The sequence below is a fragment of the Dasypus novemcinctus genome, chromosome 2 (assembly GCF_030445035.2).
Source record: "Dasypus novemcinctus isolate mDasNov1 chromosome 2, mDasNov1.1.hap2, whole genome shotgun sequence".
Taxonomy (NCBI): domain Eukaryota; kingdom Metazoa; phylum Chordata; class Mammalia; order Cingulata; family Dasypodidae; genus Dasypus; species Dasypus novemcinctus.
The window spans coordinates 12,448,383-12,520,471 of NC_080674.1; positions in this window are offsets into that span (position 1 = coordinate 12,448,383).

A 72,089-nucleotide genomic window follows, 5' to 3' on the forward strand; every position below is an offset into this window, starting at 1 on the left:
TTAGACCATTATCATTGCTATGGGACCTTGAGAAGCAATGTATTTGTCAAATACTAAATATCATCATGTAAAATTGCTGTTAGGGTAGAAAATATTCACTTAAAACAATGTGCTTGAAATTTCCTATAAGAAGCATAAAGTAATATTATGGGAATTGAGCATATGATTTTTTTCTCAGATAAAGGCAGGTGGGATATTGGAAGGAAGCTGAATTTTCAAGCTATGAAGCCTTGGTTCAACTCTCTGACTGGGTACGAGTAGTTGTAACTGATTGCAAGTCACTTAAACACTCTGAGATGCAGATATTCATTGATAAACTGGGGCTAATAATATGTCCTCCAAAGTGGTGCAGTGATGATGAGGAAGATTAGGCAAGTTATACATGAAGAATGATATTGATTATTATTTTACAAAGAGGAGATGCTAAGCTATTTTTAGTCATGATTATTTTTCATGTAAAGGTGATATAGCAGATATATTAATGAAACCTAGTTAGCCAACGTTTTATGGAATTTTCATGCCATTGATGGTAATATGGAACACAAAGACACATTTGTTGGCAAAAGTTATACATTTGTGGGGTTATTGATGGAAGATACTGATTTAGCAGAGGATTGTGGAAGGAAGGTAAAATAAATTTGGTTCACAAAGAATGAATTTCCCCATTCTGCCAATGGCTTTACCTAGTGAGTTGATCTAATGCAGGCAATGTAAGAAAATGGTTCATTTCTATGTAAGCAATAGATGTCAATAAGTATATATGAAAATATGTCATAGCCTTGACTATCTTGCACATCATGCATATCTGTATCAATCTATCTATACATACACACATAATCAATAAAGGCACCTTACAAAGAAAATGACTTAAAAAAACATATCTTTAATACATAAAATAAAACATTTTAGAAGATTTCTTATAATCAGAAAGTAGGAACACTAGGTAGTTAAGACTGAATTTTTATTTTTATATGTATTATGAAAGATTATACTAGCTAAAGACATATCTCTGTATAACATGCTCAAGATAGCAACACTCAGACTTCCAAAATTATAATTAGTGATTCGTCTAAATGTTGCACTATAGGTCTATATATTTCCCCTGACTAAAATAAAATCCATAGTTTTGAAAACTTGTCAATGCAGAATTTTCATACATAAATGTGCAGATTTGATTCATTTGTGGATTCCCCAAAATCCTGTTCTTAAAGTGAACCCATTCCTGTGGCTGTAAAGCCTTTGTAGGTGGGACCTTTCTAAACAGAGGTCTAAAAAGTCACAGATACATAGAAAAAACCAGCAGAGACAGAGAAACACCGACAGTCTGAGAGGTCCTGGAGGCTTTCCCCCTGAAATCTGTAGCATTTTGGTACTTGCTGGCTGCAGTTATAGGGATTCCTTGACTTTCTTCTCTGCCTCCCATGACATAGCAATATCCTTGTTCTTTTCCTGTGGCTTTCTCTTATGTCTGTTTCATTGCATTTGTCCTCTCAATAAGGCCTATGTTTTTATGGGTTAAGTCATACCCTCCCTCATTTTGCCAGAGGCTGCCTATGCAAAAATGTCAGAAATGGCTTAGCTTTTATAAAGGTTAATTTGAGGGTAAAAGCTTTCAATTCTGAGGCTGTGAAAATGACCAGATCAATGCATCATCAGAAATGCATTCTCTACAAAGTTCAGCTGCTAGGAGATCATGGAGTCCTGCCATATGGGTGATGCAAGATGGTAGGTCTCTCTGTACTTTCTCCTTGAGCTCAGCTGTGGGAGATCAGGCATCTCTCTGTGGCCTTATTTCCTTGAGCCTCTGAGGCTTTCTCTGTCTTTCTGCAGCTGGAGGAGAATCTGGAGTCCTCTCTCTCACAAGGCAGGATAAAGGCTGGCAAAGGGTCTCTTATTTCTGTGTATGTTTTTCTGTGTGTTATATAAGACCCAGCAGGAGGGCAGAGACCTAACATGGGTCACGCCTCATTAACATAGTCCAATCAAAAGCCCTAAAGTGATGTAATCAAAGATCCCTTAATGGAATTTGATGTAATCAAAGAGTCTCACACGCATAGGAATGGATTAGTTCAACACATAATCTTTTCTGGGATTCACAAAATTCAAACCTTCATTAATACCTACTTAGTTTGGCCACACCTAAATCGGATCTTCAAAAATCTTACTCACAAATGAGTCCACACACTGATGTACCTTTACATATTCAAAGGTACTATTTATAAATGGGTTCACACCCACAGGGATATGGATTCTGGTTACATACCTGTCCTTTTTGGAGGTACATTATTGAATATCATAAAAAGAAAATAATACCTGAGTGAATAATCTAGGATTCCTCATTTCCAGTTCTGTTGATTAAAATGTAATCCCATATCTAGGAATAAATGCACTGCAGAAATAAATATTCCCTTTAATAGCTTCTTGCTTGTCAATTGCAAATTTAATCCTTAATTACTATTGGAAAATATGACATGTTCAAAATGTGAATGTCATATATTAACAAGACCTGGAGAAAAATTTGATAACAGATAATTATATTCAGGCAAATAATATTTTCCTGCTTTTCCTCTATTCTGGTGAGTAAATTCCATCAATGTTTGAGTTTTATTAAATTTCTTATGCCCCTGGCCAATCCCCTTAAATGTGGAGGTTTGAATAGTGAATGCTATGTTTTGTAAGTATATGTTTGATATACTCAAATTATTCCCATTGTGTAAAGAAGTGCCTATTCAAACTTCATGTAGTCTCTGATCCTTCCCTTCTGCCGCCTCAAAAATCTTTATGTCCTCAAGACTTTAATTACATTGAAAATGTAAATAAACCCAAAATTACTATTCACACCTCAAACCTTTCTTTTGACATCTGGTATTATACAGCCAATGCCCTATTTCACATGTGGATTTAGCTAATTCACAGAGAACTCAAAATAACACTTTCTAACAGAAGCCTTAATTTCCCCTCTCAAGTCTGTTTTTGGCCATTCTCCCTCTTTTCAGCAAATGGAACTGCTATCTACTACATGGTTTGATCCAGAAACTTTAAATCTTCCTTATTTCCTCTGTTTCTATTAGCAACCACATCACAACCGTCAGCCAGACTAGACGATTCTCTCCCCAAAATATATCTGGAATGTTTTCCTTTATCACCACCTTCAACACTATAACTTGAATATGAACCAGTATCATTTTTATCACTGTGGGAGCTTCCTGTTTTTATTCTATTGCTCCTCTCAAATCCCAACTTCTCAAAATTGCAAATGATCTTTCAAAAATGTAAGTTAGATCATGCACGTTTCCCCTTTCCAAATTTAAAATAAAAATCAAGAGAAGTCATTTGGCACATGGGCATGAATAACTAGTTTCCCTTTTTCCTCTACAACCTTATTTTATACCACTGATTCATTTCTAAATATTTTGCCTTTAGTTGAGCTATAACACATGATCTTTCTCACCTTATTATATTGGTATTCTCTCCCCTACCTCTTCAAATTCATGGCTGCATCTCATTCTTTTGGTCTTAGCATATACTTTTCCTTCCTGAGAACTTCCACCAACGTGTTCCCTACTCTGGATAAATGCTAGATTGGTGTATGGCAAAACTTTCAACCTTTTACCAGTTGCCTTTCTAATAAGGCAGAGAAAGGAAAGGCAAAATTAACATATTCCAAACTCCATGCATCTAGATGTGGCCATGTGGTGAAATACACATATCTCAGCAGAAGGGTTGTTTGTGGGCTCTGCTTCATACCTGTTAAGAGAAAAGGTGAGATCTCTGTGATGTTTAATTTCACGTATTAACTTGGTTAGATTATGGTGTCCAGTTGTTTGGTCAAGCAAGCACTGGCCTGATTGTTACTGAGGGCATTTCTTAGATGGATTTACATCTAAAGTCAGTTGATTGTCTCTGTGACTGATTATATCTGCAGACAACAAAGGAGTTTTCTTTCAGAAATGAGAGGAGTCTCCTCACCAATAGTTGGAGGCCTCAAACTGAAAATTGAGTATTTCAGCAGAAAATTGAGGATTTCTGCTTCTAATTCAGCCAACCAGCTTCTCCTGGGGAATTCAACATCACCTTCATTGAAGTTTCCAATTTTGTGACCTGTCTATAGAATTTGGATTTGCCATTCTCCATGTCGTATGAGTCAATTTCTATAATAAATCTCTTTTATTTATTTGTGCCTGTTCCCTGTTGTTTCTGTTTTAATGGAGAACGCAGACCCTGACTAATGTCTCCACCTCTTCTCCTATCTGCAGGCTAGATTAGGATGTCTTGTGCAACTTTGAATCATATGGACAAGTAAACCTACAAGGACCAACCTGATAAAGGGATGCAGTTAGTGAAATTCCATGAATGATGAATAGTTAACTCTTAAGCTATTCAGTGAGAAAAGAAAAGGTATATATTTTTTCTTAATAAAGCCATTGTTACATGGGAGTCACTTGTATAGCATTTGGAACTAAACTTTACTAATACAGCCCTACAGTCTTTCTTTATCTCAGTCTATTTCTTTCACATTTTGTAATTAGTTATTTCTGTGCTTCTCCTCTACTAGACTGACTGCAAGATCCATGAGGAAAGAAAGTTTTTCTGTTTGGCTCATCATTGACTATTCAGTGTTTATTTCAGTACTTAGTTAAGAAAAGGCTTTTAATATGCATTTGTGAATGAGTAGGAGGGAAAAAATGGAAGATTGATTTAATTAAAGAAAAGCTTCAAAACTCTTCTTTTAATAAAACTACTCTTTATATATAACCCTATTCTATTTGGCTTAATGATCATAGAGATTTGGTAGCACCTCTGTGTAGGTTTTCTTATGGAAATAATTTCTAAATTGGTCTTTTTGGATTTATTTTTATTTTCACATTTATCATTCAGTATAATTTTACTGATATTTCTCTGCCTCCAAAGCTTGTTATCTGTCAAAATTGACAGAAATTGTACAACACTTATCTACACAAAATAATTGCATCAATGACTTAAACTACAGGATATATTCAACACTGCAATTACAGAAATTTATTTTCTTACAAATTTTGCATACTTTAATTATGATAATGCAAACATAAGAAAACAAGTTACTTTTATGTTTCTTATATTTGAAAAAGGAATGAATCCTTTACTAGAAAAAAAGGATAAATTAACTGCTAAACAAGTTGGATCTACATGTATGTAAGTTCTATATAACATGGTCTTTGTAGCAACTTATAAATCAGGATATATAGTAGGTGACTCCTGATTTTGTGACACATATACCAAAATTTTACTACATATAATTTTAATATATATTTCAAAATATTATTTTTAGAAACAAGTTTTTGAACATTAAATTATTCTTAAAACAATAAGAAGCTTTGATGACCTTAGCACTACAAGTAAGAATTTAACACTTCTAGTATTATGTTGAAAGCCATGTATTCAATACAATAAACACTTCCTACATTCATTATTGTGACAATTTGAAATTCTATTATGAATCCCAAAAAGAGAAATACTATGCGTTTGAAATAATCCATTCTTCTGGGTCTGATACCCTTTTGATTAGATTATGTCAGTGAGGTGTGACTCAGGTTGAATCTCCGCCCTCTTGCTGGGTCTGATAAAAATGGAGACACAGCGAGAGAAAAACACAGAAAGAAAGGAAGCTGAAATGTTTGATCCTGCAGTGTGAAAACAAAGACTCCAGTTTCTCCCACAGGTGAGAAGCAATGAGAGAAGTCCACAAGAGGCTGAAAGAGCTGAGGCCTAGAGAGAGATGAACCATATGCCTGGTAGCCCATAGCTGAACTGGGGAAGAAAGTAGATCAGCCAAGACTGATAGAGGAGCCCTGGGAAGAGACAAGTCCTAAGCCTGGTTCCCACAGCTGAGCTCTGGGAAATAGCAGATTCTGGAGAGGAAGCAGAGACCTGCAGGTATTGATGGTCATCATGCTTCACCATGTGCCCAGGCAACAGGCTCAACAGTAGCAGAATTTGGTTAGAAAGCAACTCTGATGTTGTCTTGATTTGGCCATTTCATGGCCTTGGAACTGTAAGCTACTACCCAAATAAATTTACCTTTATAAAAGCCAACCCATTTCTGGTACTTTGCAATGGCAACCCTATGGCAAACTAAGGCAAGTTGTAAATAATCAAAATCACAAAATCAGAAATGAAATGGGGGACATTATTGCTGACCACACAGAAATAAAAAGGATTAAAGAGGACTCTATGAGCAACCTTTGAAAACAAATTAGGTAATCTAGATGAAATGGACCAATTCCTAGATCCACGCATTGTCCCTACACTAAATCAGGAAGAAATAGCATACCTCATCAGAGCAATAACAGGTACAGAGATTCAATCAGCAGTCAAAAATTTCTCAACAAACAAAAGTCCAGGACCAGATGAAGTCACTGGTGAATTTTAACAAACATTCCATGAAGAACTAACAATAATCCTGTTCAAACTCTTCCAAAAAATTGAAGAGGAGGCAATACTCCCTAATTTGCTCTAAGGAAATAATGTTATCATTACACAAAAGCCAAAAGAGAATTAAGACCAACATTCCTTATGAATATGATACAAAAATTCTTAGCAAAATACTGGTTAACTGAATCCAACAGTACATTAAAAGACACATCTTGATCAAGTAGGATTTATACCAGCCATGGCATGCTGGTTGAACATAAGAAAATTAAGTATTGTAATACACCACATTAATGGAATTAAGGAAAAGCAAAGCACATGAGCATCTCAATTCACACAGAAAAGGAATTTGACAAAATCCAGCACCCCTTCTGTTAAATGCACTTAGAATACTAGGAATAAAAAGAAAATCCCTCAATGTGATAGAGATAAAAGGGGTATATGAAAACCCCACAGCTAATGTCATACTCAATTTTGAAACATTCCCTCTAAGTTCAGGAACAAGAGAAGGATGCCCACTGTACCACTGTTATTTATCATTATACTGGAAGTTCTAGCTGGAGCAATTAGACAAGAAAATAAGCATCCAAACTGGAAAGTAAGAATTAAAACATTCCTTATTTGCAGATGTCATGATCTGATATACAGAAAACCCTGAAAAATCCACAACATAAATACTAAAGCTAATAAATAAATTCAGAAGTGGCCAGGTACAAGATTAATATGCAAAACAAAACTCAGCAGAGTTTCTATACACTAGTAATGGACAATCTAAAGAGGAGATGAAAAACTCCATTTACAATAAAAACTAAATGAATCAAATATCTAGGGAAAAAACTAAACAAGGATGTAAGGGACTTACATGCAAAACTATAAAAGTTTGCTGAAATAAACACCTATTCTAAGGATTAGAAGAAAAATATTGTTAAGATATCAGGTCCACCCAAAACAGTTTACAGATTCAATGGAATCACATTCAAAATTCCAAAAGACCTCTTTGCAGATAGGGAAAAGCCAATCCTCAAAGTTAGGTAAGGATCCCCAAATATTCAAATCCATTTTGAAAAAGAACAATGTTTCCTGATTTTAAAACATCTTGGAAACATCACGGTACTTGCTCAAGGGCAGAAGTATAGATAAATGAAATCAAATTGAGAGCTCACATCTAAACTCTCACCTCTATAGTTAATTGATTTTAGATAAGGGTTCCAAGTCCAATGAGTTTGGAAAAATAATCTTTTATACTATTTCTTAGTATATGGGAACTCTGTATGTGCTGTATGCTTTTTCTGTAAACCTACAGCTAATCTATTAAAAATCATAAGAGAAGATTAAATTTTATGAGTACTAAATGCAATTAAACACACAAATGACCACAAACAGGTAGACTTAGACTATGTGCCTTGGTATCACTAATTCCATTCATGGGATGTAGTTATAATCTCAACTTTGGTAAACTGTTCATTTTCAACCCGATGCTGACTAATTATCACATGAATTTTGCAGGAAATCCCCATGGTCCTTAAAACCTTTCTGGGTTTTCAAAAATGAAGCATTTGTGAATGTTCTCACTACTCAATATGTCTAATTAGCTCTCTTTGAGCATTGAGACCTACGAAGCCCTTTCAAGATTCAAGGCTAAAGTTAGAAACTTAATTTCAAATGATATCAAAGCCTGGTCTGATAGTTCTTTGATTTTAATATAAAATGGAATGCTTAAGAATTGGTAGGCAAATTATCACTTTAAATCATAGGCATCTGTCAATGTTTCAGCCTTTTTATTGCAAGTTGTTGTAATAATAGCAGATAACTCTGGATTTTCATTTTAATAGAAGTATGAAAAGAATGAAAGTAAAACCTTATGTTAAATAGTAAAGACCAAAATAACCTTTCCTTGCTTCTTTGAATAGTATTATTGTATATGCTTTGCCAAATAGCAGGCCTGCATATTATTTCCTAATGCATTTTTTCACCTAGATGTATAAGAAAGAAATGCATATAGATTAAAGTTGAAAATAGAAAGAGATGGCTCTAACAATAGCCATTTCTGATTATGTCTTGGAATCTGTACCAAATAGCTTCCTTTCAGAGACAACAAAATGACCATTAACACATCCATGAATTCTTGTCATTTCAGAAAAATACTGCTTGGGGGCATACTCATACTAGGAATTATTCATTGTTTTTCTGAAATTCTAATTTAACTGGGCATCCCATACTTTTATTTGCTGACTCTGGCAACCCTATTGATGGTAGGAAAAGTTTGGAAGCAACTTAAATGTTTTCTAATGGAGTATTTTATGTAATGAATAAATATGTAATAATTATATAGAACTCATTTTGTGTCGGGTACCATTCTGAGAACATTGCAAATACCCTGATTTATTTTTTGCAGTTCTAATCCCTTTTTGGCATCTTCTCAGAGGACCCAAACTAACCCAGATAGCCTCCTTTTCCAGTTGGTCCAAAATGCGCATGATGTGTTTGACTTTAATGACTCGTTTTATGCTATGATTTGAAAAATAACCCTACACAAAATCTGAATATAAATCTATAATATCTGAAAATGAAAGATAAAAGTTGATTGTTCAGCCATTCAATTAATTGCTAGTTATCAAAATATTACTAAGTTATTACAGAATTTTTTGAAAATTGAATCAGTTACTGGGTAGCAGATTATGAAAAGATTACTTTAGGAAACAATTTGGCTTGGTAAATTTGTGAACTTGGCAGGGGTCCTTGCAAATATGGCTTACTGGAAAAAAAACAAATGTCAGAGGAAACTGGAATTACAATGGAAATGTATTTCTGCTGAATATATTGTCATTTACACAAAATTGCAAAGCATATTAAGTATTCCAGTGTTATGAGATGCAGAAGACAAAAACATGTGACATTTCATATCTGAAAAAAAGATATATAATAAGACAATTTACAAAGGAGTTTGTCATTTTAAACAGTTTTTCATCTAAGAGGAAAATATTGAAAAATAAAAGCAGACAAACTTGAAAATAGTCATACAGAATTCCTAGACATGGGGATTTAATATTTGAAATAAATATGATATCTTATGTGCACTGAACGTTAAATAACAAAACACTGCTGAATGGACTATCAGTGAGTGGAAAGAAATATATGAAGAAATCAGACTTATTAAAAACACTGAGGGAAGCAGATGTGGTTCAAGCAATTGGGCTCCCATCTACCATATAGGAGGTCCAGGTTTTGATGCCCAGGGCCTCCTGGTGAAGGCAAGCTGGCCTGTGTGTTGAGCTGGCTCATGTGGAGTGCTGGCCTGTGTGGAGTACTGCCCCGCGCAGGAGTGCCGGCCCACGTGGTGTACTGCCCTGCACAGGAGTATTGTTCTGCATAGGAATGCTGCTCCACGCAGGAGTGCTGGCCCACACAGAGCTGGTGCAGCAAGATGACACAACATAGAAAGACACAGTGGAGAGATAATAAGACACGCAGCAGATCAGGGAGCTGGGGTGACACAAGAGAATGATCATCTCTCTCCCACTCTGAAAGGTCCCAGGATTGGTTCCCTGAGCTGCCTAATGAGAATACAAGCAGACATAGAAGAACACAGTGAATGGACACAGAGAGCAGACAATGGGGAGGGGAGGGAGAAATAAATAAAGAAATCTTTAAAAAAAACACTAAACACTGAGATATAAAGAAAGCAAAAAATAAGAGAGATTAAATAAATTGTAAGATAGATTTAGAAGTTAGAATATATTTCAAAAAAATGATTTAGAGGACGTGGGTATGTGCTACTCATTGGGGCTGTTAACAAATATTCAGTTTTCCTCTTTCAAAGTTCTTTGGAAGATTGGCCTCCTCTGCACAGGATATCTCCATGTGACTTGCCTTGGCTAACCATGTGAGAAAAACTGCATATTTTTATTCCAGCTATGTCACAGTACTTTGGATTTGAACAAGGCTCAACAGAACAAGAAGCACATCTGGGTATTTTCAGATGTGTTGTAGAACTACCAAGGTATTTAGGGCTTGAGTAGCCAAGGTCCTGGAATGTAGGCAAACACAAAGAGGCGGGCCTCATTTTCAGTTCTTCTGTGGCCCCAGCGGCATTTAGAGATTCCTAAGCAGTGATGCTTACCCAGGCTTCCAAATGAGAGGGGGCCTAGATCCAATGGGGTAGATGGATGGAACTGTCCTTCTTGCAGCTGGAGACATTCTATTTTTTTGGATGGGCTCTGTCCATCAATATCTTTTTGTTAGTTGTACTGGAGTCAGATGTATTGGAGAGTAGGTGTTGCAACTCTATTGAGATTTAGGGCTCAATTGCCATATGAACAGACCTAAGACTTTAGTCTTCAGGACATATATTCAATGAGTACAGTACTGATTATAGGTTCAAATAAAAGGAACAGAAGAGCCATGTGTAGGGAACTAATAAATGAATCTAACTTTATTACATTGGAGAGCATATATTCCAAAGTAAGGCCCAATGACAGGGTACCAAATTCCTGAGATTGTCTGCTCAACCTACAGTGTCCAAATGTCCCTAGAGCCCTCAGGAGCACCTCTGCTTGAGGCATTGTCCACTGTGGCTATCAATGAGATGCTCCTGAGATATGTATAAATGTAACCTCTGGAAACCCCCTGACTCACCCTGAAATCTCTTAGCCATAAAAACTCATTTGTATTTAATATTTCCTCCATTCAGCCAAAGTCTTCCTCCAAATGCATCATTAGTTGGCACCTGGCAACTATCCCATTTTGCCAGGGAGGTTCATCCCTGGGATCCATGTCCTAAGCCAGAGGGAAGGCAGCGAATCCATATGCTGACTTTAGCTTGGAGAGACGTGACATCTGAGCAAGAAGGAGGCTTTCAGGAGGTTAACTCTTAGGCAATATATAATGCTAGACTAAGTTTCAATTTCACAAGAATAATGTTCATAAGTACAACCATCATTGTCAAGGGTCTGGCATATTGGTCTGTCCTCCTTCACCAGGCACTGCCCATGTACACTAGGGATTCTTGCTGTTTTATTGGAAATGTAGCAGGACTTCCCAGGGTGGGAATTCAACATTCTTTCAGCTATTGTATGGGTCTCCACCCACCAAGACAGAACCCCATGATCACTTGAAAATATTCATCTTCCATAAAGGCATGCCTCAGCTGCATCACTCCCCACACATACCCCCATTACAAAACCCCACACCAGTGATCTTCCCCTGCCACAGCAGTGACCCTTCTGCAATCCAAAACAGAAACAAAGTAAAAAATAGATTAAAATAAATTAAAAAAACAATAAAATAACAAATAAAATACAAAAAAGTTTTTAAAAAATTTTGATTTTGTCTTTCATCAATGTAAGATATTTTATCTTTTATGCACAATGACAATTTCTATTGTATGCTCCTCCAGGGTCTTATTTTTTTTGCTTTATTTTCAAGGAAGCATTAGATTACAGAAAAGTCACATATAAAATATAGGAGATTCCCCAATACCCCAATCCCTCTCCTTCTCACAGTTTTCCCTAATAATAACATCTTACATGAGTTTGTACATTTGTTACAATTGATGAACAATGTTGAAACATTGCTACTAATCATAGTCAATGGTTTACATTATTGATTACATTTTGCACCATACACTTTTTTAGGTTTTGACAAAATTTATAATGGCTTGTATCCATCATTTAAAGATCATGCAGAACAATGCCAATGCCCTAAAAATGCCATATGTTCCATCTGTTCTATTTTTCTCTTCCTCTCCCCTCAGAACTTATGGTAACCACTAAGTTTCAATTTTTGAAGAATAAGGTTCTTGGTTATACGAATAAATATTGAAGGCTTGACATATTTGTCTGCTTTCTTTTATTAGACACTATTTATGTTCTTGAGCAAATCTTGTCTCTCTAGTTGAGAACATAGCCCTCTCCCTAGGATGGGATTTCAATATTTTCTTGTTTATTTTGTGGGTCTCCAACACAATGGCAAGATGAACATTTTCTGATTCCATAAAAGCATGTTCCAGGTGCACCCTATACCACATTTCTTCCCACCCCTGACAAGCTGTATCAGTAACCCTCCCATGCCATATTTGCCAAAAGAACATTCCCATAATTGTAGTTTTAACCACAGACATCCAAATCCACAGAGTTCATCTATTCTGTCCTCCAGTCCTCTCCCCGATTCCATGGATAGTCCAACCCAACATCTCCATCCTACTACCACTCACATCCCTGCACCAACATCATCCACCTCCACTGCCTAACCACCCCTTCCCATCTTATCATAGGTTTTGCCCATATTGAACATCAGTTCACCAACCTTAATTCCCTTCCCGTCTGCAGTACCTATCTTACAGACTCTAGCTCTGTGAGTCTGCTCAATTTGCTTAAGTCGTACCAGTAAGGTCATGTAATATTTGTCCTTCAGTGACTGGCTTACTTCATTCAATATAAGGTCTTCAAGATTCATGCATTTTGTCCCATGTGTTCATATTGCATTCCTTCTTACAACTGAGTAATATTCCATTGTATGTATATACCACAATTTGCTTATCTATTCATCTGTTTATGGACATTTGGGTTGCTTCCAATTTCTGGCAATAGTGAATAATGCCTCTATGAACATTGTGTGCATATACCTGCTCATGACCCTGCTTTCAAATCTTTTGGGTGTGTATATCCAGTCATGGGATGGCCAGATCATATGGAAGTTCTGTTGTTAGCTTCCTGAGGACCACGAAACTTTTCTCCATGATGACTGCACCATTCCTACATTCCCACTAGTAGTGGATGAGTGTTTCCTTACCTTCACATCCTCTCCAACACTTGAAGTTCTGTTTTTTTTAGTAACCACCAGTCTAATAGGTGTAAGATGATATCTCATAGTAGTTTTGATTTGCATTTCCCTAATGAGCTGATGATGTTGAGCATCTTTTCATTTACATTTTAGCCATCAGTATTTCTTCTTTGGAAAAGTGTCTATTCAAATCTCTTGCCCATTTTTAAAATTGGTTATTTGTCTTTTTACTTTTGAGATGTAAGATTTCTTTCTATATGCTGGATACTAGACTCTTATCAGATAAATGGTTACCACATAGTTTCTCACATTGAGTAGACTGCTGTTTCACTTTCTTGACAAACCTCTTTGCAGTACAAAAGTTTTTAATTTTGAGGAGATCCCATTTATCTGTTTTTTATTTCATTGCTCACATTTTGGTTGTAAAATCTATGAAACTATTTCCTACTACAAGATCTTTTAGATGCTTCCCTATACTATCTTCTTGGAGCTTTATGTTCTTGGTTCTTATGTTTAGATATTTGATCCACCTTGAGTTAATTTTTGTATGGAGCATGTGATCCTCTCTAAATATAACTATTTTTAGTATTAGATAATCAAGACATTATGAAACTAAATTACCAAAACTATGTGTACATCTCAATAGATCCTTTACAAAAACAATTTATGAATTAATATTTTAAAAACCTTAGAAATTTAAGAACAGAATGGAACTTCTTTAAATTGATAAATAGTGCATCTCAAAATCATACAGCAAACAATAATTCAATAAGAAATTTATCAAATCTCAGAAATAAAGCAAGAATATAACTGCAAGTCATTTCAAATTCATTGTCTCACTCCATGATGAATTTTATTAAATAAGAGTAAACACGTGTTTGACTGTTACTTATTGATTAGAGGACAGATATTTTGAAATTACATGTTAATTATAGATTACTGTCTATAGAGAGTAACAAAATTTACAATTTTTGGACCAGTAAGACAAATACCATTTTTGTTTCATTAGTGTATTTATTTTAGCATTCCTTGATTTAATGTATATCCTATATTTTCTTGAAATTACTTTGATCCTGACTTACAGATTTTCTCATTTATAAATGAATTGCATGACTATTGATGGATGTTCATTTTATATTTATGGATCATGTTTTTAACTTTGAAAATCTTGCATTAGTAATATTTAAATAGAAAATTTAGATATATATATTAAAGTAGTGAGTTTTATATGCTCACCAGATTAAACTGCACATTTACAGTTTTGCTCATTTATGAATGGATACTTATAATAAAACAAACATAACTGAAAAATTGAATAAGAAGGTATATTGGTGCCCATTTTGCAAATTTTAAGTTTATCTATATATATCAGCTCTCTATATTTATTTATGCTTATCTTTTTTCTCTTTATTTTTTTAATGTTATATTAAAAAAATATGAGGTCCCCATATACCCCCCACCCCCCTCACCCCACTCCTCTGCCCATAAAAACAACCTCCTCCAACATCATAAGACATTCCTTGCATTTGGTGAATACATCTCTGAGCACCACTGCACCTCATGGTCAATGGTCCCCACCATAGCCCACACTCTCCCACAGTCCACCCAGTGGGCCATGGGAGGACATACAAGGTCTGGCAACTGTCCCTGCAGCACCACCCAGGACAACTCCAACCCCCAAAAATGCCTCCACATCACATCTCTTCCTCCCACTCCCTACCCCCAGCAGCCACCATGGCCACTTTCTCCACACCAATGCCACATTTTCTTTGATTACTAATCACAATAGTTCATGAATAGAATACATCTATATCCCATATCATCTGTAGCTATATTTATAGATTTCTTCCCCTTTGGAATTACTTTAAATTACTCTTCTTCATTGCTTTTCCTCATTTTCCTACAAAAAGAACTCAAGTCCCCTCCTCTAACTTGAAAAAAACTCACTGAATTTCTTCTGACTTAGAAAACTAAAAAAATATATAAACCAATTAGTATATAGTTAAAAGGAGAAGTTCATTTTGTCCTAAGGAAAAAAAAATAATAAAAAGCTACAACAGAAAAACATTTTGTATATTTGATTACATCTATTATTTAGTTGGAATATTATTATACATAGCTTTTTGGGGTCCTAAATTATAATTCATATTTTTCCTTTGCCTGGAATGTTCTCTAGGAATATATTCTACTACTGTGCAGACTTTACCGTGGTGACTGCTTCACTGCATAATACAGATACGGCTGAGATTCAGGATATAGTTATACTATTCTCACTCTACTCCTTCCACGTGTAAAACAAAATCAAATAATTCATAATGGATATGTATTATGTTTCCATACTATGTGAGACACAACCATGAGGTTTTGTCCAAAAGGTATTTCTCTATTAGCAGTGGCCAAAAAAATGGAATGGCTTACATTTTGTTAAATCTACTTTGAAATCAGTCATGATTTAAGTGACTTATTTTGTTTCACATCTTTCATAGAAAACAGGCCCAATATATTAGATGTTTTTATTCACCCTTTAATTTTTTGTACAGATATTTATTGAACACCCTCTGCAGCAGGCACTTTCTGTTGGTATGGTGGTCAGCTGTAGGTACCTCAATTCAGAGGAATATTGTCCAGCTGGTTATCCAGGGAAAGAAATAAAACAGACAACTACTAATTGGCTCCAGGTGTCCTTCTTTCCAGTGCTTCCTAAACCACCCCCATCCCCCACCGCCAAATGGTAAACCACCCACCCAGGTGCTCAGAAGGTGCTCAGACTTGAAATCTGGAAATCATCTTTGACCTTTCCATCTTCACACTAGCTTCCATACAATCAATCCACTTACTCATCTACCATCTTTATACAAGGTTCCATAAACTATCGTCAGGATGACCAATCGAGTTCTCTCAAATGCAGCCATCTGGAAGATCTGTTAAGAGTAAATTTTATCATGCTATTAAATTATCATAAAGTAAACCAAAGCAAAACAAAACAAGCAGAAAAAACAATAAGGATAAGAGTAATAATAAATTTTAAAATGCAGTCTTCTTGTAATGATGTCTACCTCATACTACTCTCAGTGTGAAACGTGGACTATTTGAAATCCCCGAAATATTTGTTAACAGTCCAAGTGAGACAGGCATACAGAAATAAGGAGTAACATTTTAGAAATTCTATAGCACTTTGATACTACCATGACTATTTATTTTAACAAATTATCTTGCTGGACAGTTTGGAAAAGATGAAAAAAAAGAAACAGTATTTCACAAATATCATTTAAGAAGCATAGTTTAGCTTACAGAACCATTAAAATGATGAAAAATTGCCAGATTCACATGTTTTACAAGTTAGCACTCAATAAATATTCATTCTGATTTATATTACATGCAGTATAATTAATAATCTTGTGTCATATTTTAGGAAATAGGGATAAGCTAGATAACTAATAGTCAAGTAAGAATTCTTAAACTATGTTGGAGACTGGCTTATATGATTTCTAAATTTCCTTCCAATTCTCTTTATGTATGCAAAAAGATCAGGTCTAGACAGTATTTTAATTTCTTTTTCCTACATTTCTTCCAATGTGACAAAATTGGCCTTTAAGTTGACTTGGATTCATACATGTGGAAACTGCATATTCAAGCTTCAGTGACAGCATTACAAATTAGGCTCTTTTTTTTTTTTTTGTCAATAAGGAAATTCGTGGTTTGAAAACATTTCTGTCACTGCTCAATATGATGACCCAATTGTTTTCACCATCCTAATGAGAAAACCCACAGGTGAAAGCATTAGTTTAGCATCATTTGTAACAAGGGTACCTGTTCACTGGGAACAAGAATTGGCATGGGTCAGGAAACCAATTACTTTCACACTTTTCTCTTTGTAACTGCCAGACAATGAGAATTTCTGGACTTTAATAAGCAAGTATACAGTTAACCAATGCTTGTTGGGAATAATTTGAAATAGGTTTCACCTCTGGTTTATTGTTTTCCAGAGGCTTATGTCTTCCCATTTCATTCTACTAATTTCATTTCGAATTGCCATTGTTGCTTTGAGCTGGAATGTATTTGCATTTTTGTACTATTTGAAAATTAATCCAGCTCTTGCCCTCTGTACCAGAAACAATAAGGCAATACATAATTAGAGTAGTAATTTTTATTGTCCCCAGAGGGATTTCCTTCCTGATTAAAAATTAAAAGTAGCAATTAGATTTTTAAATTTCCTTTTAAGTGAAAATATTTTTTCTATCTTGGATCTCTGCCATAATGAGTAAGTATGGCCATTATCCAATATAAATAGCTCCTGTATTGTAACTGAAATGGCAGTGAAGTGCAGACGACTCAGTTCATGTGGCCTGTTTTGATATGGGTCAAGTTTTACATGCAAAGTGAAATTATTTTCATATGGATTTAGGTAACTGTGAACTCTTAATAAATCAACAAATGTGTATGAGCATTCATTCGGTGCACAGAGCTGTGTAAGGCAAATTGGAGGCTATACATTTATAACAGGTGTTTCTTTTCACTCTTAATGCGGGAAACGAGAAATATTTTATTCAAATGGGAATGGATTAAGCAGGAAGCAGAGTGGGATGGTGTGAAGAAATGAGCGTGCTCTCAGAGATTGAAAGAAGACAGAAATCATTGTGGGGAATGGTTAGGAAAGTCTTTGTGGAGGACAAGGCTTAGAGAAAGAATGATCTTAATATACTGTAGGACTTTTAAATGAAATGGAAAAAACATGAAAGAAGGAGCACCTACCTTTTAAACAGATGACAGCATGTATCATTTTCAGTCAGCCATTTACCTTGTTGGTATAGATTGAGTCTATGCTTTAAATAAGGCAAAAAGTATACAAATAAAAACAAAACATTAAAAATTATCAAATTTACCCTTATGAATTACTTATTTAATATCAAATTTTGGTTGGTACAGTTGGAGGTCATAGTAAAATCCTTATAAATTATTGTGTGCTTCCTGGGAGCTTGAAGTAATTTATTTGACCTAATTTTGCAGGTTTGATGCTATTAAATGTATTATGACCCTTCCTTCTTGGCCCATATTTTGGATAGGTAGGAAGATAAAAGTTTGGTTGGTGGCCTTTATGGACATGAGCACTGAGAGTACCTTATTTTCATATATTTTGCAAAATACCAAGCATTCTTGATACAATATATTAAAATACTGACAGATACAATAGAGGTTCTATTGTGAGGTTGAGGAAAATTGGTAAAAAAGGCTAAGGAAATCCTTGAACAAAACTGGATAGGGAACCAGATGTGGCTCATGGGAAGCAGATGTTACTCAAGTGATAGAGTTTCTGCCCACCATACAGGAGGTCCAGGGTTCAATACCCAGGGCTTGCTGGCCCATGTGGCGAGCTGGTCCACGTGGAGTGCTGCCATGTGCAAGGAATGTCGCCCTGCACAGGGGTGCTCTCTGTGCAAGGAGTGTCCCTTGTGCAAGGAGTGCAACCCCACCCAGGAGTGCAGCCCACCCAGGAGTGGTGCTGCTCACATGAAGAGCTGATGCAGCAAGATGACACAACAAAAAAAAGGACACAGAGAAGAGGAAATATGAGATGCAGTGAAATAGGGAGCTGAGGTGGAGTAAGAGAATGATGGCCTCTCTCCCACTCCAGAAGGTCCCAGGATGGATCCCCGGAGCTGCCTAATGAGATACAACAAACACAGAAGAACACACAGCGAATGGACACAGAGAACAGACAACAGGGGTGGGTGGGGAGGAATAAGAAAAAAATATAGTTAAAAAAATGTATAAAAGGAAAAAACAATAACAACAAAAACCTGGGTACATTTTCTCTTCTGCCTCCCCACCACTGAGACAGCTTTGATGAGAAATAATGTTTGGGAAAACCAGGTACTAGAAAATCCACTGTTACCTATCATTAGATCTCAGGCCCAGGTTTGAGATTTTTTTTTTCACCTATTAAAATGCCATTTAATTTTCCTGTTATGAGAGGAAAATATTATTCAATAATTCAGTAGGTATTGTAACATTTTGGTGAGTAAGTGTGGTAGAACTTCTCACTACTTAAAGGCAGCAGAAGAGCACTACTTACAAATTACATCAGAATAATATGAGAATGTTCAAAGTGTTCATTTGCATACAAAAAATCCAATAATAAGTCTATGCAATTTTTATCTAATTTTTGTGAGAGCATGTAAGAATATTTCTCTTAACCAAACACCAAAATTATGGGATTCCAAATGTATAGATTATCTTGAGAAATGTAAATAAATGCATATAATTTGAAAAATAGCACTACTTCTAAGTAAGGGGTCCCATAATTTCATTCTTAAGGGTCAGGTGCAATGAACTGAGTCTTGAACTATAGTGTCAGTAGTGACTTTGTCACTAGCAAGCACTGTTATTTGCTCTAAATTCACAGATTGTTTCAGTTTTCTAACATGAAAATGATCTCATTTTTTATGGATATTTCTTGGATTCCTTTTAACTTTAAAGTTAAATTTGGCTTTATAGCTCATGTACATATGTGAAACAAACTGTAATATTCAGTGTGTCTGATACTTCTATATATTGTACCATGTTTAATTTAATTATTAACTAAATCAGAAATGCAATTTTGCCTTGAGTTCAATTTTTGAGTTGGTCTACATGAGAGATGTTCTGGTTAAAGGAAATGCAGTATGCGTGGATTTGATTGTGCATCATCCACTGATGACGAAAGGCCTATACTGACAATTCCAACATATTTGAATGTCTTCAGGGCATATTTCTACAAAATTGAAAATCTAAATTTCCAGTTGGCAACCGTGATAAATAATTCAGGAATCTTATAATGAGCAACACATATAGGACATGATTTAATGCTGTAAACATTCTAAATATTAGGTTAGTGAAGGTGAATAAGTGCAGAGGAAGGGCAAAACCTTCTGTTTTTGGAAATCATTATGGTGACATATTTGGTGTAGATATTTGTCTACAATGTCATATTTTGGGTAATGTTTCATGTATTTTAAATGTGCTTTCTGTTTATTCACCTGATGAAAACAAGGAATTCTCCAAGGAAAGTTGTGACTGGCATAAAAAATTCAAACTTGCATTTGAATTTTGCTGACAATAATTCACAGAAATGAAAATCCATAGATATAATTGGAGAATTAAGGATTTACTCTATTTGTATTAATATCACGCATGCCCTTCTAGAAATTCATCTTCTAGTTTAGCAGATATGTCAGGAATTCTTTTTGAATTCTCATCCAGTCCTCAGTTTTCATCCTTCTTGATTTTAATTTCCGCAAATAAATAATTTTAATATTGTTTTGAAAATGGTCACACTGGAATTTCAGTCATTTGTGGGCAATTCATGTATTTCTTGTTTTAGAAAGTTAGCTCCCTCTGAAAGCTATCACTTTGTTTTTAAACGTGGTCTTCTTTGCTGCCAGGCAAACATAGCTCCACAGCATTTATTTATCAGGGTCACGACTCCAATTCAATTAACAGAATTGTGGTTCTTGCTTTTTTTCAGAACATTGATATTGTTGTTTTTAACATTTATGGCATTAATCTTACTGCGCAATATTTTAAAGTCATTTTGGCTTTTACCAAAGTTAGAAGAAAACAAACACATTAGGAGCTAGAAGACATTTTTTCAAGTCTGGTCCCCACTACTTACTAACTGTTTAGCGTTTGGTAAATATGAGTTCCCAGAGTAAATATTGACCTGTTCATCAAATGAGATTAAAATGACCTTTGACCAGTTCTCATTATTATAACCTGGATTACAATAGATAATGCATTAACAATTCTGTTCATATCTATAAACTGTGCAACAACTTTGAAATAATTTCCATTCAAATTAGTACATATTGAGTTTATAGGAGGCATGATAACAGTCTATCATCAAAACTTTGGTACCTGTTCTACAGCAATGTAAAATTTACATATTTATTAGAATTTTTTGATTGCATAATATAAACCCGAGTATTTGCTAGATTCTTTAAAGGATTAAATGTGACTACACACACACAGTATGGTCACTGCCATGAAACAATTTACAATTCATTTACGGTTTAAGATGAATGCTCAATATATAGTGTCTGAACAGAATCCTATACATTTAAATGTTAATTTAAACTGAAAGTGCTATGGAATTTCAAGGCAGGTGGTATTTCTGTGGGTAGTAGAGCTTCTCAGGCCATGTTCTAGAAATCTCTCAACAACAGGCAAAGTGGTTCTGGCTTGCTATTACTCGGGCCTTTAGACACTTACCTACTCCCAGTCTTCTTATTCTCTTATCTTTTGCTAATGTCAGGTTTACTCCTGCCTGTAGCATCTTCCCTTTGCCCAAAATGCTCTCTCATGAAGGTCACAGCTCCCCTCCCTCATTCTGCTCTCTACTCATAGGTGCATTTCACCTAGGCCCTTCCCCTATCACCAGACCCAAGCAGCTGCCCTGCCTTACCCCAGCTCACCGCTAATCCCTATCTTCTGCCTCTGTCTTCAAGGCACTTAGCACTCACTCACTATATGCTACTTAGTGTTTCAAGCATTGAGATAGTGACTCTGATCTGCATTTTCAGATTGAGAAAATGAGAAACAGAAGAGCTCAGCCAATTTCCCACGGCCACATAACAGATCGTGGGGCCTGTATTTGAGTCCTTTCAGACCCAAGATGATGGTAACTTCTCTGGATTTTCTAGATGATGTCAAAGGGTACATTGGCCTGGCATGGAATAATTAAAATGCTCTAAAAATGATTGTAGTGATGAATGCACAACTATGTGATTATACCAAATACCATTGATTATACCCTTTGAGTGGATTTATGCTTTCTTAATATGTACCAGTTGATTTGGTAAAAAAATTCTGTGAAATCAATGAACATTTTCAATACAAGAAGGAACATAAACCAAATGCAAATTTCTTCTTTTTTCTTTTTTCTTTATATTCCACACTATCTTCAGCATATTACAAACCACTTCTTTAGAAATTTTCATTTTAATCCACAATAAAAATAGTAAGAAGAATAAGTAAATACTCCAAAGAATGACATAAGTATTGAGATTGTGATCTGATTGGCTTAGTCACTTAGAGTCAGACAGAAAATCCTGGTTTAAAGTCACAGAAGACTTGAACACAATGATAGTAAGTGAGTAGAAGAGGAAATACCTGGAATATTATTATTTATATGCAATCATATGGATTTCTTTATATGTGTACACAGTTTAGGAAAGTGATCAATGCCTTGTGCCCCTTTAGTAATGATATATTGTTATATGAGGAGGCAGTACACAAGCGAAAAAAGAAAAGAGAAGGGATGGTGGATTCTCTGAAACCACCACCAGGTAGGTGATGTCTGGATGTGGGTTAAGCTATCAGCACGCTACAAACTGAAGTTTCAGGGCAGGGCATTGGGATTCAGGCAGAAGGAGAAGGAAGGAAAGAAGGGGAAAAGTGTTGAAGGAAAGACTTGATTTTAGCAGTATATTAGATTGAAAAATGAGAAGTTTGTCTTCAGGCTAAAATCGGGTTATATAAACACAGGGTTTTGTCAGGTAAGAGAAGACTTTAACATTTACTGAGGGCTAACTTTGTTCAGGCATTTGCTTACTGAAGAGAAAGGTCAGGCAAGAGAATTCTGGATCCTAGAAACTTGCCGAAATAGTTTAGTAAAGTTAGATGAACGAAGATAACTAATTAACAATCTGGTACTATCTTATCATGATGAGATATGAACTAGTTAAGATTTACTGGAGATTAGGGGAAAAGGTGTGAGGGGGACAAAGGATTAGTCAAAATGGTCAAATGGCTTGCTTGAAAATCCACTTGAACAATTAGGAATGTATTTACTTTTAAGAGCTACCCTATAGATTATAAACAATAATCCTACATTGTTTTCTGGTTTTTGTCCACTGGTGTCATGTGATTTCTTAATCCGTTAATGGCAATGATGAGTCATCATCAATAGTATTAAAAATGTAAATAATTGTGAAAATTAAACTTTCGAATTTTATCTTTGTTGGAAGGAATATGTTTCAAACAATTGATGCATTATCTCATGGAAAATAGAAACTTTAGTTGGGAGATAATATTTGGTGTGGAATTAGAATAGTCATTTCAGTAGATTTTAATGATAACAATTAATGTCCAATAACTGAGAATGGTTGGCACCTGAGAAAGTTTTTCACACTCAGGACTTTGCATTCTTCAAAGGCGTGAAAAACAAAATGAATCCTTAGCAACAAAGCACAAATATTTCAATAATTATTTAGTATGACAGTTTTGAGTTCCAATAAGAATCGGTTTGCATTCAAATAAAGTTAAGAATTTGTCTTCCTGATTTGTACTAGTTCTTTGCCTTACTTGAAGTAAGATAATTCTCCTTGATCAAAAGCAAGGATTAATGTTACTGTTAGAATTCTTACCTAAATTCATGCATGCAGACTATGGCAAAGAAGGTTAGGAAGATGGAAAATGTCAAAGCTTGCTTCTTTTCAGTTGCTTTAATATCATAAATGTCACATTTATACTCATGATTATTTTCTTGAGTTGGTAAGACAGTAATACTTGTCTTGTGGTCTGATTTGTTAAAGATTTTTTTAGACGTTTTATCTTTTTGATATTTAAATGATCTTATCTGTTTCACTAATTAGCTTAGTGACATAAAACAAATATTTAATCTTAATAAGGTGTTAGAAATTTCTTCCTCCTTGTCAGTCATGAACATTATAATTACAAAAAGGTATGTAGAAAAGGGAAAACTGAAACACATTAGCATAATTTGAGGAAAGTAGGGAATGCCAGGTTGCCACAAGATGGTAGTTGAAAAAAGGGGGACAAATACGGATACAGGTTGAGTGATAATACATATATGTGAAATGTGCAGTGCTAAAAATTGTTTTGTTGAATTATAATATATTATATTTGAAACTATGTCAAAACATAGTTTCAAATATAATATATTATAATTCAACAAAACAATTTTAACAAAGAGGAACAAAGAGGAAAGGATTATTGGATTATAAATGTGTAGATTACTTAAGTGAATGATATCATTTGTTATGTGGTTATATCTTCAGCTGCAGACTTGATTTCCTATATTTTCATATATTCACTCCAAAATTTTTTTAAAAAAGAAGCTTGATTAGAGTCTGCCCCCTTTCCTGTATTGTCCATTATATTCATGCTAATGTTACTTGCACCATTGGTGATAGAGTATTATTAGTCATTCTTCCTGTTCTAATGAGGAAAAATAAAACTCTTGGATCTCTCTGAGTTATTTAAAAGCTCGTATCATTGTAGGTATAACAATTTTCTATAAATGTTCTGGACTATCCAAGCCAAAATTTTATGCTAGTTCTCTGATGGCTAGTCTACTTCCATTACATAAGTTCCTTTACATATATTATATTGTAAGTAGCAGCACTAAATATTTTAAATATACAGAAAAATACGGAGAATAATACAACCATTAACAATGTACATGTAAATTAGATATTGCATTTTCATATTTTATTATGTTTCTTTCCGTTCATATTTTAGACTTTCTAGTAAATTATAATGAGTATGAAGGAAGGTTCCAAGGCCAAGAGGTACAGACCAGTGAATAACGAAGGCATGAGCACACCCTTGTAATCCCAGCCAGATTGTGTAAAGTTGTGTTTAGGGATTTGAATGCACAGAGTCTACTGAGAATTGCTCACTGGGAAAATCTGTGAGGACGGGAATACGAGAAGGAAGTAAGCAAGACCTTCCTCCGTGGTCTCAAGAAAAGTCTGGTAATGACTTTATCAGTAGGAAAAGGGTCTGGAGCATCAACTGTACCAGTGTTTTGCCTTTTGTACCCTCTTGGGATCCCTGAGGAAAGGGGAAGCATTCCTTGGCTGGTAGGGTGGCTCTATTTCAGGAGCAGGCAGGGCAGCACAGAAAAGGAATAGCTGGGAACAAGTAATGGCCAATACTCAGAGCCACTGAGGGAGAAGTGGTCTTGGATCTGTACCACAAGTCTTCCCAGGAGTTAAGAAATAGAATTATTCTAGGATGTTATAGTGGGTTTCCTTGCAGGATGGTGATCTCCGGGTAGTAGCATTTCTTACATGTCATCTGATTTCCCTTAGGGGAACTAGAAGCTCAGTCTTCTTAAAGGAAAGGTCCTTTATTGGCACGGAATCACCTTCAATACATTCTATTCACCAGAAAAAGCCATAGCCAGTTTCGATTTAAAATAAGTGGAAAAAGGCCCTGAATCTCAGGCAAGAAGTGACATCCACATACCGAGAGGAGGAATTATTGCAGCTGTTTCAGATCCTATCAAAAATACTAAGTATGGTGTATACTACAAGTGCTTTGTAGATAATCTGTTTTTTGCCCCAGGTGTAAAAACAACAGGACATTTGAAGTAGGAAAGGGAGACAACTCAGAGGCAGAGCAAGACCAATGGAAAATTACCATGAGATAGTCCCTAACTGCTGTGGAGAAGCACCCACCCAAGGCCTGAGGCCAGAATACGGGGGGCTCACCTATCTTCTACATACGGCATGCTTTGCTGACCTCTCTCCTGGACCTTTCACACTAAGTTGTAGATTAAATCCATCTTTTTCTTAAGGCAGAATCAATGAGGATGCTGGAATTTACATGTTCTCCTTTACATGGAGGGGAAAGGAGCTGGGAGTCCCACCTAAATCAAGCAGCACCCCTAGACCCAGTGGGTGCAACTCACAGGAGCCTGCCTGCACTCCCATCTTGAGTGTGTACTTTCGCTTTGCATTAAATTCCCTTGCTATTATTGACTAGTCCTTGAATTCTTTCTAAAGACTGTGTCAAGAACCCTCTGACCTTAGGTTGAAGACCTCCCCAGGTCTCTCATATCATATTGAATTGGCCCAAAGGACCCACCCATGAGATGACATTATATTCCCTTTCCCACAGTTAACTTTGGCCAAACGTCATCAGTTCAGAGTGCTGCAGTCCTCCATAGGACTGGGTAGGAGAGTGGAGTCAAGAGTTTGTACCCATAAGAGTCAAAAAAGTTTGATTTTTCACCCCACCCCCAGATTCCTCAGTGTACTCAGACAGATGCCTATGTAATTTGGTACCCATTTGGGAAAAAGAGACTTCAATTCCACTTCTAATCATGTGCCTCCTAAGAAACGTCATTCCAGGGTAGAGGTAGAGGCATACCAGTAAGCAAGGCACAATTACTTTCATATTTGCATTGCATGTGTCTGAATGTAGTCAGAACAAGCAAATCTCCATCTAGTCTGCACAAAACCCTTTATCAGGTAGCAAGATCATCATTCCCAACACAATCTATTTCAGCTTGGGGACCCCTAGATCCAACAGCCACACATCCACATTACTTTCTGGTTGGAGCTGTGGGCTGCTCTTTGGCTAACTCAGGTTTGCCTCATACAGAAGCCAATTTTCTTAAGAAGTACATCTTAGTCTAGAGTCTTCGCATTTCATGATAATGTCTCTTATATTTTTCCCAGTTTTAATGTAAATACTAGGGAGGTTTTCCAAGGAATTGGTTCTGACTGCAGGAATTTATCTGGATATCTTGGTTTTATTTTTCATTCTCCATTAGGTCACCTTCATAAGCATTGTATTCCTAATCTGAGCCAGTAGAAGCCAAATACTAGTCAGTGCTATGCCTATTGTTTACCACAGGAGTTTTCCCCAGGGAAATCTTACCTAGAAGGCCAAAATATCCCTCATAGTAGAACATACTCCAAAAAAACAAAAACAAACAAACAAACAAACAAACAAAAACCACTCACAAAAACAAAAAGAAACCTGAGAGTTTTTTTCGTTGTTTAAAAGTAGATCTAAATTTAGCATGATAGTTTGCAGGAGGGATTGAGACATACGTTGGTTTAGCTGTTGCCATTCCTCCTTGACAACTTTGTGCTCCCTCTTATTTGTCTTCCAAGTTAACTAGCCAAAGTCGTAATGATTTGCAAGGAATGGACAGTAGAAGGCAAGAAAATTTCTTGCTCAGGTTTCCCAATGTAAGAAGCACAATGGACTGATGGTCCCAATTGATGCCTCTCTGAATCAATCACTGCATGAAGATCCAGGCCGCATGTCTAGTGGAAGGTTTCAAGATCATGACTGAGCTTGCAATGGTACGAAAACACGTCCCATTATGATGAGATGTGGTACTCTCCCTATGGGCAACTTTGGCTCATGGTATTCCCATCAGCCTGGCCAACCCTTTCTTGGAACTGTGCTTCTGTTGTACACTCTTACCAAACATTTCTCTTCCTTTCCTTTCACATAGATGTTAGCCTTGCATTGCTATCAAAGTCTTCCCTTGACGTTACCTGCTCCCTGACCTGACAAATCTCTTCCACATTTAATCCTGTCTTGGCAACATCTTCTCAGAAACACAATAATGCTGTTAGATAGAGCTATTTATTTTTTCTTCTGAATATGAAGGAGAAAGATGATAAAAAAATGGAATTGAGATTTCTGGAGGTATTGAGAAGAAAACCAAAGTCAATGTATTATTAACAAATGAACCCTCAGTTCTCAGTGTTTTATAAAAAATAAAGGTATTATTCTTGTTCATATAACTGTCCCACATAAGACTTCTTGTTTAGGTGCTATTTTCCAAGTGATGAATCAGAAAATGAGTCTCTTCCCTTTTGGTACTTCTCCATATGCTCATTGTGGACTGGTAAGTCAGAAATTGTCAAAATCATTGTATCTAACAAGGTCGGCCTAGAAGTCATAGATATTCTAAAGCAAAGATAACTATGCATGGGAGGTTTTAAGCAATATACCTTTAAGTGGATGACATAAACTCTGCCATTGCTAATTGGGCTGGAATCAATCACTTAGCCAACCGTAACTGGAGGGAGGCTGGTTAATGTAGTCTAGCTCAATGTACAGTAAGAGTAAATGGGTTTAGTGATCAGCCATTAATAATAGCCTGATAACAAACACAATTTTATCCTTCTTTCAACTTCTTGTGGCTGTACCTGTTACTCTCACACCCAACCATGAATCAAGGCTTTTAAGGGATGCATCAGTTCCCAATATGGAATATCTAAGTAGAGTGATATATAAAGTGAAGAGTTAAATTATGTACCCTCCCATCATGGCCCATATAAATTTAACATAGAATGTTGAATCAGGGACTGTATATCTGAACTAAAAACTTTCATTTGTTTTTTATTTCCTGGCTCCATGGTTTTTCTCTCACCTAATGGTAATTACCTTGGGATTTAAAAAAATATTAGCATTAAGTGAGAAAGCTACTCTCAGATACACACTGAGGGGTGAATATTATTAAGCCTGTATCACACAAAGCCCCTTTGAGCTTTACTCCACACATTTTGAAGTATAAAAGCAATCAATTTTTCCTATACTGCAAATCCCTAAATTCCTGAACTGTCTCTATTCACTTTCTCTTTTACATGCAAACTGGCCAATTCTTTCCTGAATTCCTCCGTTTCTTATATTCCCTTACTAAAAGCCAAGAGGAGAAGCCAACACACATAATTGCTTTGTATCTTTCAGCCTTTCTCCCTAGACACAGTGAACAATCAACAGAGAAAACTTGCAATCCAAATAGGAATAATAGCTATTATCTTAACATCTTTATTCAGAAACAGCTAATTAGTTTTTAAGTTCGAGAAAAAGAGATTTCATACATTATATATTGATATTGTATCTTAGAATAATAATGATGTTCAGGGATGTGCACATAATTAGAATAAGCTAGTTTTGAGGGTAAAGTGCTTGGAAGAATGTAAATCTGAACAACCAGTGGAGGATATACAATCCTGCTAGAGAGAATTAGCCATATTTTTAAGAATAGCACAAGTCTAAAAGACAATGAGTTGTAATGCTGTATATTTTTATAATCAGTTCACATAGAGTACTAAAAACGTTTTGTAGAAAGTCATTTTAATAAATTATTTAATTTCTCTTTTGGTTGATCAGAACCCTGTTTATTACTGAATACACCAAATTAGACCAAGTAGTGGCCATAATGAACTGCAAAATCACAATCTGAACTGAAAAGTATGGCAAAATTAATATCTCTTAGTATTTGAAACGACTTCATTCCCAGTTTGTCCAACAAGCATTAAAACAATAAAATAACTGAATTGCCTCCCTTATTATATACCGGAAGATACTAGATTCACAATAAATCACTTTCTTTTTTATCAGCATGTTTTATTTCTTCCACTGAAGACATTTTTTAATGTAGTGTGAAAGTGAACCGGATTATTAAATTACACAGCATAAATTAATCAAGGTTTACTGGATTTATGCCTTGATACCGATTTTCCTATGCCTCATGTTATCTTCCTACCTCCATCCTCAACTAAACACTTACATGCACATACCCTTCTTTGATGAGTTGAGAAATAAACACTGGATTGAATATATACTTTTGAGAACTGTAATGTACTGTTCTTTGGTATCGTAATGTATTATTTTCAGTGTGTTCAGACTTGGATATTGTGTTCTGGGTCAGAATGATCAAATAAACATTATAATGACAGAAAATTTTAAGTCATTTAAAGATAAAATGGACCACATTTGAATTTTTTAATGCCCAACTCTTATTTCAAATCTGCATAAAAATAAGTTGACTTGAAAAGTGTATTTAAAAAGAGAATTCATTTTTTGTGGTATATGTCTACCTTGCTTTTGATAGATAAGACAAAACATATTGAAAAATGTAAAAATGATCAAAATATTCTACAGAATTCTTTATTTGGCCAATTGGTTTTTAAAGTTTCTTCAGATCAGGGGTTCCTTCAGGAGGTCCATGAGCTTGAATTGAAATTCAAAACAACATTATTCTTGCGGGGACGTGTTGGTGCAGGTGTGATATATTCATTAAATAATGCACAGTATATGTGGACTTAGTAAGGAGTCCATGCTTGTCATCCTATTGGCAAAGGTGTCCATGGAACAAAACAGGTTAAGAACCCCTGTTTCAACTCTCAAGGATCCAAAGGGCAATTACGGAATGACTCTAAATGTAAGTTTTTATGATCACTCATGTTTTTAGTGTTATTTTATAAAATAAGCATGAAGTCTGAAGCTTGCTTAATTTTATTTTCCTTTAAAAACCCTTACCTGGAAATGCCAAGACAGAACAGGATTTGGGTTGCTCCCTGAATCTGTGCTCCCTGAATTGCAATTCTAAGACTCTCAAAACTGCCTTTGTTGCCTTCCAGCTTAGTTTGTTATTTCTCACTTGATATCAGAAAACAGCAGAGGTGGGTGTGATAGCCTATAATTAGAAATGAAGGAAGATCAGAGAGAGAAAACATACAACCATGCAAATGTGCATTACTCTGGTTACGTTGCTAAATGTTGGAAAGTGTCTCTTTTTTCTTCTGGCCTCTTCTCTGTCTTTCAGATATATTTGTGAAGAACTGAGACTACTTTAAATGTTATCAAAATAATGTTGTTTTTTGTGTATACAGAAATTAAAATATCTGTTCAAGTAATGATTGTAATTTTCCTCCAAAGTTGTAATCAAGTGAGATATGGATTTTCAGAGGACTCATCAGGAAAATAAAACAGAATGATATTCTAATGAATAAGACAATACCTTTTAAAGTTTGATTTTTGTTGTTTTATTATGAAAACTAAGTTGAAAGAATCTATTAAGGTATTAGGGTGCATAAACACATCGGAAGTGGAACTTTAATGACAAAATGATTAATGAGTCACAATAAAGTTTACATTAAACCAACTAATTTTTTTTTTCATTTAAATGCATGCATTCATACTTCTATGACCACCTTCAAAAGCATTTACTCATTGCCCCCTAAATATGAGGCATGATTTAGGGTTAGTGCTATGAAAACGACAACGAACATAAAAGACAAAATCCTTTCTCTTACAGAGCATATATTCTATGGGGAGAATCAGAAAATAGACAATATACAAATACAAGAATAATATATTATACATTAATATATGCTAATTTAAAGAGATAATTTAAAGTCATATTTCCCCTTAAAGTCCCCATGCAGATATCTGGGGACAATATTGTCTATGTAATTTGTGGACGACAAGTGCAAAATGAAAGTGTGGGCTTCCTTATTTAAAGTGATTAAAAATTTCAGGATAGAGACCAACAGAGCTTTAAACCAAGCAGGAGACTCAGTGTGGAGCCCTGCGTGATGCATGGGTCTCACACCAATGAAACTATCCTTGAAAGGAAAGTGTTCGAGGCAGAGGCAATACCGGGTATGTTTAAAGGACACCAAGGAAGTCAGTATGATGATGCAGAGTGAGTAAGGAGGGTTGTGGTACAAGATGAGATGAGGCCGGTCAAATAGGACTAGATTGTGGAGAGAGCCACAGGCCATTGTAAAGGCTTTGCTTTCATCTATATGAAATGGCATCTATTCACTGGAATATTTGGAGTAGAAGGGAAGCATACTATGCATTTAATTTTTAAGTGGAGGACAGACTGTACTGAAATAAGAAAGGTTAAATAAAAAGGCTATTGCACAATCTAGGTGCAAAATGATGAGTTACACTGTTCTGGTAAGTCTGGAGATGCTATGAATGGTTAAATTCTGGCTATATTTTGATGTGAGAGCCAAATGGATTTTTCTATTTCTTTTTTTTTTTTCAAGAGATACCAGGGATTGAACCTGGGACCTCATACATGCAAAGTAGGCACTTAGTCACTGAGCCACACCTGCCCTGTCAAATGGATTTTTAACATATATTAGATGTAGGGTCTATAAAAATAAAAGAGAAGTCAAAGATATCTCCAAGACTTGAAAAGTCAAGTTTTGCAAAGTCAAAATTGAGTTGATTCCAACTTTTGGCTGTCATGAATAATGTGGCTATGGACATTGGTGTGCAGATGTAAAAGGTGGAAACAACTCAAGAGTCCATCAGCTGATGAATGGATAAACAAATTGTGGTGTATACACATGATGGAATATTATGCATTGGTAAGAAGAAATGTCATGAAACATCTAATGGCATGGATAAATCTGGAGGACATGAGTGAAGCAAACCAGACATAAAAGGACAAATACTATATGATTGTGCTATTATGAACTAAACATACAGTGTGAAATATAAATACCTTATGTGAAATATGAATATGGGTAGAATTGCACATATAAGACCATTTTTCTTTGAAGCTTAACAAATGCAGGTTAATATGACAAAATGTTGATATTAGACAAAAAATTACCACATTATACTATGTGAATGAGACCAGACACAGCATACTATATATTGTATGATTCCATTTATATAAAATGTAAATATAAATCAATTTATGAAGGTGAAATTAGATTAATGTTTATATAGGTCTGGGGAAGGAATGTTAAAGGATGTGGAATTTTCCTTTTTGGAGTAAAGAAATTGTTCTAAAATTTTTGAGCTGATGAATGTACAATATTGTGATTATACTAAAAGCCATTGATTACATACTTTGGATAGATCATATGGCATGTAAATATATCTCAATAAAACTGCTTAATAAAAAAATAAATAATTGTGCAAGAATAGTCAGAAATAGCAGCTCTGTACAGGCAGGGTAAACAGAGAGAGACTGAGAGGTGAGAAATTTTCTTGTTTCTCTGTTTTTTGTTTATTATTATTATTATTGAAATAATGAAAATATTCTAATAACAATTGAAGTGTTGAATGCACAACTATGTGTTTATACAAAATACCAGTACACTTTGGATGAATTGTATGCTTTATTAATATGTATCCATAAAATTGATTTGTTGAAAAAAATTATGAGAAAAAAAGAATTGAGCTTTCATTTATTGAGTAGGTAAAACTGTGGAAGGAGAAAATTTAAGAATGATATGGATTGTGTTGGTTTGGGTATTTTAAATTCTTGACATTTGAAATTACAGATGTTGCATTAGCACTTAAATGCGTGAGTACAGAGTTCAGAACATTGATTTCCACTCCAGATATTAACTCTGGTGTCATCGTCATATGGATATAAATATAAATCTGAAAATTGATTAAATCATTTAGGAAATCTGTATAAATAAAAATGAGAAATGTCAAAGGATTGAGCACTGGGGTACTTCAAACTTTATTTGTTGGAAAGGTGAAGAGTTTCTAGGAAAGGAGACTGAGAACAAGGATGCAGAGTGTTAGGACAAAGGCCAGGAGTATGAGAAAACTAAGTGAAGAGAGTCTTCCAAAAGAGAGGGAGGGACCACTTGTGCCACATGCTACTAGTAGGTCAACAAGAGGCAGACAGAATTGATGACAGAAGTGAATGTGCCAAAATGGAGGTTATTTTTAACATTGATACATTATTTCAATAAAGTGATTCAGTTCAAAGCCTGGATGGCAAAAGGAATTAGATATCGCAAGGGTAGGCAACTCTTTCCTACAAATGAAAACTCATTCTGTGGACAGTTTTATTTTTAGAAAAATGATTTGCTGGAATATTCTCTTTTCAGAGTAAATTGTTTTCCCTTTTATAGTTTCTTTGGTTTTAATATTATGAAAGCTACCAGATATTGGAAATCATACTTGCCAACTACTGTGTTTTATCACTAAACATATATTATCTGTATCAATATCTATGACTATTGTATTAGCCAGGGTTCTCTAGGAAAACAGAACATACTGGAAATATTTGTAAATATTATGATTTTATTATAAGAATTGTTTCATGTGGTTATGGGGATAGGAAAGTCCATATTCTATGTGGTAGGTTGCAAGCTACAAACTCTGATGAAGGATTTCAATGAATTCCCAAGGAGAACCTGGCTGGCTGAAGTAGAGATGGAAATTCACTCTTCTGACTGCTGAAATCATCACTTTTCCTTTTAACGCCTTCCACTGTTTGGATAAGACTTCTCTCATTGTTGAAGGGAAGCTCCTCAGTTTAATGTAACTAACTGATGATTTAACTCCACAAAATATCCTCACAGTAACAATCAGGCCAGTGTTTCCTTGACCCAACTGGCACTGTAACCTGGTCAAGTTGACACATGAACTTAATCATCACAGTCCATCCCTAGTCAACTTGGCAGCCAAATGTGTCTCTTTCAATCATACTTTATTTCTAAATGCAAACAATACCAGTCATATTTTTGCCTAACAAAACCAAACAGTCATGTGTATAATGGGAAACACACAAACTCTCCCGAGTAGGGTACGTATCCTTGAGTAATATTCACTCTTAAAGTTAATATCCTACAACTTATATACTATAGCATGAAGCTAATACAACTTATACCATATAATAGGGGGATAAGATAGGAAAGAGAGGTAATGCTTTATGTACATACACAAATACACTCAACAAAACAAGGAAGTAATATTCATGACCATTACAGTCCTTGTTTCTCTCACTGGTCATGTGGTCATTGTTCATATTTATCACTTTCTTCTTGAACTCATTCTATGTTCCTTTTACCTTCAGCAAGCAACTCAGCTGATCATGGTTCTATGCCTGGTAGAGTAACCCAAACTTTAATTCTTTAAGTTTCCAGGCCATGGGTATACCTGCCTGGATTGAGTTGTTGCAGTTTCCCATTAACTTTAATCAGAAGGCATGAAAATACTAAGAACACCCTAGGGGATCTTTGTATTCCTGGCAAACTCTTCTGTACTTCCGTTAAGTAGCTGCTGTCCTATTTCCTCTTTATAGGATCAAATAGCATAAGTAGTACAATAATTCCTTTTTTTGCCTGTTGATTTAAAGGCATGAGGAGCACCAAGTTATCATGTGGTAGTCTTAACTACCAGTTCAATGGAATCGCTGTTGTGTCTCCTGGTGGAAGCACTCCTCCTTTCAGAACTAAGACCTGTAGACCAGCAAAGCTTAAGGTTGCAGGAACAGGTAGCACAAACATTTCCAGTGGCTCATTAGGGATAATGGTGAGTGGTGCTACCCCTTTTCCACCCCTTAATTCCTGGACCCATGAATCTTATCTATAGTAGAAATAGCACCCTTGAGTGGACACTGATGTAGAGCATTCAAGCCTCCTGGAAATCGTTGACCCAGCCCTGCAATATATTGCTACCTGGTTGGCATGTATTTGTGTCTTCAAAAGGCCATTTTACTGTTCTATCAATCCAGCTGCTTCAGGGTGATAGGGAACATGGTAAGACCAGTGGATTCCATAAGCATATGCTTATTCCTGCACTTCATTTGCTGTGTAGAGGGTTCCTTGACTTGATGAAATACTGTGTGGAATAGCATGATAGTGGATAAGGCATTCTGTAAGTACACAGATGGTAGTTTTTCCAGAAGCATTACATGCAGAGAAGGGAAACCCATACCTGGATAATATGTCTATTCCTGTTAGAAAAAAAGACTGCCCATTGCATGATGGGAGTGGTCCTACATAATCCACCCTCCACCTGGTAGCAAGCTGATCACCTCAGGGAATGCAGTCATATTGGAGATTGAGTGTGGGCCTCTGCTGCTTAAAGATTGACTACTCAGCATTGGCTGTAGCCAGGTTAACCTTGGTGAGATAAGTTCATGTTACTGTGTCAATCCCTACCATCACGGCCATTATGCTCATGAGCCCATTGGTCAATGACAAGAGTGGCTAGGGAAAGAGGCTGACCAGTATCCACAGAATGAGTCATCTTATCCTTTTGATTATTAAAATCTTCCTCTGCTGAAGTCACCTTCTGGTGAACATTCACATAAGACACAAGTATCTTCATGTTTTTATCCACTCAGATGGGTCTATCCACATACCTCTATCCCTTACCTGTTTGCCACCAATTTTCTAATCATATTCCTTCCAAATCCCTGTGCAGCCAGTCAAACTATTGGCAGCAGCCAATGAATTGGTGTACAAACATTCCTCTAGTCATTTCTCCTTCCAAGCAAATGAAAAACCATGTGCACTGCTCAAAGTTCTCCCCACTGGGATGATTTTCTCTCACTATTGCCTTTCATGGACATATCCGAGAAAGGGTTTGCAGTGCTGCAGCTGTCCATATTAGGAAGTACCTGCTTTTCATCCTGAACCAAGTTTGAGTTTTCTTTTCTTCAGTCAACTGATCATAACGAATTCAAGATCCCTATCTTGTATATCACTTCCATTTTATGATGGCATTTTGCTGTGTGCTCCCAACCTTATGGTTTAGTGGGTCAGACAACAAACAACTCAGGATAGACAACTCAGTTGTCAAGGTAACTTGGTGACCCATAGTTTGGTCTCTACTAAGGCCCAGTAGCTGGCCAAAAGTTGTTTCACAAAAAGAGGTTAATTAACTCTAGAGGATGTCAAGGCTTTGCTAAAAAATTCTAAGGGTCTGTGCTGTGATTCTCCTATAGGGACCTGCCAAAGACTCCAGACAACATCTCTATTTGCCATTAACCCTTCCAGCACCATTGTTTTGGCTGGGTCATGTTGCCCGTATGGCAGAGGATCTTGCACAGCAGCTGGGACCTATGGCAGAACCTCCTCTTGTTCCAGTCCCATACAAAACTAGCAGATTTCCTACTCACTTGTAAGATGGGAGAGAGTAACACACTCCAAAATTCAAAGAATTCAACTACGCATTGTGCCTCATTTTTGCTCATAGAAGGAGCAAGATGCAACAATTTTTCTTCTTGTTAGATGGGATATCTTAAAAAGTCCCGCAGCACTAGACACCTAGAAATTTCACTGAGATGTAAAAGTGCTGGATGTTGGTTGAGTTTATCTCTCACCCTCTAACATGCAAAGTGTTATTGATAAGTCTTGAATAGTTCCTACATCTTGTTCATTAAGTTCAATCAATCTGACACCATCAATACAATGGAGCAGTGTGATATCTTGTGGGAGGGAGAAATGATCAAGGACCCTGCAGACTAGATTATGAACAGGGATGCTAAGTTGATACACTCCTGAGGTAGGATAGTGAAAGTATATTGCCGACCTTGCCAGCTAAACACAAAGAGTTTCTGGTGGTCTTTACTAATAGCAATTGAGAAAAAAGCATTTTCCTGCTGCTAACAATATTCCAGGGGATGTGTTGATTTGCTCAAGCAACAATACCACATCTGGAACAGCAACTTTAATTGTATTCACCACCTGTTTAAGTTTATAGTAATCCACTATTCTCCAAAAGCCAACTATTTTTTTTGCACAGTCCAAATTAGGAGACTTGAATGGGGATGTGGTGGGGATCACCACCCTTATATCCTTGAAGTCCTTGATAGTGGCATGAATCTCTGTAATTCCTCCAGGAATATAGTGATGCTTTTAATTTACTATTTTGCTAAGTAGGGATAGTTTTAATGATTTCCAGTTGACCTTTCCTACTATAATAGCTCTCACTTCACACTTTATAAGGCAGGAAACCAATAGGATTCTCCCAGTTACTGAGTAGGTCTATTCCAATCATGCATTTCAGAACTGAGGAAATAATCACAGAATGGTTTTGGGGACCCACTGGACCCACTGTGAGATCGACCTAAGGTAAAACCCCATTTGTCACCCAACCTCTGTAAGTTCCTACTCTCAGTGGTGACCACAGTGATGTTTTGGTCGTCCTGGAATTCCACTTCTGAACCAGTGTCTAATAATTCCTCAAATGTATCATCATTTCCTTTTCCCCAATTCACAGTTTCTGGTCCCACTGGGGAAGGCTGGGAGGAAGATTAACATTAAACATGTTTGGCAGTGTAAAAAGGTCCTTCCCCAAGGGGACCAAACCTTTCCATCAATCAAGGTAAACTGTCCTTAGTCTGGGAATTGATTGAAGGTCTGTGACTCTTGTTTTTTGTCATTCAAGTTAGATTTCTGTTCACTTGACCTAGAACTCTTCTATTTATACAGATCATGTAGGATGTTAGTGGTCTATCCATCTATTTTACTTCTAGGTACCCCATGACCTATGAGCCAATACCATAGGTCTCTGTGAGTCAGACTATTTTGATTGCTGCTTTGTGTCTCCTGTCCTTTATAATAGTCATGCCTAACTTTTCTTTGCCACTTAAATACTGCCTCTTGTCTTCTGCCAATCCTGGATCTGATCATCCCCAAGTTGTTTCAGGATTCCAGTTTAGTGGTAGTATTTCCCACAGTAATATCTGTCCTATAGAGAAGAGTGACCAAAGAGCTGCTTAGAGATGATTAAGTTAGTCTCACAATTTATATTCTTCATGGTCCTAACAAAAGGCGTGCCCTCTGGACATTACATGCTAAATCCACTTTAACATTCCAGTATCTCTAAGTCTTTGGATCACTTCATTTACATTATACCATGGCAGTTCTGACATTTTGACCTCACGTGATGTAAGCCATCTTTTGGTTGATGTTTCAGCTAACTGCCTGAACAAATCTGTTAGAGCCCATTCTAATCCTTCAAGCTACAATGTTGCATCCAGAATCTCTGCTTAGTGGCCCATATTAATACATTCAGCCTGCTTCAACTTAATATTCCTTCCATCATTATCCTACACCCTTAATATCCACCTCTATATCCACTCCTCTGATTTTAGTCCATATAAATTAGAAAATCATGAAGTTCTCTTGGGGCATAGAACACCTCCTCATTGGTCACAGTTTGTACTTCACCTTATGAGACCTGTTGGCTCTTTAGTAAAGTTATAAGTCTGGAAGAAAAGAGGGTATTGGGGGTGGTCAGGAGAACAATTAGAAGTGTCTTATAAACCAACTACTTCAGGGCACTTCATTGCAGTTTCATCTGATGAAACAGAATTAATCTCTTCAAACAGAAGAGAGAAGGCTGTTTGCTCAAGGTTTACCAGGCACAGCCCAGTTAATTTCTTCAGGTGGAGCTTGGATGGTTAGAAGGCTGGTTCCTTAGGCAGAATGGAGGTCAGGTGGGTGGTTTCTCAGGGCAGACTGGAGGTCAAATCCAGACCATTAGAGGTTTCTCTGGCAGAGAATCGGCACGATCTAGGGTTTCAGTGTCTTCACTGCAATCATTATCAACCCCTGTGTCCCCATTCCAATTTTCAGGATCTTATTCCTTTCTCATTAATGCCATCACTTTAACAGCAGACACCCTGCAATGTTGGGACTTTAATTTACATTGCAATTCAACCACTTGCACAGTGAGACTCTGGGTCTGCTTTTCAGAAATCTCAAGTATGATTTCTGAAATCTTAAAATTTTCTTTCAAGGTACACATGGAAACTTTAGTGTCCTCATGTGGCACTTGTGTTGCAGATTTGAAGCCTTGAGCTCATCCCTTTATTTTATAACAGTATCCAGTGTATTTAGGAAAAACAAGCCAACATCATCATACCTTTTAACTCCAGAAAGCTGTTAAGATGTCAAAAACACTCTCACTCAGATCCTTGCCTCTTAAAAGCATGGAAGTAGTCATACACAGTGGTGACATTTTGTGTATATCTATTGCCAGCTCATGCAATGGGCTGTCAGTGCCATTTTGATTATTGGAAATAGAACTATTAGTGCCTTTGGCTATAATCAGATTAGAGAATTTACACCAAAAAGTCCAGAACGAATTCAGATATCTCATCCTTAAGATTCTGTTTCTCAGGAACCAAAGATTATTCTAGCACCAAAGCTGTATTAGCCAAGGTTCTCTAGGGAAAGAGAACCAACAGGATATATGTATACATACAAAATGAGATTTAAAAAAAAATGTCTCATGTGACTGTGGGGATAAGCAAATCCAAGTTCCACAGAGCAGGGCACAAGCTGGAAATGCTGATGAAGGTTTTTGATGAATTTTCCCAGGAGAAGCTGGCTGGTTGAAGGAAAGACAGAAATTTTCTCTTTTGACTGCTGAAATCATCACTTCTCCTTTTAAAACATTCAGCTGAATTGATAAGACTTCTCTTATTGTTGAAGGGAATTTCCTCAGTTTAATGTAACTAATGGTTAATAATGCATAAGAATGTGTTTCTTTATGCATAAGTATATCAGATTTAGCCAAATTTGTCAAAAAACTTAACATATTTCATTGTTTTTTGTACATCATTATTTATAGTTTTATAAACTCAGCTAAATAAAGTTTACTTCCATTCAGACATTCAGCACTTCAGTATACCCTTAAATTTGTTCCTTACTTAATTCTTATATATTTTATTTTTGGGATGAAGAAAACATTTAATTTTAAGTCAAAAGAATAATCTTTTTTTTTCACATGGGTAAATGTAAAAAAAAAAATTCATTAATTTTCAAATATATGTCCCTACTATCATACACATTCTTTTATGTCTTAACACAAATAGAACTAATATAATCCAAAGATGTTTTTACATTCATTTTAGCCACTTAACTGATAGATACTTCAAAATAAACATTACAAAAGAGCACAGGTGTCAAATATTATTTAATAAATCAAAATTTTAACACATTTTTTATTAAAGTTAATAAATCACACAGTACATTACATTAAAAAAACATGAGGTTCCCATATAACCCACTCACCACCCCCCACCCCCATCATTTTTGTAAATTGTATTTTTTTAAAGATACATACATCATAAAAAATGTTACATTAAAAAAACATAAGCGGTTCCTGTATACCTCCCACCCCCCACCCCACTCCTCCAACACCAACAACCTCCCCCATCATTGTGGCATACTCATTGCACTTGGCAAACACATTTTGGAGCTCTGCAGCATCACATGGATAATTGTTTACCCTGTAGTTCACACTCTCCCCCAGTACATTCAGTGGGTTATGGCACGATATATAATGTCCAGCATCTGACCCTGCAATATCATGTAGGGCAACTCCAAGTCCCAAAAATGCCCCCACATCATATCTCTTCTTCCCTCTCCCTGCCCTCAGCAACTACTGTGTTCACTTTCTCCATATCAATGCTACAATTTCTTCTATTACTGGTCACAATAATTTTATAGTAGAATATCAGTAACTCCACTCTAATCTATATTTTATTCCTCCGTTCTGTGGACCCTGAGATGGTGATGTCCACTCCACCTTTATATCAAGAGGGGCTTAAATTCCACATGGATGATGGATGCAATTCTTCTGCTTGCAGTTGTAGGTGCTCTTGATTCCGTGGTTTGGTGGCTGATTATCTTCACCTCCCTGTTAGCTGACCTGGGTAAGTCCAACAAACCTCAGAGTAGGAGATCCAACTCTGCTGAGGCTCAAGGCCCAGCTGGCACATGGGCAGTCCAGAGATTCAAGTCCCCTGAGTATACACCATCCCTAGTGCCAACCACAGGTTCAATAAAAGTAACAGAAGAGGCATGTGTAGAAAGGTCCCATCTGAGTCCAGCTCCATCACTCTCGGGAGCACAAATTCCAAAGTAGGGCCCATTGACATGGCACAGAACTCTAAATCCATCTGCCATGACCATATACCTTGTAAGTCTCTGTAGACACAGGAGAACCAGTACTTAGGGTTGTACCTACTTTGGCTGTTTCTGGGGTCCTGCTGAGGCATGCATAAGCATGACCCCTCTGATGACCTCCCGACTTTTTTTCGAAGACTCTTAGCCATATAAACTCATTTGTCTTTGCCATTTACCCCTTTTATTCAAGGTCAAAAAGCAGTTTGGGTTTGATGTTGGATATATGGGAGTCCCCAATATTGTATATGTAAATTACTGTCATCTAAAACTTTTTTGAAGACAAAATTAAAAATTAGAAATAAAAAAGAAAGGATGTAGATGCTGAGGAAGAAATGAAAGAAAGTGCCTTGCCACTGTACACACAGGGCAACACCTATTATAGTGATGAAAGGCAAAACGTTAAAAACAAAGCTATATAATATTTTTCATTTTTTTAGATATACCAATTTATTTTTACTTTTAGTATTTCTAAATTAGCATGTATATTTCTAATCTTTAAACTCATCACATATTTCATTTTCCTATTAATTGAATTTGGCAATATATTAGGCTTCATTGTTGAAGAAGTTTTGGACCACAGAGAGGTTCAACTATGTATGGCAGGGGAGGAACACTGGTGTGGGGTGATATTGATGGGGGGCACATGGTTGGGAGGCAGTTCTCCAGGGCATGTAGATAGGGTACATAAAAATGTTCTGATATGTGTTGGGTATTTTCATAGTAGTTAGTTACAAATGACAACTGATGGAGTGCTGAGTTCCTAATCAGGGGAATTCTGTCACATTCCCCAATGGAACAGCAATAATCCCCCAAGTACAACAGCAAAGACCAACAAGGAAGGATGCTCCAGTGATGAGCCCTTGATACTGATAACTATACTTATGAGCCTATGTGTCTGAAATATGAACTAGGCCTAGAGCTGCCCAGTGCCCAAGAGTTACCTCCTGAGAGCATCCATGTTGCTTAAATGTGACCACTCTCTAAGCCAAACTCAGCATGTAAATGCACTACCTTCTGCCCAGTTGGGGCATGACTTCCAGGGATGAGCCTCCCTGGCACCAAGGGATTACGACAAATCACTAAGTGGTGATTCAGCTAGAAAGAGTCCTTGAATAAAAGGGTCAACTCAGACCAGGAGAATATCTCAGCCTCCATGACGATCATGTGTTAATTATTCAAATTAATGCTAATTTAAGGTCTTAAAGCTAGTAATAGAAAATTTTAATTAATTTAACTCACAGCTTATGATTTGTTGCACAAGAATTAATCTCTATAGATACTATTATTGATTAATTTACTTAGATGTATAACTTCAAAATTTCTCATCTTTTTGATCTTAAATAAAGTGATGCTAATTAACTTTATCAGTATTATCAATTGAAAAGGTTGGGGAAATTCAAATTAATAATTTTTTCTTGAGAAAACCAAAACTGAGTGCTATTATATTATTTCAATGCTAATTCTTCTATACAATCCCAGAAAATAGTGTTTTTATTAAAATCGTAATTATTAAATCACTTTAGTTTGTACAGGGAGTTGTTTTGATTATAAATATTTTATGAACTTTTTTCTCATACTATATTTAATGGACATTAATTTTAAAGTTGCTTGAAAGTAAGGCTTTGTGTGCTTTCTTACCCAGCAATCATAAGTAACCAATACCATTATTTAAACACATTTTCAAAATATTTTACTTCCTTGATTTCTTGCTTTCCTTTTATTTTCTTTTTAACGTTTTTTCATTTTCTTTTGTTTCCTTTTTAATTTTTCTTTTCTTTTTTCTTAATTAACAGCTTTAGTGTTAAACCTAAAAACTGTCTTATCCCTAAAGAAAGGGACAAAAAAAGTCAGAAATACTGAATTTTTCTTACTTTACAATTATATAGGCACTTAACTTTAATATTGTTTCTAAAAACCAATACAACAAAATTACAATGTTACACCATTAAAACATTAGAATTTAAGACTTTATAATCTGATTTACCAATCCCCTCAGATGTAGATAAATTATATCAATTTTTAGTCAATAATTTTCATATTTTAAAATGGAAAATTTTATCAGATTTTATGCAAGTTTGCAAATATTAATAAAACAATAGAAATCTAGAAAGGTGGAAACATATCAGTTTCTATTAAGAATGTAGACTAATTAAAGAAATAGACATATTTAAACACTATTTGGTACTTCAGGGAGGTAAAATTTCCTTCTAAATTTAGTACTCTTTTTTAAAATTTTTGTTTATAATTATAAAAATGGCAACCTTCATTCTTTTGCTTATTTAAAGATTCTTGGTAAGACATTTCTTTTGTAATTTTATATATAGGCTTCAAAATATCAATCAAAGTCATTGCAGGCTATTATGTACTTGGTTTAAATTAATTTTTTTCCTATGGGCAACTTACGTGTAAGACCTTCAGGACGTATGTGTATGCAAACACAAACCACATAAACACATTATTCTATCAATAGTCTGAAAAACACTGAAATATCCTTATGATTTTTAATATCAGGAAACACCAGTAATCACATAGAACATCGACCATCAGGGAAACCATAATACGCTCCGATTTGAGAGAATCATTTAATGGTTTGACCATTAAATAGAAACATAGAATTTATCACTGCTGTGACTGACAGTAAACAATCAGACTCCTTTTACTATGTTTGTATGTCTCATATTCTTGTTTGTGTGATGTGACTCATCCTTTTTATTATTTGAGATATTGCTTAAACATTTTCTTCTGACTTGTCTTGTTAGAAAATCATCACCATTTTGTCATATTTTTATTATCTCAAATGCCCTTTATTTTTTCCTGTGTGTTGGGCATTGTGGTGAATTTTAAAAAGTATATTGATACTCTACATGATGTTTTATTTTATAGAGAGGGTTTACTTTTGCTTTTGCAGGAAATTAGTAGTGGCAGATCCCTCTAATCCAAATAAAGATTTAGCAGATCTTTGAGGGCTAATTTATGTGTGCTTCCCCTTTGCTCCTAGTGTATATAGCCCTTTAATTGTCTCAAATAATACCCTAGAGTGTTTATAGATGCTGAATTCCAATTTTGTCAATTTTTTTTTTGTGAAACAACCAAGAGTGTAAGGCAAAACATAATATTAAATTTGGGTCTCACCTCCTTAGAGTCTTCTCCTTTCTGGGATCTTTCAAATTTTTTTTTTTTTAACTTTATTTTTAAAGAAGTTTTACTTTACATTTGAAAAGTTTTATCAATGCTTTCAAACAAGTTGTGTGTATGAATTTTATCAATACTTTCAAACAAGTTGTATGTGTGTGTGCGCATAAGCATGTGTGTATGCTTTGTCCAGCTTTTCTACTTCTTTTCTGAAACAAACTATGCTGAATTTCTGGTACGAGGAATTCCACATGGGGCACCAAGTAGTAGTAAAGCCAGAATGTCTAGAATTGTGTGCAAACCTATGAGAATTGGCATGCAACAACACCACGTTTCATCTGTGCTGTCCTGCACATGGATTTGCTTACCCATATAAGGTTATCTTCATTCACATTAAGGGTGTGATTAGAGACTATTTGCAAAGTTCTAGATGATGGGGCAGAGTTTCCAAATTGTGCAATAAAATTTTTATATATTATAATGTGTATGAGAGAGAAAAATACAATTTTCTCATCTCCTTTTTTATTTCAAAAATATTATTACATGATAATATTAAACATTTAATATTAATTAAAATGTAAAATAATTACTACTTAAGATTATGATAAAATTGGGGTAGACTATACCTCGGAATAAATATATTTCTATAAATACTCTCTGTGGCTCAGTAAACTTTAGCAAGTTGAGGAAAGAGCCAAGAGCAGGCACAATGTAAACACATAGGAGTGATGCTGGGTCAGAATTCCTGCCAGCTGGCATTGCAGCCCTCTGAAAAATGACAATCTCACACTCCCTGGCATGTCCAGGAGACTCCATCTGCTAAGAGTGATAGCTGCTCCTTTTAACTTAGGACATTACAAGTTGGGCCTCCTGGAGAAGTGGCTACCTGCTCAGAGAGGCTGCTGACTGTGTCCTACATCCCTGTGTGAAAAACCTCACCTCCATGCATCAAGGCCCATATATGTTCCAAAGGATCAACAGAAACATATGCTTGTGTGATGTCTTTAGCTAAGCAAGTCAATGCCATGAAAACTGAATATAATTACACGTAGATGAATTTATAAGGGAAATTCTAGGATAGAAGAACACATGGGTAGAGGATATATATATTCAAACTGCATATTAGTTTAATCTGTGAATATTTCTTCATGTATCCCAACACTTATTAATACGAAATTAAAGAGAGGTAAAAGGACAAATCGATGGTTGTATTAATGTTAAAATAGAAATATTTTCTATTTAGTCATTTGAAAACGTCACTATTTAGGTTTATGTATCAATAATAACTACCTGTATATCAATAATAACTACCTATATATCTTATAATTACCAGAGGAGAGGTGGTCTGGGACAAAATAAGAATCATTTATCAAAATATGGTTAACTGTGTAGTAAGAAGTGGTTTAGGATCAGTAAAAATCCAATTTAATTACTGTGTCAGTAACTAGTAACCGCACTCTAGTGTGCGTATGTACAGCAGTTTAAAAAGCTTCTCAATTTATATAAAACCAGGCTTTTCTTTTGTGTTGCTATAAATTCTTAAAGAAGTTATTAGAATACACTGGAAACTTTATTCTTAGAGCAATATCACTCTATGTCTCTTCATTTTTATGATAAATATTTATTCAGGGAACACCTACTGTACGTCACACACTATTCTAAATACAGAGGATGCAAGAATAAAGAAAACAGATGAAATGCCCTCCTTAAAAGAAGCTTATGAAGCTTCGTTCTGGTGCAGGGGTTCAGTAAGGAAAACAAAATGGTACATCCATTCAAAAAGAGCAGAGGCATGCAAGCAAGAGAGAAAGAAAACAATATTTTACACTCAATATTTTATACTCAGTGAGCTCAAGTTTGCTCACAGGCTGCTTAAATTCACAGCCACGAACCTCAAGGAGACCCCGAATGCTGCTCAGCAAATGTGCCTCTCTTCTGAACATGCTCATATTCTATGACAATTTCATATCTTCTCATTCCACAAACCTCCATACTCACACTTAGCTAGTGACTATCAGTCCTTTTTTTTTTTGAGTAAGTTGAATAAGAAAGTACATTCCATAGAATCCCACCACGATAATTCCCCACCTGCCAGCACCTGCACCCTCCCACTCACCTGTCCCTGTCTGAAACCTAGATTTGTGCTGTCCACTGAACATGTGAAATGAGGCTAGTCCACAGTGAGATGTGCTGAAAGTGTAAAATATTGTTAGCTATCAGAGAAATATAATGTAATATATTGCATTTGATTTGTTATACTGAGTATGTGTTGAACAATAATATGGTCGTGGAAACACTGGGTTAAATAACATAACTAGAATAAATTTCCATCCTTTTTTTAATTTCTCAAAAAATGTTGCTCCTAGAGAATTTAAAATTACCTGTGTTGCTTGCATGATAATTCTCATAGGCACGACTGTTCTAGAACACTTTGGATTTCTCCTTTAAGAGTTTTTTTTCCATTTTTGTAGAGGTTTCTCAAGAGTGTTTTCCCAGCATGTGCCCCATTTCTCTCCAACACTGTCAATTATTTCCTGCTTCCCTTTCCTGGATCATTTCAAATGACATGTATCTGTGTTTGTCTCTCATCTTTAAAAGACCTTCATATAACTTCTCTCCCTGTGCCAATAAACTATTTTCTTTGGTCCCCTTTTTAGCAAAACTTTTAAAAACAGTATCTTATATTCTTAGTTCTTGGCTCCTCCTTTTTCCATTTTCTCTTAGACCTGCTCCTGTTAGGCTTTGCCTTCACCCTTCTCCTGTGACAACAATCAAAACAAGAGACTGTTTTTCACAAGTCACTATTGATTTTCATACTGGAAAAATCCAGTGGTCACTTCCAAGTGCTCTTAATACTGGATGTGGCAGCAGCTTTTTCAGAGTGGATTCTCCCTCCTGCTCGACATATTTCCATCCCTGGGCCCCAAATTCCCTTGCTTCTCTTACAACCTCTCAGCTTTACTCCTTCTCAGTCTCTGTGGCAGGAATTGTCTTTTCCCCTGAAAACTTACTATTGAAGGGCTCAGTTTTTGTCATCTCAGTATGGATACTTACTTCCTTGGTGATCTCATGAAGTCCCAAGAACTCCCAACTTTTTACCTCCAGCCAGACCTCTGTAAGCCTTATGTATGCAAGTGACTTCTCTTTCCAGGCTTCTAATTAGTCTTTCAAACTTAGCATATCCAAAACTGAGCTCCTGACCTCCCTACCCCCAACCTTCAGTTGTCCTCATCTCATTTGACTGCAACTGTCTTCCTGTTGTCCAGACCCAAGAGTTTGGGAAGTCATTTCTAACACCTCTCCTTCTGTCATTTCCCTTATCCTATTAAGCAGAAAATCCTGTTAGCTCCAGTTGCAAAACACAATTCAAATTGCAGCCACTTCTCACCACGTTCATATCTGTCACGCAGGACCATAGCAGTAACATCTCTCGCCCCATTTCTCACCCTCCCTCTTACTCACTGCTGTATGTCCTCCACACAGTAACCAGGGGGAGTCTTTTGAATACGATGTAGATCTCGCCATTTTTCTAGTTGAAACCCTGCAATGGCTATCCTTACATTAAAGTAAAAGCCAGTGCTCGCAGTGCTGTGCCTGCAAATCACTGCATAATCTGCCTTTCCTCACCCCTTTCCTCCCTTTTCTCTCTTCTCATTTTCTTCCTATCTTTTCCATTCTAGGTCCTCTGAAGCAGCCCGTCCTTGCTCTTCCGTCAAAAAACACAGCATGCTTCTGCTTTAGAAGTTGGCACAGGTTATTGGCTCTGCCTGAGTACTGTTCCTTACTAGTTATAACGTAGAGCTAACTCTTTTACCTGCTTCACGGCTTCATTCAAACGTCATTTCCCCAACGAGACCAACTGGGTATCACCTTGGCCTTCCCTAAGACCCATGCCTTTCCCAAGAAACTACTCTCTCCCCAAGACATGGAAAACTTGATATTTAAAAATACAAATATGTGTGTTAAAAGTCACTTAGATTAAACAATCGCTATATCATTCCCCACTTTTCTGGTAAGAGTAACAAGATTTTTTGTCATTTGACTGTCAAATATTGGAAGCCACAATAAATGACGAATATTTCCATGTATGAGGTTTCTTTGAACTTTAAAGGGAAACACCTGAGAGTAGGAGAAAAAGGAAAAGAAAAATTAGGGATTTCATTGATAAAGGTGTATGAAGAGAGAATGAGGATTGATTAAACTACAAGGAGGTGTCTATTGGATTTTGTATGTTCTTTGTTGCCTGAATTGCCAGTGACAAAGCCTGTACTTCCTGGGGGACCTCCCACTTGCCAGAGAGACTCACCCGCTCCTGGACACAGGGACTGAAATCAGAGAAGATTCTATTTTACTGCTTCTTTAAAAGGAAGATGCAAGTCTGTGATAACAGTACCTATAATAGTACATCCTATTGCTACCTGTTTCCGTTGTCTCTTTTAATCTATTTTATTTCAACTTTTGAAAAGAAGTTCCCGAAAATAAAGATAAGGATAATAATATAAATTGCAAGTGAGAAGGAATGAGAGACTGTCTCAGAGGCGTTGCTCACTTCATTTATGGCGAGCCAAAGTAACCTTTAGAGCATTGTGTGTTTCATTAGTGGAAATGTTTAGAACCAGTAAATAACACATCTTGCTTTTTCTCCTTTCTTTTTATCTCTTAGGTTTTAATTAAAACATTCTTATCTTCTGTAGCACATATTGTTGGTTGGATTTTTTATGTAATATTCTATCTCCTAAGTCTAGTTAAAGTGAATTAAGCATCATTCAGTGATTTTCGTAAACCACCTTAAAAAATTAGAAAATGTTATGTGAATACTTTTAAATATATTTCCACTAACCATACCGGGGTGTTCAGGAAACATGCATTATTTGATCCGATCAAGGATTATATCAGAATTCATGTTCTCAAAATCCTCTAATTCTAAATGCACTAGGTTAAATTTCTTTAAAAAATGTAGACTCTATCACCTCTTCCCATACTGGGATAATTATCTTATTCCATTTAATGTGATCATTCCTCTTAGTGATCTGAACCTTTTCAGATAAAACCTCCACTACCCTCAATCCAATCTATATATTCTGTATATGTTTATTTGTTCTTTCATCTATTTTGTGGACCAATGGGAACACAGAGAATAGGATTTCAGGTACAATACAGCCAGTGTAGGTTTTTCTTAGACTGATGTTATAATGGTATAAGGCTTTCCCACAATAATTTGGGTCTATAATTTATTCCAGGTAACCACTATAGCAGTTTTGACATGGATTGGCCTTAAATCTATATCACAATGCTGTTGCTACAGATAAATCATAATTAAAATTAGTTGTACCTTCAAAAGAATTATCTTTTTATAATAATATCCTACATCAGGAATTTCTTTGAAGTGTGAAAACAATAATAATTATGTAATTATATTCATTTTAGTCTAAGTGAGGATATTTATAATTGGGTCAAAATGAGGGTCATATTTTTCTATGTTTTCCAAGTGCTTAGGAAAAAAAGTAGTAGAATTTTTTCATGCTTATCAAAAAATATAATCTGGCATTTATTATATTGTGCTTTTACTATAATGTTTCAGTTATCAAGATTCAAATATATTGTTATTAATAATAGTTAAAAACAAGATGAAATGAAAAAAAGTGCTAATAGGAAATATAGCTCTCCAGAGGGGATGAAGCAGCAGCAACTTTCTTTTTATCCCTATAGTATCTTTTTACTTAGGTCAGAATGAATAAAGCTTTTGTTATATACTTACATGCTGAAGAGATAGTTAATAAGAAATTAAATATATAATGATAGAAAACTATTCAAAGCAGTTCCATTTAAAAAAATATTATATTTCACATTATGAAAGTAATATGTGCCTCTCATATTTGATGTGGAAATTACAGAGAAAGATAAAATTTAATGTTCATCAGTTCTATCATTCATATTTCAGCTTTTTTGACAATGTAGTCTACTTTATTTTGGCATTTTACTTTAATGTATGTTATAAATAGAAATTTATGTTCTTATAAAGTTGAGGTTTTGTGTAATACAGTTTTGAGTCTAGTTTCCTCTTGTATACAAAATCCTTTCTGATCCTCGGTTTGTATGGGGATTTTATATTTAATGCTAATAGCTTTAGTTTACCTTAATGCATTTTATCTTTTAATCAATCAAGATTATTTTTATATGATGTGCAATATGAATTTTCTTCTTTCTATGCCATCTAATTTATATTTTCCAATATTAGATTCTAAGCATTTTCTAACAAAAGATGGAAAGGATTTACCTATTATGATTTACCTATGTTCAACCACTACACTGAACTCTACTTGCTGTATCACATATGTGCCCACCTAGCCATTTCTCTATTAATCTATTATTTTTTAACATTTTCTTTTTTTTTTTAAAAGATACTTAGATTACATAAATGTTATATAGAATATATAGGGGATTCTCATATGTCCCAATCCCCACACATCCCACATTTTCCCACATTGGCAACATCTTTTATTAGTGTGGTACACTTATCGCAAATGATAAACATATTTTGGAGCATTGTCACTAAGAAGGATTATGGTTTACAATGTAGTTTACACTCTCTCCCACATATAACTCCATAAGGTATGGCAGGATATATAATGGCCTGTATCTGTTGTTGTAATGTCATTCAGGACAATCCCCAAATCCCCAAAATGCCCGCATATTACAACTGTTTTTTTCCTCTTCATACTCCCAGAACCTCCAGTGCCACTGTCTCCATATCAATGATTTTTCTTCCATTGTAGAATCACAGTAAGTCTACAGTAGAATACTAGCAAATCTACTTTAGTCCACAGTTCGTTCTCCAATCCTGAGTAATCTGTGATGGTGATGCCCACTACATCTTCAATTCCATATGGCCGATGGATAACACTCTCTTGCTTTTGGTTGTAGACACTCTCAGTTTCTTGGCATGTTGTTAGTCCATCATCTCCTCATTGTTATTTGACCTGGGTGAGTCCAATGAATTGAGAGTAGATGTTGCAACTCTGCTGAAATTCAGCCCAACTGGCCCACGGGCGGCTCCAAGATTTAAGTTTCTTGGATGTACACCTACTGATCTAGTACTAATTATAGATTCAAATAGAAGGACATAAGAGCCACGTGTAGGGAAACCACAACCAAGTCCAACTCGGGGAGCACAAATACAAAAATAGGGCTCACTGGCAAGGAACCAAACTCCTGAGCTATCTACCCTGACTATAGTGTCTGGACATCTCCATAGCCCTCAGGAGCCCCTCTATTTGGGGTGGTATCTACTTTGGTTGACAATGAGAACCTGCTGAGATGTGCATAATTGTTACCTCTGGAATGACCTCTCAACTCACTTTGAAGTCTCTTAGCTATATGAAGTCATTTATCTTTACCCTTTCTCCCTTTTGATCAAGGAATTTTTTTCCCCAGTTGCATTGCTTTTTGGTACTTGGTAGAAATCCCTCAGTGCCAGGGAGGCTCATCCCTGGGAGTCATGTCTTATGCTGGGGGAAAGTTATTGCATTAACATACTGAGTTCTGCTTAGAGAGAGGCTACATTTGAGTAACAGGAAGGTTTCCAATAGGTTATTCTTAGTAATCCTACAACACTAGGTTAAGTTTCAATTTCAAGAGCTAAGGCTGATAAGCATAGTCATCAATATCAAGGGCCCATCGATGGACCATCCTCCTTCACTAGTCATTGGCCCTGTACTTGGAGGATTCTTGCTGTTCTGTTAGAGAATGTAGCAGAGCTCAACAGGATGGGAATTTGATATTCTTTTGGTTATTGTATGACTCTCCATTCCTTATGACAATTCCCCATGAACATTTGAACACATTTATTTTCCTTATATGTATGCCCAGGTGAACTTCCTCCAGTGTATCCCCTATCACTGACACCCCAATCCAATGATCTCCCCTGGAACCATTGTAAAACTTCTGTGATTCAAAACTTCTTAAAAAATGAAGTCAAGAAAATAACCAAATAGAATAAAGAAAATAAAATAGTGATAGTTTTAAAAATAAAAAATAAAATACAGAAAAAAGTTTAAAAACTAAAAATAAAATAAAATTAAAAGTTGGGATATTAAAATACAATGCAAAAAATATTAAATTTTTTTTTGAAATTTTGTCTTTCATCACTGTAAGAGCTGTTGTCCTGTATGTAGAGTCACATTATTTTCTTCCATTAATTCCCCCAGGTATCTCACTTGTTTTTCATTTTGTCTTCAAAGAAGTTTTAGGTCACAGTAAAGTCACATACAGAATACAGGGGTCTCCTATATACCCAACATTCTCCCCTTCTTCCCCCTTCCCATATTAATAACATTTTTATATGTTGATATATGTTGAGTATCTTTTCCTGGGCTTTTTAGCCATTTGTATTTCTTCTTTTTCCTAATAAAAAATCTTGTAAATGCTTTCTTACATTATCCTCCTATGTCTTAATGGTTTTGGCTCTTATGTTTAGATCTTTGTTCCATTCTGCATTAATTTTTGTATAATGTGTGAGATGGTGTTCCTCTCTCATTCTTTTGTATAGGGATATACAGTCCCCAAAGCATCATTTATTGAAGAGGCCATTCTCTCCCAGTTGAGTGGGCTTGATGGTCTAGTCAAATATCAGATGACTATATATTTGAGGATATATATCATAACTCTCAATTCGGTTCCATCAGTCTTATGTCTATCCTTGTAACAATGCCATGCAGTTTTGACCACTGTTGCTTGGTAGTATGATTTAAAGTCAGGGAGTGTGATTCCTGCAATTTCTTTTTCTTTTCAATATGTCTTTGACTATTTGGGGCCTCTTGGCCTACTAAATAAATTTTTTAGTTCCTTTTACCAATTCAATAAAAAATGGTGTGGTAACTTTTATTGGGATTGTATTAAATCGTAGATCAGTTTGGTTAGGATCGACATCTTAATGATGTCTAGTCTTCCTATCCATGACAAGAGAATATTCCATTTATTTAAGTCTTCTTTGATTTCCTTTAACAGTGTTGTGTAGTTTTCTGTATATAAGTCATTTACATCTTTAGTTAAATTCATTCCTAGGTATTTTATTCTTTTTGTTGCTATTGTAAATGCTATTTTTTCCTCCTCAGATTGCCCATTATTGGTGTACAGATGCAACTGATTTTTGTGCATTGATCTTATAACCTGTGACTTAACTGAACTCATTTATAAGCTCTAGAAGCTTTAATGTAGCTTACTCAGGGTTTTCTACATATAGGATCATGTCATATGCAAATAGTGAAATTTTTACTTCTTCCTTTCCAATTCGGATGAATTTTATATCTTTTTCTTGCCTAAGTACTCAAGCAAGTACTTCTAACACAGTGTTAAATAGGAGCGGTGATATTGGGCATCCTTGTCTAATTCCTAGTCTTGGAGTGAAAGCTTCTAGAATTTCACCATTGTATATGTTAGCTGTGGGTTTTTCATATATACCCTTTATCATGTTGAGGAAATTTCCTTCTATCCTTATCTTCTGTAGTACTTTTATGAGGAAAGAGTGCTGTATTTTGTCAAATGCTATTTCTGTACCTATAGAGATGATCATGTGCTTTTTTTTTTCTTTCAATTTGATTATGTGGTGTATAACATTGATTGATTTTCTTATGTTGAACCATCCATGCATACTAGAGATGAAACGCACTTGGCCATGGTGTATAATTCATTTGATGTGTTCTTGAATATGATTAACTGTTATTTTCTTGAGGATTTTAAGGTCTAGTTTCATTAGAGAGGTTTGTCTGCAGTTTTCCTTTCTTGTGGCATCTTTGTTTGGCTTTGGTATTAGGGTGATATTGGCGACATAGAATGAGTAGGCTATGTTCCTTCCACTGTATTTTTTGGAAGAGTTTAAGCAGGATTGGTGTTATTTCTTTCTGGAATATTTGGTAGAAGTCACCTGTGAAGCCTCAACTCTTCTTAGTTGGGAGGTTTTTGATGACTGATTCTATCTTATTAACTGTGATTGGTCTGTAGAGTTCATAATTTCTTCTGTCATCAATGTAGGCTGCTTGTGTGTTTCTAGGAATTTGTCCATTTCCTGTAAATTTTCCATCTTGTTGGAATATAATTTTTCAAACACCCTCTTATGATACTCTTTATTTCTGTGGGGTTAGTGGTGATAGTCCCTTCCTCATTTCTTATTTTGTGTATTTGCATCTTGTCTCTTTTTTTTTCTTTGTTAGTCTAGCTAAGGGTTTGTCAATTTTATCAATCTTTTCAAAGAACCAGCTTTTGGTTTTGTTTATTTTTTTCTTGTGCTTTTTTATTTTTGATTTCATTTAGTTCTGCTCTAATCTTTGTTATTTCCTTCTTTCTATTTCCTTTGGGGTTGGTTTGTTTTTCTTTTTCTAATTCGTCCAGGTGTGCAGTTAGGTCTTTGCTTTTAACTCTATCTTCTTTTTTGATGCATGCATTTATGGCTATGAACTTCTCTCTCAGTACCACTGCAACACATATGTTTTGATATGTTGTATTGTCATTTTCATTTATTTCAAAGTAGTTACTGATTTCTTTTGAGATTTCCTCCTTGAGCCACTATTTGTCTAAGAGTGTCTGGTTTAACATCTTTGCTCCTAATCTCCATCTCTGCCCCTTACTGGTTCCAGTTTCATTCCATTGTGGCCAGACAAATTACTTTGTATAATTCAATCTTTCTGTATTTATTGAGAGTTGTTTTGTGGCCTAGCATTTGATCTACCTTGGAGAATGATCCGTGTGCACGTGAGAAGAATGTATATACTGCTGTATTTGGGTGTAGTGTTCTGTATATGTCTCTTAGGTCCAGATTCTCTAGTGTATTATTCAAAGTCTTTGTTTCTTTATTAATTCTCTGTTGAAATGTTCTGTCTAATGGTGATAATGATCTATTAAAGTCCCCCACTATAACTGTAAATGTATCTAATTCTCCACTTAGTTTTTCTAGTGTTTGCCTCATCTTCATGTATTTTGAGGTGCCTTGGTTAAGTGCATAAATGTTTATGATTGTTTTTTCTTCCTGAAAGATTATCCCTTTTACTACTATATAGTGCCCATCTTTTTCTCTTACAATAGCTTTGCATTTAAAGTCTATTTTGTCCAATATTAGTATAGCTATTCCACCCTTTTTTTGTTATTGTTTGTTTGTAAATTAGTTTTCCAGCCATTCACTTTCAGCCCCCTTGAATCCCTGGGTCTAAGACAGCATATAGATGGGTCATATTTCCTATCCATTCTGCAATCTGTGTCTCTTGATTGGGAAATTTAGTCCATTAACATTCAGTGTTATTACTGTAAAGGAATTACTTACATTAGCCATATTTTCTTTGGCATTTATGTATGCAATATGTTGTTTTAATTCTTTTTGTCTTTTTATTTGTTCCTACACTTTCCTCCAAATCTTTCCTGTTTTTTCTTTCACCCTGCAGAACTCCCTTCAGTATTTCTTGAAATGCAGGTTTCTTATTAACATACTTCCTTAATTTCTGTTTATCTGTGAATATTTTAAACTCTCCCTCATTTTTGAATGTCATCTTTGCTGAATAGAGAATTCTTGGTTGGAAGTTTTTTTCTTTTAGTACCTTAACTATGTCATACCACTGCCTTCTTGCCTTCATTGTTTCATATGAGAATTCAGCATATAATCTTATTGAGCTTCCCTTGTATGTGGTGGTTCTCTTTTCTCTTGCTGCTTTCAGTATTCTTTCTTTATCTTAAGAATTGGATAATTTGACATGTGTATGTCTTGGAGTAGGTCTATTGGGATTTATACTCTTTGGAGTGCTCTATATTTCTTGGACATGTACATCCATCTCCATCAACAGAGTTGGGTAGTTTCCAGCCATTATTTCCTCCAACACTCCTTCTCTTGTCCCTCTGGGATTCCTATAATGCAAATATTTTTGCATTTCATATTGTCATTCAACTCCCTATGTCTCTGCTGGATTTTTCTAACTTTTATCTATCTCTTCTACTATCTGTTTGACTTCAGATGTACTGTCTTCTTCCACATTGCTAATTCTTTCCTCTGCTTGTTCAAATCTGCTGCTATCTGTTTCCAGTGTATTTTTGATTTCTTGGATTTTGCCATTCACCACCATACCTGTTATCTTTTTATATATGTTTATAATTTCTTCAGTATGGTCTCCCAGTGTCTTTTCAATTTCCTTAATCTCTTCCTTCCCTTCATTAAATTGATTCATGATGTTTGTTTGGACAGCTTTTGTTAGTTGTTCCATGTTCTGCATCTTCTCCTGGTTTTTAGTTTGTTTGTTGAACTGAGCCATGTCTCACTGTTTCTTAGTATGGCTTGTAAATTTTTGTTAGTGCTTAGGCATCTATTTATCTTGATAGGTTTATTCAGTTGATTAGCTTCTCTCTTTACTCTATGGTTTTATTTTGTTGTTTTTGAGTGTGGTAAGGTTTTGCTTCAACACTTCTTTCTTCTTATTCTGTTTACTTGCTGTTGTCTATGTTCCCTTGAAAAAAAGCTAGGACTGGAGAAATAGGAAGAGATAGGAAGAGAAAATGAGTAGTAGTAATAATAATAGTAAAAGGCCAGACAGGGACCATACAAGGCATGGGAAATTGAATAATTATCCTGAGTAAGAAGTACAGAGGAATAAGATTAGAAAAGTATAATAGGGAGGAGGCAAGATGGTGGCTGAGTGAACTTCCCGGTTACTAGCTCCTGGAGGGAATCGGCTGGGAGGCGTCGGAGACTCCTTGGGACCGGGCTGTTTCGGGATTTTCCCTGGTCCCAAGGTGTTTAGACATCGATTTGGAGGGAAGGTAACAGAGAGGATCCATCCGTGAAATATACATGGAGATCCCAGCTACGTGTGGAGGATTCCCTCCTTGGGTAGGCAGAGCCGAGGCAGCTAGCACCGCGCCGAGCCCCGGCGGGCGGCGGCCAGGGTAGCCTAGCTGGGCCGCGGTGGGCAGCAGGCAGGGGATCCGAGCCACACCGTGGTGGGCGGCGGGCGGGAGAGCCCAGCCGCGCTGCGCTGCGGCGGGCGGCGGGCAAGGGAGCCGAGCCCAGCCTAGCTGGGCCGTGGTGGGCGGCGGGCGGGAGAGCCGAGCCGCGCTGCGCCGCGGCGGGCGGCGGGCAAGGGACCCGAGCCCAGCTGAGCCTAGCCGCGCCGCGGCAGGTGGCAGGCGGCGGGCGGGGAAGCCGAGCCGGCCCGAGCCCAGCTGAGCCTCGGAGGGCGAGGGGGCCGAGCCCAGCCGAGCTCAGTCGAGCCCAGCCGCACCGCGGAGGGCGGCGAGCGGGAGAGCCAAGTCGCGCTGCGCCGCGGAGGGTGGCGGGCAGGGAAGCCGAGCCCAGCCGGGCCCAGCTGAGCCCAGCCGAGGCGCGGCGGGTGAGGGAGCCAAGCCAGACGAGCTCAGTCGAGCCCAGCCGCGCCGCGGAGGGCAGCGAGCGGGAGAGCCGAGTCGCGCTGCACCGCGGAGGGTGGCGGGCAGGGAGGCCGAGCCCAGCCGGGCCCAGCTGAGCCCAGCCGAGGCGCGGCGGGCGAGGGAGCCGAGCCCAGACGAGCTCAGCCGAGCCCAGCCGCGCCGCACCGGGCGGGAGAGCCGAGCCACGCTGCGCCGCGGCGGGCAGCGGGCGGGAAAGCTGAGCCCTGCCGAGCCGCGATGGGCGGGGGACCTGAACCAGCCGAGCCTAGCCAAGCCCAGGCAAGCCCAGCCGAGCCGCGGAGGGCAGGAGGGGACCGGAGCCCAGCCGAGCCCAGCCGAGCCCAGCCGAGCCTGGCGGCGGGGTTTCTGTTCTTTGTTTTTTGTTTTTTTTTTGTTTTTTATTGTTTCTTTTTTATTTTTTATTTTATTTTATTTTTGTTGTCTTTTTTTTTTTAATCCTCTCTTTCCTGTCCCCAATATTCTTCTTATACTATTTTATCTTAACAATACAATAGGTCCTACAGGAAATACCTCACATTTGCTGGGTTTCCTCACCCTCCACTGCCTCATTTTTCTGTGAATAGATTTAGCCTATCTACACTATCCCCTTTCCCCTACAACTTGATATCCTCCACCATCTGCTATCTCTCCTATATTCCATCTCCCTTTCTTTGATCCGCAAAGTGTCTAACTCTTAATTTCTAATACCTTTGTTTAGTTTTCCATCTGGTATTCGTCCCTGAAACTATTACCTTTCTTTTCTCTTTCCCTCTCTCATGGAAACAATAGCCTCTTAGTACGTACCACATTCGTCCCATATTTAGTCGTCTACCTCATTATAGGTACTTTCCTACTACTATAACTCTACACAATTTACATGATCTAACCTCCATCCTCCCAGAACTCATATTGTTGCTTTCTTAACATATATCACCAATACTACTTCACACTTTTTCCTCCCTTACACAATTGCCTTTCCCCAGCACTAATACTTTCCTTTAAAGTGAGCTTAACTAGCAATAAGAAATTGGAATAAGAAGAACAAAGTGACAAAGAGAAGATATAACACTTAACGCAAAAACAACAGCTAATTAAACTCCAAGACTAGACAAAGAAGCTAAGGAACTGATTAAACCCGTCAAGAAAAAATGTTGACAAGACAGCAACAAAAATCTACAAACCAAACCAGTAATCAGGAAAACATGGCTGAATCCAATCAGGAAGGGGGGCAGGACTTCACACAAGCAATGAAAGATCTCAGATCATTTATCACCGACAAATTTGATGAAGTAATGAAAGAGGTTAACAGCATGAAGACAACACTTGGAGGGGAAATTGCAGACATGCACAAAAAAATAACAGATATGATGGAAATGAACACCACAATTCAAGAAATCAAAAATACACTTGCAGCAAATATCAGCAGACTAGAAGAGGCAGACCAGAGAATTAGTGATGTGGACGACAGTGCATTGGAAATCAAACAGATAGTAGAAGTGGTCAATAAAAAGGTAGAAAAAACCAGATAGGACTTAGGAACCTGAATGATAACGCAAAACGCTCAAACATACATATTATAGGCATTCCAGAAGGAGAAGAGAAGGGAAAGGGGTCAGAAGGAGTGTTGCAGGAAATAATGAATGAAAACTTCCCAAATCTACTGAAAGAGACAGATGTACATATCCAAGAAGCACAGTGCACTCCACTGGTCATAAACCCCAACAGGCCCACCCCAAGACATATACTTGTCAAATTATCCAATGCTCAAGACAAAGAAAAAATTCTAAAAGCAGCAAGAGAAAAGAAAACCATCACATACAAGGGAAACTCCATACGATTAAGTGCTGATTTCTCATCTGAAACGATGGAGGCAAGAAGGCAGTGGTATGATATAGTCAAGGTACTAAAGGAAAAAAATTTCCAACCAAGAATACTCTATCCAGCTAAACTAGCATTCAAAAATGATGGAGAGTTCAAAATATTCACAGATAAACAGAAACTGAAAGAGTATATCAACAAGAAACCTCCCCTTCAAGAAATTCTTAAGGGAGTTCTGCAGGAAGAAAGGAAAAAACAGGACAGTCAGAGATGGAGGAGAGTGTAAAAGCAACAAGAAAGACAAAAATAGAAGGGGAAAATAAAATAATACAAACAAAATATAACAAACACAAATCCAACCAAAATATGGCTACCATAAATAACTCTCTAAACGTAATAACACTGAATGTCAACAGACTAAACTCACCTATCAAAAGATTCAGACTGGGACACTGGATAAGGAAATACGACCCATCTATATGCTGTCTACAAGAGACACATCTTAGACCCAGAGACTCATGGAGGTTGAAAATGAATGGCTGGAAAACAATCATACAAGCAAACAACAACCAAAAAAAGGCAGGAGTAGCTATATTAATATCAGACAAAATAGACTTTAAATGCGAAACAATTGTGAGAGACAAAGAAGGATACTATATTTTAGTGAAAGGGACAATCTGTCAAGAAGATCGAACAATCATAAATATTTATGCTCCTAACAAGGGCGCCTCTAAATATGTGAGGCAAACGCTGGAAAAACTAAGTGAAAGAATAGATGCATCTACAATTATAGTGGGGGATTTTAATACACCACTATCAACTCTGGACAGAACATCTCAAAAGAGAATCACTAAAGAAACAAAACATTTGAACAGTATATTAGAAGAGCTGGATCTAATAGACATATATAGATCATTACACCCAAACACAGCAGGATATACATTTTTCTCAAGCGCACATGGAACATTCTCCAAGATTGACCATATGCTAGGCCACAAAGAAAGGCTTAATGAATTCAGAAAGATTGAAATCATACAAAACAATATCTCTGACCACAGTGGAGTGAAGCTGGAAATGTGCAAGGGACAGAGACCCAGACTCCACATGACAATTTGGAAATTAAACAGCACACTCTTAGAAAAACAGTGGGTCAAAGAGGAAATCTCAAAAGAAATCAATGACTACCTTGAAACAAATGATAATGATAACACAACATACCAAAATTTATGGGATGCAGCAAAAGCGGTACTGAGAGGGAAATTTATAGCCATAAATTCATATATCAAAAAAGAAGAAAGAGCAAAAATTGGAGAACTAAGTGCACTTTTGACGGAATTAGAAAAACAACAACAAAGTAACCCAACAGGAAGAAGAAGGAAGGAAATAACAAAGATAAGAGCAGAACTAAATGAAAGAGAAAATAAGAAAGCACTTGAAAAAATAAACAAGACCAAGAGCTGGTTTTTTGAGAAGATCAACAAAATTGACTAACCTTTAGGGAGACTAACAAAGAAAAAAAGAGAAAAGGTGCAAATACACAAAATAAGAAATGAGAAAGGTGATATCACCACTGACCCCACAGAAATAAAGACTATCATAAGAGGATACTTTGAAAAACTATATTCCAACAAAAATGACAATTTAGAGGAAATGGACAAATTCCTAGAAACACATAAGCAGCCCATACTGACGAAAGAAGAAATTGATGATCTTAACAAACCAATCACAAGCAAAGAGATAGAATCAGTCATTAAAAATCTCCCAACTAAGAAGAGCCCAGGGCCAGATGGCTTCACAGGTGAATTCTACAAAACATTCTGGAAAGAACTAACACCAATCCTGTTGAAACTATTCCAGAAAATCGAAACAGAAGGAACACTGCCTAATTCCTTCTATGATGCCAACATTACCCTAGTACCAAAGCCAAACAAAGACACCACAAGAAAGGAAAATTACAGACCAATTTCTCTAATGAACCTAGACGCAAAAATACTTAACAAAATACTTGCTAATCGTATTCAACAACACATTAAACAAATTATACACCATGACCAAGTGGGATTTATTCCAGGTATGCAAGGATGGTTCAACATAAGAAAATCAATCAACGTAATACACCATATAAGCAGATTGAGAGAAAAAAACCTCATGATTATATCTATAGATGCAGAAAAGGCATTTGACAAAATACAGCACCCCTTCCTGATAAAAACACTCCAAAAGATCAGAATACAAGGAAACTTTTTGAACATGATAAAGAGTATATATGAAAAACCGAAAGCCAACATTGTTTATAATGGCGAAATCCTGAAATCCTTCCCTCTAAACTCAGGAACAAGACAAGGATGCCCATTGTCTCCGCTCCTATTTAACATTGTCTTGGAAGTACTTGCTCGAGCACTGAGACAAGAACCAGATATAAAAGGCATTCAAATTGGAAGGGAAGAAGTCAAAATTTCATTATTTGCAGATGACATGATCCTATATATAGAAAACCCTGAGAGATCTACAACAAAGCTCCTAGAACTCATAAATGAGTTTAGTAAAGTCGCAGGTTATAAGATCAATGCGCAAAAATCAGTAGCATTTCTATACACCAATAATGAGCAAGATCAGGAGGAAATCAAGAAACAAATACCATTCACAATAGTAAATAAAAAAATCAAATACTTAGGAATAAATTTAACTAAAGAGGTAAAAAACTTATACATCGAGAACTATACAAGATTGTTCAAGGAAATCAAAGAAGACCTAAATAAATGGAAGAATATTCCCTGTTCATGGATAGGAAGACTGAATATTGTTAAGATGTCTATCCTACCAAAACTGATCTACACATTCAATGCAATCCCAATAAAAATCAACACAGCCTTCTTTAAGGAACTAGAAAAACTAACTATGAAATTTATTTGGAATAGAAAGAGGCCCCGAATAGCCAAAGACATATTGAAAAAGAAAAACGAAATAGGAGGAATCACACTTCCTGACTTCAAAACATACTACAAAGCTACAGTAGTGAAAACAGCATGGTACTGGCATAAGGAGAGACACACAGACCAATGGAATCGAATTGAAAGTTCAGATATAGAACCTCATGTATATAGCCATATAATATTCGATAAAGCCACCAAACCCTCTCAACTGGGAGAGAATGGCCTATTCAACAAATGGTGCCTGGAGAACTGGATAGCCATATGTAGAAGAATGAAAGAGGATTACCATCTCACACCTTATACAAAGATCAACTCAAGATGGATCAAAGACCTAAATATAAGAGCCAAGACCATAAAGACCTTAGAAAGCAGTGTAGGGAAACATCTACAGGACCTTGTAATAGGAAATGGCTTCATGAATATCACACCAAAAGCACGAGCAGCAAAAGAACAAATAGATAAATGGGACTACCTCAAAATTAAAGCCTTCTGCACCTCAAAGGAGTTTGTCAAGAAAGTAAAAAGGGAACCCACACAATGGGAGAAAATATTTGGCAACCATATATCTGATAAGAGACTTATAACTTGCATATATAAAGAACTCATATATCTTGAAAACAAAAAGATAAACAACCCATTTAAAAAATGGGAAAAAGACTTAAACAGACACTTCTCCAAAGAAGAAATACAAATGGCTAGAAAGCACATGAAAAAATGCTCCAAATCTCTAGCAATCAGGGAAATGCAAATCAAAACTACAATGAGATACCATCTTACTCCCATAAGATTGGCAGCCATGAAAAAAACAGTAGAATACAAATGCTGGAGAGGATGTGAAGAAAGGGGAACACTCATCCATTGCTGGTGGGAATGCAGAAGGATCCAACCATTCTGGAGAACAGTTTGGCGGTTTCTCAAAAAATTATCCATAGATTTGCCATATGACCCAGCAATGCCACTGCTGGGTATATACCCATCAGATCTGAAAACAAGGACACAAACCGATATATGTACACCAATGTTCATAGCAGCATTGTTCACTATTGCCAAAAGTTGGAATCAATCCAAATGTCCATCAACAGATGAGTGGATCAATAAAATGTGGTATATACACACAATGGAATACTACTCAGCTGTAAGAACCAATACACTACAATCGCACGTGATAACATGGATGAACCTTGAGAATCTTATGTTGAGTGAAGCAACTCAGGCATTGAAGGACAAATACTATATGACCTCAATGATATGAAATAAGTTAACTGCCTCAGAGAGCTAGAGTCTGGAAAAGTGGCTTACAGGAAATCGGGGGGTGGAGGAAGGATGTGAGTTAATGTCTGCAGGGGTGGAATCTGTGATGAGCTGGCAGTAAGTATGAGCACAAAGAAGGGACAAAATGGGGGCTAGGGCTTACCTTCGGGTGGGGTTTTCTGGGTTTGAGGGGGGCTGGGGATGGGAAGAGGGGTAATATTGTCCAAGAAATAGTTGGGAGGGAGGGGCAACATACGAATATGGGAGAGTGTCAGAAGTTCGTTGAGAACTAAATGTTGAGTAAAACGTATCAAAGTATAAGTAGGAGGGTTACCTGGTTAGGACGCTCAGGGGGTATGGTCTGATGCGTGACGGACTCCGGAGGGAATAGCTGAAGGCTCATTTTGCCAAGGTGGGTTCTACCATTGGGTGGGGTGGACCCATATCCTGGGGAAGACTAATGCCGTTGAATAGAGAGAACTGTATCTCTCGTGAGAAAGGACGGCTCCCAGGGTATTAGATTGGCAGGCGTTGTGGGCCCTAAGGGGAGGGGAAAATGGATGTGGAATGGATGGAACAAAGGTAAATAAGGGGGCAAAAGAGGAGTTATGTGAGCGTACACGAGGATGAATATAAAACAGCTAATATTACACCAAAAACATATAGGGGACGACAGACTAATAATGAAAACCATAAGACAAAACATAGGATAACTAAAAAATTTAGAAAACTGTACCACATAGTAAGCACAAATGTCACCTTGTTTGAAAACTATAGTGTTGGAATCTGTACATCAGTTTCAGGAAATATGATATGAATAAGTTAAAAGATTATTGCTGTGCAAGGGAAAAGGTTTTATGGTGGATCTGGGGAAATACTGTATATTGTATATATGAATTTCGGTGATCTAAGACTCTTCTGAAGCTGACATTATGTTGGGATTCACTTTACGGGAAGTTTTGGATCACAGAGTGGTTCAACAATGGCAGCGGAGGAATACTGATATGGGATGTTATTGACAGGATATATATGGTTGACAGGGAGTTATACAGGGCATATGCCCAGGGTATATGGTAATGTCTATATATACTCATAGTGGAAACAAAAACAACAGCTGGGGAGGTACTGGGCTCCTGGCCGGGGGGTCACTGTTGTGGGCCCTGGGAGAGCAGCGGCAATCCTCCAGGTGCAACGGCAAGAACCAGGAAGGAAGGAGGGCCCAACAGTGGGCTCGTGATACTAATGGTTACACTTTTGAGCCTGCAATAAGAACAAGGCCTAGAGTAGCATTGTGCCTGGGGGTTTCCTCCTGACAGCCTGCATGTTACTCAAATGTGGCCACTCTCACAGCCAAACTCAGCGTGTAGATGCGATGCATTCCCCCCAGCGTGGGACATGACACCCGGGGATGAGCCTCCCTGGCACCGAGGGATTACTACCACATACCAGCTGAAGAAGCAACTAGAAAATGACCTTGAATTAAAGATTCAATGCGGAACAGCAGAATATACCTGTCTACATATAATGACATGACTTCGGGAAGCTGTTTGACCTAATGTAAGGGGGAAATGGAAAGGAGAAATGAGATTATAAAGCTGTGAGTCTCTAAAAAAGAGTCTGGAGGTTGTCAGAAGGAATACCCCTATGTACAACTGAACAGAGTCTAAGAGACAGATAAGGTAGATACAACCCCAGGTATTGGTTCTTTTGAGGGATAAAGAGACCCACGGGTTCTATGGTCATGGCAGAAGGGGTTCACTGCCATGACAGATAGCCCTTCTTTGGAGCTGGTGTTTCTGCGTGATGGAATTGGACTCAGAGGGGATCTCTTTTCACAAGACTTGCATGCTACTTTATTGGGATTGTAGTCGGTGCTGGGTTTAAGATATATGTAGGGGATTCAAATCTCTGGACTGATAATATGACACCCAGGCCCAGAGCCTCAACAGACTTCAGCTCCTACACTTTGATTTATAGGACTTACTCCACTCAGCTAACATGGAGTTGAAGAAGGTCAACCACCACAACATGGAGCCTAGAGTGTCTACAACTGGAAGCGGGAGGAGTACATCCAGTACCCATATGGAATCTAAGCCCTCACTTGACATAGATGTGCAATGGACACAACCAATCCAATGTCCACAGAGAAAATGTGGAATGGGTGTGGGAACGGTAGCCATGGTGGCTGCTGGGTGTGGGGAACAGGAGGAAGAGATGAGATGTGGAGGCATTTTCGGGATGTGGAGTTGTCCTGGATAGTGCTTCACGGACAATTACGGGACATTATAGATCCCCCCAGGGCCCACTGGATGGAACGTGAGAGAGTCTGGGCTATGATGTGGACCATTGACTATGGGGTGCAGTGATGCTCAGAGATGAACTTACCAGGTGCAATGGATGTGTCATGATGATGGGAGAGAGTGTTGCTGTGGGGGGAGTGGGGGGCGGGAGCGGTGGGGTTGAATGGGACCTCATATTTTTCATAATGTAATTAAAATAAATAAATAAATAAATAATTAAAAAAAAAAGAAAAGTATAATAGAAACAATGAAGAAAAAGCAGAATAGAGAATAATATAGAATGAATTAAAAGACCAGCATGATTAGAAGAGGGGGGGAAAAAAGTAAAATAGAGAAACAAAAATACAAAAAAAGAAAGAAAGAAAGAAAAAAGAGAAAGTAGGAGAGGAAGAGAAATGAGAACAAGAAAATTGGAGACCAAGCAAAGAGAGATGGAATGGAAGAGAACAACAGGAAACCGAAAATATAAAGATGGAGAGAAAAGGAAAAGTGTAGGTAGAGAAAATTGCTAAACAAAGGGAAAAAAGTAAAAAGCAAGCAGAGAAAAATAAAGGGAAAACACAACAACAAGAAAACAAGACAGCAGCTGCTACTCGTTCCAAAAAAAAAAAAAAAAAAAAAAGATAAAGAAGGCAAAAAAAAAAAAAGAATCAAAAAACCAAAGATAAACATGGAAAAACTGCCTTCTCTCTTACATCCCACGGAATCTTCTCAGGCTGCTGCTATTCACCAACCATTCACCTTGCAGCCTGTCTTCAGCAGGGTTTAAGTCAGGTTTTAGTGCATAAAATAAGGAAAATAAAAAAGGAAACTTTTTTTTTAAGTGATTCAATAAAAGCTAATACAAAGAGACTGTCAGTATGTTCCCTGTCTTAAGGTTTCAGCTGGATGCCCAATAATTCTGTATCACATCTCAAAGAGGAGCTGGGGATCAAGCCAGGACCCTTGCACCTGCCAGGTCAGAATTCTTCCACTGAACTAATCTGCCTGCTTAGGCTAGAGAGGCTTTCCAAAGATATCCATCCCTTTCCCCTCCAGCAGGTTAGATTAGTCTTTTATCTCCTGGGAGCCCTTCCCAGCCGGTGGGTGGATCAATAACTCACAGGTTGCTGTTTTGGTCTCTTCCCCTCTGTCTCCAACTCTCTTGGGAGTTGTGAAGCAGTGTCCTGGCCGGCTGTACCCCAAAGCAGGTCAGCAGGCAGTCAATGACTCTCTCAGATGTTTCAGTGAGAGCTAAGTTTTCTGTGCTTACCCTATCGCCATGTTCCCACAATTCCCGCCTGACTCTATTTGTGTACAAATATTAGGAACTCTGGTTAATGGTAATTACACCCAGAAATGAGTGCACTTTTCATTTGCCAGGCCGTTAGTAGGGAATTTTGAATCTATTTTGTCAGTACTTAAACTGGGTTTGGAGCTTGTTTTTGCTATAATGACTTTCAAGTGAGCTTCAGACTTCAAATTTCCCTTTGGTGAACTGCTGTTGTATTTGCTTATCTGGGGCCTTGGCTGCTTAGACTCTTTCTTAGTGTCCCTTCTTCAACCTCGGGTTTGGTCAGTCTCTGTTTCCTTTGTACAACATGAGGACTAATCCATGATCTTGGCCCTTTCGCCCAATAATGCGATGTTGCTTGGCACTTGAATGGTTGAGACAGGTGTCAGTTCTAGCCAGAACTGTGCTTCCAGAGAGGGGGTCCTGAAAATGCCCCATTCCGTGCACAGATTATTATCGTTATCTGTGAGATCTCTGTATTAAGAGAGAACTTTCTGCTTCTCTTCCCGCAGTAGCAGAAATTTGCCCTGCATTGGCTCAGGACACTGTGCCCAGAAGAGGACGCTGTACTTCTCCTGTGGCCAGAAGCAGTGGCTCTTGTTCAAATTGCTATTTACTGAAATATTTAATAATAGTGTGATTTTTCCATATGGCTAGAGAATTTTAAAAAATATTTAACAGAGATGATTGCAGTTTAAATTTGTTAAGGACACATTTAAATATACAACATTTAAAATTTGCCAAATTGACTTCTTAATTTAAGAGAAATTTATCAGTGGATTAAATATAATCTGTAACTCACATACCCATGTTTGGATTCCAGTAATCACTTTCAGATATTTCTCTCAATAATTTTTTTTCTGGTATTAAGCATCCTTGCACTTGTCGAAAAAAAACTTTTGAGTGGTCATGATGATCAAATCTAGCAAGGCTTTTAGTTGTGGATTGCTTTCTCTTATTCATATTTTAAAAAGAAAGAAAGGAAGAATATAAATCACTCTTTCTCATCAACTGACCTTTTAGGATACACATACACTTACATGCACACACACATTTCTGTCTTTCAAAAATCAAATTCTAGTAATTTTAATAAACTTCTCCATCCACCCTGACAAAGCTGGAATGCATTGTCATTTTTTAAATTTGTTTGTTTTCTATATACATGTGGATAAATTGTAGAGATTAATAATAATTCAGGTGACTCATGATATTATGAAATCTAAAAGCATCTCTCTGTCTGGAATAAAATCTCTATCTCATTTACTCATTGAGAAAGCTCATTCAGAGCTTTCTCCAACAATGGCTATTTGACAAGTTCTCTTGAAGACCTGTGTAGCAATAAATCCTCTCCTTTCAATCTAATTATGATCATGGAATGTTGAATTTTTTTCTCTACCACAAGGAATATGTTAAAATTCAGAAGCTAAGTATTTTTCCTGCCAACTCAAGAAATCCTTTTTCCGAATGGACAGTCAAAAAGGGAGAAAAGATCGGGAGCAGTTGGGAACTTAGAGACAGAATTCCAATAGTCCAGAATGATTTTAAATTAAAATTGTATGTCATGATGGCAACCCACAGTTAGAAATAACCTACAGCTTGAAACTCGGTGACTTGGTAGACTGATCAACAAGTTTTGAACACCTGGGAAGACTCTCAGAGAGTCAGGCAACTCCAAAGAAGAAGGACTTGCACTATTCCTACTTCAAGAGGCCATCATATTTGGTCATCAGTAAACTTTGAAACACCTCTAAGAATTTTTAGCTGTTAAGTCCTTACCACCAAATACCCTAAAACAAGAGCTCACTTTAAAGCAGTGTTAGCATTGACAAAGAGCCAGTTTGACAGAGTGCTAGAAGGGTGCTTAGTGTTACTCTAGACCTTTTTAGAAAACTGGCAGCCACACATGGAGAAATTTGTCATGTCTGTAACAGATGTTATGTAAGAGTTTTGTTAATTCAATTGATAATCCATTAAGAATACCATAACAGTGGAAAACAGTTTTCTCAAAGAAGTTCAAGGCCAACTTTAAGAATGTTGACTCATGAATATTTCATGTAATTTTTAAAGTAATTCATAAAAATCAAAGTCAATGAAATTTTGATATCTGAGTTAATCTAAAATCTCAGTGCTGCCCAGCTGTCTCCATTCCCATGGACACTTTACCCACCTCTCTGAAACTTACATTCCAACATTATGGGCTTTTCTAGTGGCATTTATAAATAACTAAAAGAAATCAAAATAATTTCAGTCAGAAAGGCTTAAAACAAAATAGAGCAAACAGCAACTTCACAGTTTGTAAAGCACCCAGGGGTTTTACTATTAATATTGGTAATGTGGCTTAATTATACTCTATTTTCAAACAGATAAAATTCGGAAAAAAAAAATAACACAAGTGATTTATTGCCAGGATCCTCAACTGCTTCCTACAAAAAGGACTATTATATTCACTCTTGCAATACACAGAAAGTCATAGGACATATTGTGGCTTTATGGTTGGATGTTAAATTTGATGTGGATATTATGAATTTATTTCATGTTAGCTATATCTAATTAGTAACTATCAGTTAAATGATAACTATGTCTCATTTGTAAATGCAAGCTAGTTAGGTTTTCACTAATTAAATTCTGCCAGTTAATTGTCAGATATGGTTACAACCGTACAAAAGGAGTAAAATCTATAAATGTTATACTCAAGAAATGACTTATGTTTTCTCCTTGTAGAGTTAATTAGCATTTGGGGAGGGGGAGCATATGTTACATCTGTTTCAAGAAGATGGGTCCAGATCAAGGATCTCCCAAATACAAACATTGCCAAGTTTATTGCAAGTGTCAGGTATTAAGGTTGGATGAAAAATTATTCACTGCTTAAAGATACCTACTAAATATAGTAGCCAATCAGATTCATTGGATCACCAAGGAACTATGTTGCTATCACCTATAAAAGTTAGTTTGTTGTAATCATCCTCACAATATGATAAGCAGAAGCTGTGCAAAATCTGTCCAATTTTATCAAGAAATCTAGAACTTCTTGAGGTGAAATTTCAGAATTTTTCTCATGTTTGCATCACTGGTGATGATTAATTTTATTCTAGTGAAAAAATCCTTCAGAGCAAAATCTTAATAAATTCCCAAAGTTTACCTATATTTTACTTTCTTTTTGTGGAACCAATTGAAATGTTAAAAAAATAATTGATTAAATTTTATTATTTGTTTGATATATTTGTCTTCCATTGCAATGTTTTGAATGCTAAATTAGTACTTTCTGTAAGATTTAAAAGTCAAAGTCAAAAGCCATGTCTAATGAGAGTGTTAAGAGTCAAAAAAATGCAATTTTAAAATTATAATAGTTTCTTTAAATGATACGTTTGGACAAGTAGTGTTAATTGTCAGCAGCAAGTATCATCACTTTTGCTCTAGGTATTAGTTCCAATAGACAAGACCTGCGCAAATAATTATTCCCATTCGGACCGCGATCAGTGCTATTTTTTTGTCTTAAAAGTCATGGGAGACTTATTTTCCTTTCCTCTCCCCTCTCCTCTCCTCACCATTGCTCCTTTCTTTCTCTTTTCTCCACTTGACCTTATCTTACTAGGTAGCTCTGTAAAAAAAAATCCTTCCACTGACTAGTTGAATGTATTCCTCTCTCTATAACTTATTTATCTAACTATCCAATAACCAATTGAATTTAAAAGGATAATCTTGGTCTAGTCCATAGACCTTGGCTAATAAGCATGTTCAAAAAACTGTCTAAATTACTTAACATATGTTACATTAAAGTACAGGGGCAGATTATACTTTGAGTTGTGCAATGCATATAGGAAAAGGGAACAAATCTAAAAACGCAAAAGCAAATACACATGATTTGACGGAGGTACCAAATTTTATTTTACTTTTTTTAAGGCTTACTGAATTTTCAATTGAAAAGATTAAAGAATATTTGCATACTTTAACTTAATTCTTGCATTTGTAGAAACTTTTTTATTTAAGAAGATGTGAGTTTACAAAACAATCCTGCCTACCATACAAGATTCCTGCCTGTCTATTGCCCACCACTAACACCTTACTTGGTTGTGATACATTTTTTACAGCTGATTAAAGAGCATCATAATATTAATGCTATCTATAGTCCATAACTTATATTTGATGTATTGTTCCCACAAACTATCCTATTATTAACATCAGATATTAGTATTATGTATTTGTTATAGTTCATGAGAGAATGTCCTGTATTTTATTATTAACCACAATCCATCATTCACCACAGGTTTCACTGTTTTATATGGTCCCTTCCCTTGTACAACCAATCCAAAGTGTAACCTCGGTTTCGTCAAACTGCAGTTATCAGTTTAGTCCATTTCAGAACATTTTCATTACCCCAATGGAAAATTTCCATATACCTTTACATATCCTCACTATTGAACCTTAGCATTGATAGAATGCCTTCACCATTTCTGTAAAAATATTACAATATTACTGTTAATGGTTTATATGTACATTATTTGTATTTTTCCATGTATATCCATATTCTTAATACTTTCTAATAGAGGAA